This window comes from Nansenia antarctica (genome assembly GCF_963989245.1).
Source record: "Nansenia antarctica genome assembly, chromosome: 9".
In the NCBI taxonomy this organism is placed as follows: Eukaryota; Metazoa; Chordata; class Actinopteri; order Argentiniformes; family Microstomatidae; genus Nansenia; species Nansenia antarctica.
Window position 1 is genome coordinate 34,350,064 of NC_137679.1, and position 66,577 is coordinate 34,416,640.

The window sequence follows — 66,577 nt, forward strand, 5'->3', positions numbered from 1 at the left end:
GGTGAGAGGCCCCAGGCTGTGTCCGTCTAGGGCTGAGACGGAGAGGGGGGTCTCGAGGGCAACGAGGGGAACGGCAGCTGAGCGGGCCAGCTGGGCGTCCATAAAGTTCTCGTCTGCTCCCGAGTCAATAATGGCCTCGACCGTGAGGTTCTGCCCCTGCCAGGAGAGGGTGACAGAGAACCTGGCTGGGCTGGTGGTAGGTGGGGATTGAGAGACACGGCTCACCCGGATTCCCCCTTCGGGTGAGCCTGCCCTTTTGATAGGGACGGGCAGGTGTCACGGAGGTGTCCCTTCTCTCCACAGTAGAGGCACAGGCCCTGGGCCCTTCTCCTCTCCTTCTCCGCCGTGGTGAGGCGGGCTCGACCAAGCTGCATCGGCTCCTCGCCAGTGCATGGGGTGTAGGTCGACTCCCGTGCGGAGGAGGGGTTGGCTGTGACGATAGGGTCCTGGGGGCGTGGCGAGCTGGTCTGGTAGCGCCCTCTCTCTCTCCGACGCTCCCGGGAGCGCTCGTCAACGTCGATGGCTAGGGCCACTAGTTCGTCCAGGGCGGCGGGTCTGTCCCGGACGAGCTCGTCCTTGATGGCCTCACTCAGCCCCTGGCGGAAAGCAGATCGCAGTGCCCTGTCATTCCATCCGCTTCCGGCTGCCAGGGTGCGAAACTCGGTAGAGTAGGCCGCCGCGGTCCGGTTCCCCTGGTGGAGTGACATCAGTCGCGCCCCGACCTCCTGTCCTGCAGTGGGGTGGTCGAAAACCCTCTTGAACTCCGTGAGGAAGGTAGCGTAGTCACCGAACAGGTCAGGGCGGGCGCAGAGGGTGGCCTGGACCCAATTCAGGGCGTCGCCGGTGGTGAGGTTGGTGATGAACGCCACCCGGGCTGCCGGCGACCAGAACTGGCTGGGCTGATGCGAGAACACCAACTCGCACTGGAGGATGAAGCCTCGGAACTGGGCGAAGGCTCCGTCGACACGGGGCGAGGGAGCTCAAGGACACGACACCGGAGGCAGAATACAGTGTTAGCCCCGTAGGGTATTTATTTACAGTGCAGGTGGGTGGAAACACAGATGATGAGTCCGGAGGTTTCAGCCTGGCGGGCTGGGGGTTTCAACCTGGCGGGATGGCGGTAGTGGTTGGCATGGGCTGTGGAGGAACAGGAAAGCAGGGTAAGTCTCCACGGTAGGCCAGTACATAAGATATCAACGAATCACAAGAATAGGCACAAGAGCAAAGTTCATAACTAATCACAGAGGATACTTGCCAGGTCATTCTTAGGGAAGAACTGACGATGAATGAAGGGAGTCCAGGGTAGATGTAGCCAGAGGGTTAATTGGGAGTGGAGACAGGTGTGTTGGTTTGACTGTGGCTGGATAACCCTCCAATCACCGGGAACGAGCTTCACCTGCGGCGGAGAGCACGCTGTGCTCGAGTTGTGGGGGCGGGTGCTCGAGCTGTGGGGGCGGGGGAGGGCGTGTGTGACGGCCCAGCCGTAACACAAACATGGTTGTAAACTATCTAAATAAGTAGATATGCTATTGTCTATCAGCACAGCATGTGAGCGCATTTCTTGCAATATATCGGTGCGTGCGTGTCGCGCGGTTATAAGTAAGTATTTTATTTTTTTTTTTTTTTTTTTTTTTATAACAGTAGCCTACATCATTATAAAAGGCCTCGCAAATCTGACTTCGCACAGGGCCTCGCATATCTCCCAAGCGGCCCTGCCACCAAGATGGATATAAGGATTTTTTTTTTCTAAGAAGAGAAAAGTAAGTCAAAGTCATCCAAGTTTTCCCGTGAGTGGCCAAACAGCAACATTGCATTCTCCCAAGGTCAAACACAGCCAGCTTTTCTGATAAGAATGTTAGCACCTTATGAGACATTCTCTGTATTAGCAATAGAATTAGCATAGCCTACTAGCAACCAAATACGAGCTAGATCCGCTATATGGCACTAGCAGTTTTGTTAGGCATTACTAGTGCGGTTAGACATGTTTAAATGCAGAACAGACACAGGCGAAATGTCATCAAAAGCACAGAATGGCGACAAACACCTCACAGTGCTTACCTGTCCTGTCATTATTGCATCTCCTGCCCGTGTTCATTGCCCTGAGCATTTGCACTATTTAATTTGGCCATTGCACCCACCCAAAGAATCAATTTTGCATCTGATTGCTTGAGCTAGGGTTAAAAAATAAGAAGAAAACACCTGTTCCATTTATTTTTCTATTTCTAAAATGCTTGTGATTGTATTTTTTGTATTGATGATTGTATTTCTATGTCAAATGTTCTATTAGAGAAAAACAATATGACAAGTGCTCAATGCATCCCCATTTCTCCTGATATAGGTGGTTGAGAGTGAGAGTGAGTCAGAGGCAGGGGCAGCAGGCAGGGGCAGTGGAGACAGCTCTAATTCACTCTTTGATTTGTTTTGTTTGTTATAGTTGTATGTTCTGCAATGCACTGAAGAGGGCTAAGTTTGATTGTAATAGGCTCTGAGTAGCCTAGGTACATATTTTATGTTTCCTCATAACTTTTTATTCAATTTGTTGACTCAAAGTTACCTCATTCTTTTCTAATTCACTCTTTGATTCTTTTTGAATCTTCATATTTAATAAAGTACCTAAAAAGTGCCACGTGTCAGTGTCAGGCCTCTGTGAGTTAAACCAAAACATAATAGTAGTCAGTAATTGCAGACCATGCCAGCTCCAAGGAAAAACAAAGAAAGAGGGAGATTATTTTGGGTGTAAAACGCACCAGAATGCAGGAAATTGAATCTACTATTTAAAAAATTTCGGGGGGAAGGACCCCCAGACCCCCCGAAAAATAAGTGTCCCCCCCACATTCAAAAAGCTGCTGACGCCCATGAGTAACCAGAACTCTGGGTCAGAGATCTGGTCAGATTGCTATCGTGACATCATCAGCAGCAACAGTCCTGTACTACATTACCCTACATGCTTTGCAATATCATATCTGGGTTGTTTGAGTGAAGTTTTATGAAGCAGTGTTCACTATGTGGCCACGTTGCAACGTTTTTTTGGGGGGGGGTGGGGCATTTGGCGCCCCCCGGGCATTTTTATTTTCATTTAAATAATTGTGTCTCTGATGAAATGAATTTTATGTCTCTATGAAAACATGTCTCAGCCTACTGTCTCTATTACGCTTCGCGACACTCGCCTCATGCGAACCTCCCCTCCCCTACTGTTGAGTGTGTGGGTGGTGATGAGGCAGTACTGGTGGCTTAATGTGGTTGTGGTGGGGGTGGCGCCCCTAAAAAATGTTTGGGTGGGGGGGCATCAAATCATACTCTCGCCTAGGGCACCTGAATGCCTAGGGGCGGCCCTGCTTGCTACCTCCACCCAGAGTGACACCACAATGTTTGACTGACTATTTAAATAGGTTTGATCCACTGTAAGATTTGACAGCTGAAGCGTTAATTTGCTCAATGGGATGAGCCAATTGCTGCCATCTCCTGTCCAATATCGGTAATACCGCTGAAAGCCTGAAACGAGTCTCCTTAATTAAACCTAGTTCGGAGATTAGCCTGGAACCACAGCAAAATGTATTCTGGTTGTCTAGATCCAGGTTGCTAAGACTAGCTGTGAGGCAAGAGATGACAATATTTCGTTAGAAAACTGTATAGAAGCTCTGTTTATTTAGTCAGTTCATGTTGACAGTTACTTTTTACAAAAATCTGTATTTACAGAGTTAACCCATACATTGACCCATTTTGATTTAGGCACACAAATACAATAAAGCTCAGTTCAAAAAGTAATTCATTTTTGATTAGATTAAATAAACCAACACAAAAAGAGATGCACATCTCAAGCTGTTCTGTAGAAGTTCATGGTATACCCTTCTGGTATACCCTTCTCCAATCGAAAGAAAAGCAGTCACTTGTGATTCATGCCTAACTCAAATCAAAAAAGTGCAATTTAAGTTAAAATCAAAGAAATCAAACAGTTGGCACTGTCTGCAAGTGTGAACAATGAAGAGCCTACCAACAATGCAGTGTGAGTTTGTGCAACCAACTACAGGTTCTGGATCAGTTTATCGTGTTAGTATGCAAACCTCAACCCTCTTGTTTTCAGCCCTGTGGGGCCTTTCACTATGCTTTACTGTACATGTATCTCTAGATGGATGAAACGATATGTTACACATGAACAGCCTAAAGATTGCCCAGTCATCAGGGGCGATGCTCTGCTGCTCTGTGTACTGTTGAAGGTGTATTGTACAAAGAACCTGGAATATGTAGCTAAACTATCCAGTCATCCAATTGAGAAAGAACCATTTAACACATAAAACCCAAGTGTGCGCAAGGGCTAGCACACTCCTCCTCTGCAGCATATTGTGGATAGGTACATTCATATTTCAATACTAAAGTGACATTCTTCTTACTCAAAGGCAAGAAATTAAACGTGACGTGTTATCGTCTAGCCAACTCTTATTTCACAGTAGAAACTATCCCATAAAATGACACATACATCAGTTGAGTTTACCCACACATTATATAAACCTCTCCCCATTAATAAAAATCAGAACATTTTCATAAAACGATAGAGAGGAGCTTCTCCAAATTGAAGCTAATGAAAACCTACCTAAGGTCGACAATGGCTCAGGAGCGTCTCAATGGACTTGCATTAATGAGCATCAATAGTGAGGTTAATGTTTGAATATGTTTATTTGTACCTTGTTTTCTGATTTCTGTAAAAAAATATATAAAAGACAAATTGTCTTGAAACCATTGTTGTCCATATTTTGTTCTGTATGTAAAATTTAAATTTGAAAGCTTTTTTTTCATGTACATAGCAACTTTAATATATATCACCTTTGGTGTATGTACCTATATATTGTACCTTCACCAGATTTTTAAAAAGGTATATTTTTGTGGATTATTGCCAAGTTTACAAGGCATCGTCCTTTTTTTTGGTCATGTATTCACTGGGTAATATTTACTATTTTGTTAAGTATGCTGTACTCAAAATGGAAGCATTGGTAACCAGTTTTACAGAGTCAGTGGATGGTAAAAGTATGTTCTTAAAACGTGTAATGATAGTGCTATTTGGTCACGTGTCAATGTTTTCTTTTTGTAATGGAGAATTGATCCACTTGTGATGAAATGGTTTCAACTGAACTGTGATAGTTTACCTGACAACCATAGTGGTGAGATTTTGGCTTGGGTGCTTATTCTGGCAACTCAGTCAATTAATTCTCCACATACTGTGTAGGGTTTCATCTTAAAACAGTTATATCTTAAAGTCAGATAGATGGAAATAAAGCAGCTATATGTACCCTGAATATACACATGGTTAGTGCTTTTTTTTCTGTTTGATACATTGTTTATAAAATGTAAATGTTGTACATACATTATTACTTAAGTATGAAATAACAACAGATCATGAGAGTGAAATATATATTATACCCACAAATTGTATTTTGTTTTATTTTTCATCTGCTCCCGCTTAATATATAATAGTAAAAATAATTATGGAGGGCATTTTCAATGTAGGAGATCACTAGGAATACAATCCCAATGTTTTTATTAAGAGGGTGCAATTACTGAGGGCAAGTACATGTATTTTATGAGGACTCTTAAAGATACAGTTAGCAAGAAGCAGTTGGGGTGCTCATGACTTCAATCAAGAGTTCTGTAAACTAGACAGCCATGGTGAGTAGCTTACTGTAGCCTATTCTACATTTTTCATTCATATACCGGTAGTCTACACTTTCTTGTTCAGTTCTGATATGCAACTAGTATGTATACTGCACACTCATTGATATATATATACATTCGTCTATAGGACATTAGGCTATAGGACATTCGTCTATAGGACATTAGGCTATAGGACATTAGGCTATAGGACATTCGTCTATAGGACATTAGGCTATAGGACATTAGGCTATAGGACATTAGGCTATAGGACATTAGGCTATAGGACATTCGTCTATAGGACATTAGACTATAGGACATTAGACTATAGGACATTAGACTATAGGACATTAGACTATAGGACATTAGACTATAGGACATTAGGTTATAGGACATTAGACTATAGGACATTAGGCTATAGGACATTCATCTATAGGACATTAGGCTATAGGACATTAGGCTATAGGACATTAGGTTATAGGACATTAGACTATAGGACATTAGACTATAGGACATTAGACTATAGGACATTAGACTATAGGACATTAGGTTATAGGACATTAGACTATAGGACATTAGACTATAGGACATTAGACTATAGGACATTAGACTATAGGACATTAGACTATAGGACATTAGTCTATAGGACATTAGACTATAGGACATTAGACTATAGGACATTAGGTTATAGGACATTAGGTTATAGGACATTAGACTATAGGACATTAGACTATAGGACATTAGACTATAGGACATTAGACTATAGGACATTAGACTATAGGACATTAGGTTATAGGACATTAGACTATAGGACATTAGGTTATAGGACATTAGACTATAGGACATTAGGTTATAGGACATTAGACTATAGGACATTAGGTTATAGGACATTAGACTATAGGACATTAGACTATAGGACATTAGACTATAGGACATTAGGTTATAGGACATTAGACTATAGGACATTAGACTATAGGACATTAGACTATAGGACATTAGGTTATAGGACATTAGACTATAGGACATTAGGTTATAGGACATTAGACTATAGGACATTAGGTTATAGGACATTAGACTATAGGACATTAGACTATAGGACATTAGACTATAGGACATTAGACTATAGGACATTAGGTTATAGGACATTAGACTATAGGACATTAGGTTATAGGACATTAGACTATAGGACATTAGACTATAGGACATTAGACTATAGGTCATTAGGTTATAGGACATTAGACTATAGGACATTAGACTATAGGACATTAGACTATAGGACATTAGGTTATAGGACATTAGACTATAGGACATTAGACTATAGGACATTAGACTATAGGACATTAGGTTATAGGACATTAGGTTATAGGACATTAGACTATAGGACATTAGACTATAGGACATTAGACTATAGGACATTAGACTATAGGACATTAGACTATAGGACATTAGACTATAGGACATTAGGTTATAGGACATTAGGTTATAGGACATTAGACTATAGGACATTAGACTATAGGACATTAGACTATAGGACATTAGACTATAGGACATTAGACTATAGGACATTAGACTATAGGAAATTAGGCTATAGGACATTAGACTATAGGACATTAGACTATAGGACATTAGACTATAGGACATTAGACTATAGGACATTAGACTATATGACATTAGGTTATAGGACATTAGGTTATAGGACATTAGACTATAGGACATTAGACTATAGGACATTAGACTATAGGACATTAGACTATAGGACATTAGGTTATAGGACATTAGACTATAGGACATTAGACTATAGGACATTAGACTATAGGACATTAGACTATAGGACATTAGACTATAGGACATTAGGTTATAGGACATTAGGTTATAGGACATTAGACTATAGGACATTAGACTATAGGACATTAGACTATAGGACATTAGACTATAGGACATTAGACTATAGGACATTAGGCTATAGGACATTAGACTATAGGACATTAGGTTATAGGACATTAGACTATAGGACATTAGACTATAGGACATTAGGTTATAGGACATTAGACTATAGGACATTAGACTATAGGACATTAGACTATAGGACATTAGACTATAGGACATTAGACTATGGGACATTAGGCTATAGGACATTAGACTATAGGACATTAGGTTATAGGACATTAGACTATAGGACATTAGGTTATAGGACATTAGACTATAGGACATTAGACTATAGGACATTAGACTATAGGACATTAGGTTATAGGACATTAGGTTATAGGACATTAGACTATAGGACATTAGACTATAGGACATTAGACTATAGGACATTAGACTATAGGACATTAGACTATAGGACATTAGGCTATAGGACATTAGACTATAGGACATTAGACTATAGGACATTAGGCTATAGGACATTAGACTATAGGACATTAGACTATAGGACATTAGGTTATAGGACATTAGGTTATAGGACATTAGACTATAGGACATTAGACTATAGGACATTAGACTATAGGACATTAGACTATAGGACATTAGGTTATAGGACATTAGACTATAGGACATTAGGTTATAGGACATTAGACTATAGGACATTAGACTATAGGACATTAGACTATAGGACATTAGGTTATAGGACATTAGACTATAGGACATTAGACTATAGGACATTAGGTTATAGGACATTAGGTTATAGGACATTAGACTATAGGACATTAGACTATAGGACATTAGACTATAGGACATTAGGTTATAGAACATTAGGCTATAGGACATTAGACTATAGGACATTAGACTATAGGACATTAGGTTATAGGACATTAGGTTATAGGACATTAGACTATAGGACATTAGACTATAGGACATTAGACTATAGGACATTAGACTATAGGACATTAGACTATAGGACATTAGGCTATAGGACATTAGACTATAGGACATTAGACTATAGGACATTAGACTATAGGACATTAGACTATAGGACATTAGACTATATGACATTAGGTTATAGGACATTAGGTTATAGGACATTAGACTATAGGACATTAGACTATAGGACATTAGACTATAGGACATTAGACTATAGGACATTAGACTATAGGACATTAGGTTATAGGACATTAGACTATAGGACATTAGACTATAGGACATTAGACTATAGGACATTAGACTATAGGACATTAGACTATAGGACATTAGGTTATAGGACATTAGACTATAGGACATTAGACTATAGGACATTAGACTATAGGACATTAGGCTATAGGACATTAGGCTATAGGACATTAGACTATAGGACATTAGGTTATAGGACATTAGACTATAGGACATTAGACTATAGGACATTAGACTATAGGACATTAGGTTATAGGACATTAGGTTATAGGACATTAGACTATAGGACATTAGACTATAGGACATTAGACTATAGGACATTAGGCTATAGGACATTAGACTATAGGACATTAGGTTATAGGACATTAGACTATAGGACATTAGGTTATAGGACATTAGACTATAGGACATTAGGTTATAGGATATTAGACTATAGGACATTAGACTATAGGACATTAGACTATAGGACTTTAGGTTATAGGACATTAGACTATAGGACATTAGGCTATAGGACATTAGGCTATAGGACATTAGGCTATAGGACATTAGACTATAGGACATTAGGCTATAGGACATTAGACTATAGGACATTAGACTATAGGACATTAGACTATAGGACATTAGACTATAGGACATTAGGTTATAGGACAGTAGACTATAGGACATTAGACTATAGGACATTAGACTATAGGACATTAGGCTATAGGACATTAGACTATAGGACATTAGGTTATAGGACATTAGACTATAGGACATTAGACTATAGGACATTAGACTATAGGCCATTAGACTATAGGACAGTAGACTATAGGACATTAGACTATAGACTATAGGACATTAGGCTATAGGACATTAGACTATAGGACATTAGGCTATAGGACATTAGACTATAGGACATTAGACTATAGGACATTAGGTTATAGGACATTAGGTTATAGGACATTAGACTATAGGACATTAGACTATAGGACATTAGACTATAGGACATTAGACTATAGGACATTAGACTATAGGACATTAGGTTATAGGACATTAGGTTATAGGACATTAGACTATAGGACATTAGACTATAGGACATTAGACTATAGGACATTAGACTATAGGACATTAGGCTATAGGACATTAGACTATAGGACATTAGGTTATAGGACATTAGACTATAGGACATTAGGTTATAGGACATTAGACTATAGGACATTTGACTATAGGACATTAGACTATAGGACATTAGACTATAGGACATTAGGCTATAGGACATTAGACTATAGGACATTAGGTTATAGGACATTAGACTATAGGACATTAGGTTATAGGACATTAGACTATAGGACATTAGACTATAGGACATTAGACTATAGGACATTAGGCTATAGGACATTAGGTTATAGGACATTAGGCTATAGGACATTAGGTTATAGGACATTAGACTATAGGACATTAGACTATAGGACATTAGGCTATAGGACATTAGGCTATAGGACATTAGGCTATAGGACATTAGACTATAGGACATTAAGCTATAGGACATTAGACTATAGGACATTAGACTATAGGACATTAGACTATAGGACATTAGACTATAGGACATTAGGTTATAGGACAGTAGACTATAGGACATTAGACTATAGGACATTAGACTATAGGACATTAGGCTATAGGACATTAGACTATAGGACATTAGGTTATAGGACATTAGACTATAGGACATTAGACTATAGGACATTAGACTATAGGACAGTAGACTATAGGACATTAGACTATAGACTATAGGACATTAGGCTATAGGACATTAGACTATAGGACATTAGACTATAGGACATTAGGCTATAGGACATTAGACTATAGGACATTAGGTTATAGGACATTAGACTATAGGACATTAGGTTATAGGACATTAGACTATAGGACATTAGACTATAGGACATTAGACTATAGGACATTAGACTATAGGACAACACCCCTGTCCCAGAGGAGGAAGAACAAGGCACAGGAGAGCAACCTGAATCCAACACATCACGACCACCAGCAGAGAAGAAGATCCAGGGGCGAAGGCCATTAGTCAAGTGGCCAAAGTCCTGCAACAAGACGCTGTGGAAGGAGGTCAACACTGATCTCTGCAACATCCTAGAAGGGATCAGAGGCACCACCATGAAGAAGTTGGAGAGAATGGGCAACCTCATCTATGCCTATGGAGTGGAACAGTTCGGAGTGGTCGAAGGCAAACGATCTACTCAGTCAATTCCCACCAAGTCCAGAAGGCAGACAGAAATAGACCGACTAGTCAAGGAGAGGAGGCAGCTGAAGAAGCATTGGAGGAAGGCCACAGAGGAGGAGAAGGAGGGAATAAACCTGCTGCAGGAAGAGATTAAGAGCAGGCTTGCAACACTGAGGAGAGCTGAAAACCTCCAGAAGAGGCGCAGAAGGAAGGAGCAAACAAGATCACGCTTCTACAAAGATCCTTTCAAATTTGTGAAGACTCTCTTCACAAAGGAGAAGAGCGGAAGTCTCTCAGTGGCAAAGGCCCACCTGGAAGAACATCAGAAAAAGGGCTGCACAGATGACCGACACCAGGAAGAGGTCACGCTCCCACCTGACATGCCACCAGTCAATCCACCAGAGCACGAACTAGATATCAGTCCACCCAGGTGGAGTGAAGTAGACAACACTGTGCGAAGAGCAAGGGCCGCGTCAGCTCCAGGTCCCAACGGAGTTCCATACAGGCTCTACAAAAACGCACCAGATGTCCTGAAATTCCTCTGGAAGCTGATGAAAGTTGTGTGGCAAAAGAAGGCGATACCAACGTCCTGGCGGAGAGCCGGAGGGATCCTTATCCCCAAGGAAAAGGACTCAACAGAAATCGGACAGTTCCGGCAGATCAGCCTTCTAAATGTCGAGGGAAAAATCTTCTTCAGCGTGGTCGCTCATAGGCTGGCAGGATACCTGCAAAGAAACAACCTGATTGACACGTCAATCCAGAAAGCAGGCATCTTATACCCCTTATACCCCTTATACCACCTTATACCCCTTATACCACCTTATACCACCTTATACCCCTTATACCACCTTATACCCCTTATACCACCTTATACCCCTTATACCACCTTATACCCCTTATACCCCTTATACCACCTTATACCCCTTATACCACCTTATACCCCTTATACCCCTTATACCCCTTATACCACCTTATACCACCTTATACCCCTTATACTCCTTATACCCCTTAGACTATAGGACATTAGACTATAGGACATTAGGCTATAGGACATTAGGTTATAGGACATTAGACTATAGGACATTAGGCTATAGGACATTAGACTATAGGACATTAGGCTATAGGACATTAGACTATAGGACATTAGACTATAGGACATTAGACTATAGGACATTAGACTATAGGACATTAGACTATAGGACATTAGACTATAGGACATTAGACTATAGGACATTAGGTTATAGGACATTAGGTTATAGGACATTAGACTATAGGACATTAGGCAGAGGCTGGAAAGGGTCTTCAGGTGGTGGCAGGTGGTCTGGTCGGTGGTCTGGTCGCCTCCTGTCTATATTCTTCGCCTCTTGCAGTTCCTCTTGGCTGGTGCTTCCGCACGTCCTTTAGACGCTCTGCCTGCAGTCCAGTCCATGAACGAGTCATTATCATGCCCATGGTGGGCAGGTTTGACACTCTGCTGGCTGCTGTGGCCCAGCTGAGGTCCTGCAGTCCAGTCCATGACGGAGTCAGGACCGTGTCCATGGCTGGAGGCAGGCAGGAAGGCTGGAGGGTGAAATACAAATACAATGTATTTAAATAAACTCTATTAATCAGTCAATGTTGATGATCTTCATGTGGCAAGTTATACAGTAGAGTAAAACAATGTGGCAGACACACTGGACTTAATGTGGAAGTGCTTACATCCAGTGTACAGTGCAGAGTCACTAGACACAACATATCATATGCATTCATGAGTCTAAATAATACAAATTCCATTATATTTATATAGTTTTAGCACCTTAAGACATGTACTCACCAGCAGCAGAGACTGTGGGGACAGCTGGGACAATGAATTTATATAAACTGAATCAATCAGTAAATGCTGATGAGCTTTATGTGGCAAGGCTACAGTACTGTATATATATATATCAGTGGAGGCTCAGTGGAGGTGGAGGAGGCCTGGCCTCCCCAATCATTTGAGAGAAGAGAGAGTGATTTAAAAAAGCAATAATTATATTTATTTTATTTATTTATTTAACAAAAAACATATTTTAATATTAACATTATTTCCGTTTTGTTCATAAATCTGAAGTTTTCCATGGCTAAAACCCAATATTGCAATTGTAAAGCACCTACAGGCCAGAATCCCTATCCGTTTGTATTGAGGGAGGCCTCCCCCAGGAAAGTGGTTTCTCATAGAAGTCAATGTAATGCCATTTTTTTCATGGCAATAATATGTGATTGGCCAAATCACTGAAAATGGGTGGGCAGAGGAGGCCTGGCCTCACCATGCATTGAGTCCAGGGCTGAAAGATTGACATTTTGTTCATCCAATCACATGAAGCCATTGAGAATTCGCCAGTCACTTCAGTCAAAGAAACACTCGCCATACTGGCTACGAGTGTCCTATCAACTTGTCCTTTGCAGGACACGTCTAAAACACCCATGGCTATTATCCCTGAAAAACTAATTTGGCCAAACACTTTTGCTTAAAATGACCTCGGAAGTCGGCGAGATTCTGGCGCGATTTATACATCGAATAGGTAGACAACATTTAGGATTTATTGAACAGTTTTATTTTTTAATGTAGTCGATTTCGTTTTATTACAAGTCAATTTAATATTCTTCTATAAGAACAGGGAACATTCCATCGCGAGCAAGCGGAAAAAAATTGGCCTCCTCAATTCTGGAAGTCACCAGCCTCCACTGATATAGTGGACCTTTAAGAAACTCACCAGAAGCACGGAGTATAGGTCTGTTCAGATGGCCATGGGCCTGGTTCCCACTCTGCTGGCTGCTGTGGCCCAGCTGAGGTCCTGCAGTCCAGTCCATGACGGAGTCAGGACCGTGTCCATGGCTGGAGGCAGGCAGGAAGGCTGGAGGGTGAAATACAAATACAATGTATTTAAATAAACTCTATTAATCAGTCAATGTTGATGATCTTCATGTGGCAAGTTATACAGTAGAGTAAAACAATGTGGCAGACACACTGGACTTAATGTGGAAGTGCTTACACTGGCTCAGGTACTGTAGCATGTGCATCTCACTGGATTTCGTTGTCTAGTACTTGTAAATGGTCAATTGTAAATGGTAAATGCAACGTTGTCTTGTCTTGTTGACATTCAAGTTCTGTCATTGTTTGACATTCAAGTTCTGTCATCGTCCTGGGTAACCAGAACTCTGGGTCAGAGATCTGGTCAGATTGCTATCGTGACATCATCAGCAGCAACAGTCCTGTACTACATTACCCTACATGCTTTGCAATATCATATCTGGGTTGTTTGAGTGAAGTTTTATGAAGCAGTGTTCACTATGTGGCCACGTTGCAACGTTTTTTTTTTTGGGGGTGGGGCATTTGGCGCCCCCCGGGCATTTTTATTTTCATTTAAATAATTGTGTCTCTGATGAAATGAATTTTATGTCTCTATGAAAACATGTCTCAGCCTACTGTCTCTATTACGCTTCGCGACACTCGCCTCATGCGAACCTCCCCTCCCCTACTGTTGAGTGTGTGGGTGGTGATGAGGCAGTACTGGTGGCTTAATGTGGTTGTGGTGGGGGTGGCGCCCCTAAAAAATGTTTGGGTGGGGGGGGGGCATCAAATCATACTCTCGCCTAGGGCACCTGAATGCCTAGGGGCGGCCCTGCTTGCTACCTCCACCCAGAGTGACACCACAATGTTTGACTGACTATTTAAATAGGTTTGATCCACTGTAAGATTTGACAGCTGAAGCGTTAATTTGCTCAATGGGATGAGCCAATTGCTGCCATCTCCTGTCCAATATCGGTAATACCGCTGAAAGCCTGAAACGAGTCTCCTTAATCAAACCTAGTTCGGAGATTAGCCTGGAACCACAGCAAAATGTATTCTGGTTGTCTAGATCCAGGTTGCTAAGACTAGCTGTGAGGCAAGAGATGACAATATTTCGTTAGAAAACTGTATAGAAGCTCTGTTTATTTAGTCAGTTCATGTTGACAGTTACTTTTTACAAAAATCTGTATTTACAGAGTTAACCCATACATTGACCCATTTTGATTTAGACACACAAATACAATAAAGCTCAGTTCAAAAAGTTATTCATTTTTGATTAGATTAAATAAACCAACACAAAAAGAGATGCACATCTCAAGCTGTTCTGTAGAAGTTCATGGTATACCCTTCTGGTATACCCTTCTCCAATCGAAAGAAAAGCAGTCACTTGTGATTCATGCCTAACTCAAATAAAAAAAAGTGCCATTTAAGTTAAAATCAAAGAAATCAAACAGTTGGCACTGTCTGCAAGTGTGAACAATGAAGAGCCTACCACAAATGCAGTGTGAGTTTGTGCAACCAACTACAGGTTCTGGATCAGTTTATCGTGTTAGTATGCAAACCTCAACCCTCTTGTTTTCAGCCCTGTGGGGCCTTTCACTATGCTTTACTGTACATGTATCTCTAGATGGATGAAGCGATATGTTACACATGAACAGCCTAAAGATTGCCCAGTCATCAGGGGCGATGCTCTGCTGCTCTGTGTACTGTTGAAGGTGTATTGTACAAAGAACCTGGAATATGTAGCTAAACTATCCAGTCATCCAATTGAGAAAGAACCATTTAACACATAAAACCCAAGTGTGCGCAAGGGCTAGCACACTCCTCCTCTGCAGCATATTGTGGATAGGTACATTCATATTTCAATACTAAAGTGACATTCTTCTTACTCAAAGGCAAGAAATTAAACGTGACGTGTTATCGTCTAGCCAACTCTTATTTCACAGTAGAAACTATCCCATAAAATGACACATACATCAGTTGAGTTTACCCACTCATTATATAAACCTCTCCCCATTAATAAAAATCAGAACATTTTCATAAAACAATAAACCATAACTTAATTATACTCTTAGCGTAATCCAGCAACTAAACACTGCATCCCCAGACACAGGGTCATACTTCACATGGTAGTTGTGAGAATGAGGGTTACAGTTTCACTACTGAAGCACTACAGTGTCACTACTGTGCTGTGTGACAGGTAAATGAGTAGGCGGGTCTAGTTCTACGGTGCTCGCCAGAAAACCTGACAACCTTCCATTCAAACACTGCTCCATGCCCCAGAAAGCTTCTGAAGACAGCTCTGATGCCAAGGCCATACTTAAGACATTTCCAACTGTTCTCATCTCACAAAGGAAACCTAAAACAGCCCAGCCACATTGTAGTCAGTCCAAGACTGTCCAAAACACTTTCTTTTATGGTATAGATTGTGTGGGTAATTCCATTGATTGTATAACCAGAGGGCAACTAGCTTTTTTGGTGCCTCCATTGATTTGGAGTGTGGCGGTGGACACTGCGGAGCTGGTTTTCGAGGCGAGTCTGTGTTTCCAGGTGAGTTTCCTGTATCATGGCGCAGGGTCCTGTTGATTCTGCATGCGTCTCTCTGCGGCGGCTGCCATGGTCCTGCGTCTGAGCATAGTCAAGTCTGAGTCATGATCGTCTTCCTCGAGACTGGGCAGGTCCTCTTCCTCCTCTTCTGGGCTCTTTCTCAGAAATCTCCTGTGAGGAGAAAAGTATGTATATGTCATCTCTCTGTTCCTGTCACAATGAAGAGTCATTTACAACACTGTTGTCTTACAACTGGTTGTAGTGCGTCCTGCTTTGCCTGGATTACCAGTCTTGGAAATTATGGATATTGTTGAAAATCAATGACACACTCACTAGTCAAGCCAAAACATTGAAAAGCAATGGATTTGGTGAGTAATCCCCACTACTACCTAGTTAGTGTACAGTATTGGGGATTACTCACCGAATCCATTGCATTGCAATTTATATATTTTAAAATATTTTATAAAAAATAAAAATAAAAATAAAAAATCGGAATAAAAGACAGAACATTTTGATTGGTTTGTCGACTTGTTCCCGGTTTCACCAGCTGCTATCACATATAAGGCATTGGGTTTGACATTGTTGAACAGGGTTTTTATTTAGACACGGGTGGTCCCATGGTTACATAAAATGTAAAAGGATAATATATATAATTTTTTTTAAATTAAGGACTGTGTCTGCTGTTTGACTCCTGCTACCTGCGGGCCTGCTGTAGGAGGTCCTCTTTCCTCTGCATCAGCATCTTCTGTCGCTCCTCAGCTGACTTGGAGAAGCGGCTGCCTCTCACCTCCAGGTTCTCAGGCTCACTGCGGGTCTCCGCCCCTCCACTCGCCCCTGCACCCTCCTCCTGGGCATGGCTCCCCTGTAGAGGGGGGCGCTCCGCGGCCTGGTGGGGGGTGGAGGAAAACCATGCCAGATTACCATGGGCAACACCCCCCTACTCTTTTGAGCCCAAAACTCTCTTTCTACCTGACCCTCGGGGATAAACAATTCTACTCAAGGGGGAATGTGTGGAGCACAGAGAAAGACAGGAAGTAAGGAGGAGAGGGTATGTCAACAGGGCATGGGCATATATTTACACTGTAGGCCGTGGTGCTAGACCACTGGACCACCCCACGTGTGGAGCTTCTCTTGACAAATCTTTCCTCTTCGGTCTGAACACAGGACCTACCTGAGCAGGGAAGGGCACCTGGATGCGCCCCTCTAGAATGTTGTCAGTGGTGACTTCCACAGAGCGGGTGATCTGTAGGTCTTGCAGAACCAGATGGTAGGGCACCTGGGGAAACATCTCCTGGATCTGATGGGCCTAGAGAGAACAGAACCACATTACCCAGCAGCCACCTGAACAATAGAGCTAATCATGAAGGGGTAGATGTAATAACAGATATTTCTTATTTAGAAAAACTCATTCTGAAATCCACAATCAGTAAACGGTGAAACTAGCGAAATGGCTGACACACCACTCGGGGTAAACAACAAGGAAAACACGGTGTGGCTTTAGTACAAGTAACAGAGAGACAGTTTAGCAACTCAGCTGCACTAGAACGATTGAGAAGACGGGGAAATAGTAGCGTATGAGGTTAGCTGTGCCGTATGCGTCTCTGACCCTGACTCACCATGGCATTAAGTTGAGAGTTGTTGTCCTGAGCGATACCCAGGATGTTGGTGGTGTGACTGTGCATTACTTCTACGGAGAAACTGGGCAGCCAGCTGGCAATGTGGGACCCTGTGAGGAGACGTCACCACACGACAACCAAAACCAATTAGAGCAGTCCGTTTAGTGAGCACACTTGGTAAAAATGCACACGTCTGTATTCATTTAGCAGTTTAGTTGACAGGGACAGAACCCATTAATCAGCATATCAGTTTACACATCAATATAATAATAAATATCAAAGTTAGATAGTGAGTGAATTACCCTGGCGGGTGTGAGAGAAAATTATTATATGTAATAAGCTACATTTAAGATTCAAACTCCATCATCTTAAGTTGGATGTCTACAGCAAGCTGTAGAAAATGATTTCCTGTTGTCACACAATAAAACCAGTTTCTCTACTTGAAGCTTGACATTGGCTAGACAACAGACACATTTAAATGATTACAATGAAACCTGTTTTCTCCTGTGCCATACATTTACATAGAAACTCAGAACAATGCTGAGTCACACCAGAGTGATTGCCCGGCATTGTTCACTCTGTGGTCACCACTCCTCACTTTTGTTGTGCTGTGGGGAAGGGAGGGTCAAATTCCCCCCTGGCCTTCATCCCCATCATCTTCCTCAATGTTCAGGTCCACACCCCCTGTGAATGATTGGTTTGGACCTCACCTAGGGGCGGACTTGTTTATGAGGGGAACTGAGAGCATAAATACTGACATGTAATGAATGATCTTGACTTTTACGAGGAACTTTGAATCGTTCAGATGCGTCTGACGAACCTGTAAACTTCCTCCTTCTGCAGAAGAATATTAAATATATTTTCTTATACATCTTGAAACGAAACAGGCTGCCATTATTGAAATTTGCACTTACAGTTGGCGACGAGGAACAGGGAGCGGCTGCGAAGGTACCCAGTTTTGTCCGCTTTCAGCCATTTTTCAGCTGACGAGCTGCTTTGAGAAGACTCTCGCGTTTCACCTAGCAAGTGACGCGGTTAAGAGATCCCCTCTATTTTTTTTGATTGGCTGGGAGCGGATGATCAGGGCCTTGGCACGCTGTCTACGTAAACACACGAACAAGGGTAAGCCTGTCGATTTTCATTTTGTATACGGAACAGTATTTTAATCGGAGATAGATACCTGTTTGGAGAGGTTTTTGCTTCCGGGTGCACTTTGTGATGCATGGCTTGTGGCGTTTTTAGACGATTTACATGTTACCGTGGCTATAATTGCACCTGGCAAAATCATAAGACTGCTCTTTTTGTGTATATGATATATATATATATACGTGTATCTTTCTGATCATGGTTAACAAGAGGTCCATGGTGTCTAAACGATCGTGAACAGTGGTTAACTAGTGCCATTTGATTGTGATAAGACGTTGCTGTTTTTTTGGTTAACAGAAGTCCAAATCAGCTGTTTGTTTTGGTTAACAGAGGTCCATAATCAGTGAATCCTAGGTTGATCTAGGATTGGGGTTTTATTACACAGAGGTTTAGTTCTGTGTAAAAGTGGGAACACATTTTCAGTACTTATCCATAAAATTCATTGAGCCAACCAGGAGTTCTGAATTTTCCATGTATGAATATAGAGTTTCATTGAGCTAACCAAAGTTCTGAACTCCAGTTTTAATTAGTTAATCAGTGTTAAATACTTTTCCGTTATCTGTTGACTCAGTGCATATGTAAAAGGCAGTGCTGATAATTGTATTGTTAAAGTAATTGTTTTCTTATTTGTGATAAGACATTACAGCTGTTTTCTGTGTTTAGTCATTCCTTGTGTGTGTTTTTTTTTGGCTATTTTTACTAATAGTGCTATTTGTATCTATATTTTTCCCTTGAAAATAACTTGATTTGAGTTTAAAATGGGTATAGAATCAAGTCGTTCAGAGAGAGTGAAACCACTTTTTGGCCCTGCTAAGATAATGGTCGATAAATGGGGTTTATCTGCTGTTAAACATATTGGGTTATGGTCTAAGTATTCATCTTTTCCTGCTACATGTGGGACACTGAGCGTTAGCATGTTAAATGGGATTAGAATAGAATTGGAGACTTTTGAGAAAACATCTGTAGGAAAGAAAGCAAAGAATGAGATAAATTGGGATTGTTTTAGAAAGTAGGAACGCATGGCAGAGGACAAACACAAGAACTCAGAAGAGGGTTTACTTTTGAAATTGCTACAGAAAGTAAAAGAGCAGGAAGATAAAGTATTACCTCCAACCAATAGCATGGATTTAGATCCTCTGCCCCTGTACCCTGACCTTCAAAATCTCTCAACACAGCTAGGATCCCCACTCCGTCCAGCTCCCCCGAAATATACACCCCCTTTACCTGTGATCCCATTACCTGTTGAGCAGCCTGCACGGCCTAACACTAGACAGGAAGCTAGGCAAAGAGAGCAGAATAGTGCAGACAATTTTTTGATGCCAATGATCCGATGTGCAAATCCCAGAGGTCCCACAGGAGAAGATGATCCAACCTGGGAAGCTCATATTGAAGTTTATCGGCCGTGGCGTTCAGATGAGGTGAGAGACATGTGCAAGACGCTTACCGACCCCTCTCTCGATTCTGAGACATTTGCTAATGAGATGGTAGACTTAGTGGCCATGTACAGACCTTCTGCAGCTGAGATAGGTACCATTATACGGGCTAAGTTAGGGATGAAATGGTTGACAGTACGGGGACATTTTGACACTAACTTGATGGTGAACGACCGAGATTATGACCCACAGTTCCAACAAATACTAAGGCGCATCAAAGACAAGTGGCCAAAGATAATTGATTGGAGCAAAGTCCAGATGTGTACTCAGAAAGGAGAGGAACTGTTCGAGGACTATTATGTCCGTTTAGAGAAATGTTTTATATTACACAGTGGTGTAGCTCGGGATGATAATAACTACTCCACACTACTGAAACCTGCACTTGTAAACGGACTAAGACCGACTTTGAGTGAGCAAGTGAGACTGACCTGCATTGGGTCGGAGACGGGGACCCTAGAAAATTTGATAGCTCACTGTAAACATGCAGAAAGATTACACCTTACTATAGCGGGGGAGGCTCATAAAGTGTCTACACAGGATCAGGTGCGTCTACAAGCTGCACAAATTAGATTTTATGAAGGACAAGAGAAACGTTCTAGAGAACAGCATGGCCAGCCACAAACAAATGTCAGACAGTGGGGTGATAAGGGTTTTGCATGTTATAATTGTGGGGGCAACCATTCCTACAAATTCTGCCCGACACCACAACAGCAATTTTAGGAAATAGTCTATAATTGTTGTTTCTCCATGTACAGCTCCAGTTTTTTGTATATCTTTGATGGTTTAAGAATGTTCTTGTTTTCCGACACTTTTAGGAAAATTGTTGAGTTTTGAATTTTCTTGTTGTGAAAAGAGACCCTAGCGGTTTTTGAGTTTCTGTTTTCTATTATTTTATTTTTATTCTTTGCATTAAGCAAGGTTTTATATTTTCTAACCCAAGTCATGGGGAGCTGCTTTCTTGCGCAGAAAGACCCTGAGAGTTATTTCTATTCTCAAGAAGGTAGGTTTATGTGTGAAACTCTGGGAGAACTGATCACTCTCCAGTTTGAGTTTTGTGCATAAACCTGTCCAAAATTATATAGATCTGTTTGGTATTCATGCATTGTTCAGACCATGATGTATTGAAAAAAGAACCATGTGGCCTGTCGTATCAGAGGCTCATAAAATACTATATTTTTGATTGCTAACTCCCACTAACTCATTAACAATTAACCCTGGTTTTTCTTGTTTTTGAATGATTTTTCAGTAAGTATATTTTGACATCATAAAACATGACACATTTGTTTATGATTTTCAAATCACACGAAAATGTTCTACCGTTTCCTATTTTGATATTAAGATGTTGGTTTGATTAAACAAAAAATTCTGTTGCAGTTTTTTTTATTTGTTAACTGTCTCCTCAGACAGACCAGTGGTGGCCCTGTATTACTGCAGATACACTTGATTTTTGCCACGGCAAGAATGTGATATATATTTCAGAGTGGAAGCCGTTTTACCAGAATCCAGAGACGGCGTGCTACGCAATATCCAGCCGGATGATTGAGAGATGAACCAGGGCCACCAGAGAAGGAAGCGACGACCAGGGTTACCAGACACACCAGAGAACACCGAGGAGATGACGATAAGGGTGCCAGGCCCGACAGAGAAGGACGCAGCCACCAGGGTGCCAGGCCCGACAGAGAAGGACGCAGCCACCAGGGTGCCAGGCCCAACAGAGAAGGAAGCAGCCACCAAGGTGCCAAACCCGCCGGAAAAAGAAGCAGCCACCAAGGTGCCAAACCCGCCAGAGAGAGAAACAAACGCCAGAGGACGAGACCCGGCAGAGAACCACCAAACGACCATCAACGACAATGTTCCAGTTTCAACAGCCCGGACCGCCGAGCCTTCAAATCAGAGCATGGCCGTTTCAAGGAGGAAAGACACATAGTATCATGAGAGATTTTGCTTCGAGGATGAATTACTCTGATTGTTGGATCTGTCAACCTGTGAGTCCAGCCAGGGTCCAAAGTGTGGACACCTGTACTAGTGAAGATGCTGGTGAATGCCTGCATCATGTTTTCGATAGTGCTAAAGACCACTCCCCAGACCATGCCCAACATGGAAGGAGACAGACGACTGCCTGAACCTCAATGACACTGACAGACGACGACCGATTAGGAAGAGATTGAAGAGCAAGCAAATCCTCCAACTGGGGTCAAGTGCTAGTAACCTCTGATCCTGAAGATGCAAGAATCAAGAAGGCGTCGGTCGTTTGGATTTATTTTTTTTATTTTTTTTGTTTTGTGTATGATGTACTGTGCTTAATTTTAAGCTTGGTTGTTAATTTTAGGATTTTTGGGTTGTGATGATTTTTTTATTATTCTTTCTCCAAAAATGTTTTGAACCATATTTTTCTAATTGTTCTTGTTTTAAGAGTTTACATCTTAAAAAAGTGTGGAATGTGAAAGAAAATTATTATATGTAATAAGCTACATTTAAGATTCAAACTCCATCATTGGAGTTGGATGTCTACAGCAAGCAGTCACACAATAAAACCAGTTTCTCTACTTGAAGCTTGACATTGGCTAGACAACAGACACATTTAAATGATTACAATGAAACCTGTTTTCTCCTGTGCCATACATTTACATAGAAACTCAGAACAATGCTGAGTCACACCAGAGTGATTGCCCGGCATTGTTCACTCTGTGGTCACCACTCCTCACTTTTGTTGTGCTGTGGGGAAGGGAGGGTCAAATTCCCCCCTGGCCTTCATCCCCATCATCTTCCTCAATGTTCAGGTCCACACCCCCTGTGAATGATTGGTTTGGACCTCACCTAGGGGCGGACTTGTTTATGAGGGGAACTGAGAGCATAAATACTGACATGTAATGAATGATCTTGACTTTTACGAGGAACTTTGAATCGTTCAGATGCGTCTGACGAACCTGTAAACTTCCTCCTTCTGCAGAAGAATATTAAATATATTTTCTTATACATCTTGAAACGAAACAGGCTGCCATTATTGAAATGTGCACTTACACGGGTTTCACCGTACTCTTACTTGTGTGGGCCTTACCATCAAAGTGGAAGAAGTGGTTGTGTTGATTTAGGTGTGCTCTGGCATCTGCAGTAGCCCCCCCAGGGCCCATGTTGCCCTCCTGAGCGCCCCCTGGCTGCGGGCCCGGGGACTGCACCCGGCCATTGTTAATGTTCAAAGACATCCGACATGTTGGACACGACGTGTCCTGCTCCAGCCAGGAGCGCAGACAGGAGCTGAGAAAAAAAAAACACACAGACACAGACACAGACACACACACAGAGACACAGACACAGACCGACAGACACAGACACAGACACACAGACAGACACACAGACACAGACACAGACACACACACACAGACACACACACAGACACAGACACAGACACAGACACACACAGACACAGACACAGACACACACAGACACAGACACACACACACACAGACACAGACACACACACACAGACACAGACACACAGACACACACACACACACAGACAGACACAGACACACAGATAGACACAGACACAGACACAGACACAGACACAGACACACAAAGTCTTTAAAAAAACATACGCTGGTCCTTGGAAATATCATTAATGAAGTATTCCTAATAGGGGTATTGCTAGTTGGGTCAGTCTCTTACTTGTGGAAGAGGTGGCCACAGGGCAGTTTGCGAGCGGTCTGCATAGCATCCCAGCAGATGGCACAATCATCATCATTGGCAGTCAGCTCTTCTGGTGTGGCCACTGAAAACCTGTATGTGAAAGGTACACAGCATAGAGGTCAAGGTTTAAACTGCAACAGAACATCCAAGTATTATGCAATCTTGTTGGTGAAACATATCAACAATTCTCTATTAGGATCACTTATGAAGCTGCTTCCTAAGCAACAAAAACAAGAATTACCGACAATTGAAAATAAAATCACCAGAAATACAGTATTATAACATTATTAAAATGAATTTGACTTTCCAAATTGGACATTTAATTACCTTCTTACAGCAACATTTGCTCTAGGTTACAGTTTGAAGTTGTGAATTGCAGATGGAAATCACTGTTTGAGGTGAAACTGTAACGTCTCGCCCTGCTCCTTAGTTTAAGCTTGTCTTTGTTTCATGTCATTCATCACTTCCTGCCCTTGTGTGTTTGCTGCCTTTGTGATGTCTACCCTGCCCTGATTTGTGTCACCTGTCATCATCCTTCCCTCTCCTGTGTATTTAGTCGGTGTGTTCCACTGTCTCTGTGCCAGTTCATCTTTGTCCCTTGTACCAAACATTCCAGCGATTTAGCCTCTCTCTTATCTTCTGACTGACTACCCGTGTACCAAACCTATTTTTGAAAGTACATTTTCATTTTTTGTCTCCGAGTCGTGCGTTTGAGTCCTTTGCCTGAGTACTCCAGCCATTACAGAAACACAGCCAAGGCAAGAGGCAATACATGAGTATTGTGTCCAACTGTTAATACAAAATCAATTTTAAAAAGAAAAAAAGAATCCTTCCTTTTTCTAGCATTGTGACTGCCAATGGCACCTGGTCCTTGCATAGATCTTTGCTTATGATGACTGATGTATAGATGATTCACTTACTTTAGACAAATGTCCAAAATGTTAAATGTAATGTAAACAACAAGGACAAGGAAGACAAATACAAACATAATAAGGAATATAATATCAACATGACAGCGTGACACTTAGACAGGACAACAAGAGTTGTCAGTCGACAGACCTGGCCTCCATGTTGTCGATGACGCGGAGGTAGTTCTTGTGACGGCGAATACGCCGCTGGACCTCTTGGAAGAGATAACGAAGCTGCATGAAGATCACCAGGCTGGCCATGGAGAGCCAGATGTTGCCAAAGAGCTGAAGGAAGAGGGGTAAAGATCAAAACATCTTTTGACAAAGTCAAGTTTAAGCTGAAGAAAAAGCGTATTATGGGTATTAAGTCAGGCAAGTGAGGCGAATGCTCTGGCATATCCAGTGATAGCACTACAGACCAGCCAACAGCAGACACTCTGTCTCCCTCACCAGCATGTGGATGTGGTGCATAAGGTCCAGGGAGAGCATAGCCAGCTCCATGATGAAGTCCGTGTAGTAGACGTAGGTGCCCTTACTCTCCCAGGTGCCTGGGACTTTAAGGTCCCACAGGTGAATGGAATACCTGGAGAGGAACAACACTACAGCATTACACATCTGGCTAAACTCATAGGATAAGCTTCCTAAACATTACACAAGCCTGCATATAGACTAAGCAGCTAGTGCCAGTGGTTTTCCAGGGTACATAATCCTACATATTTCACTGTTCAGCTATTCTAGTTTCCATGAAAACAGTCCATGCACTGAGCTAAAGTTTCACAGTAATGTTTTACACTCATTAACAAGTCTCTCCCATTAATTCAGTCCTGATCCCCCTCCTTAAGTGCAAAGCAGTCTTTCGACTAGTGACCATGGTTAGTTACTAAGAAAACATTCTAGATTTGCAGATGTTATGACATCAGTGTTGCGCAATAATTATATTATTATAATTTTTGTTCGGCTGCGCTCAGGCAGGCGGTTCAGGACCATGTTCGCACGGACAAATAGACTGAAGCTCAGCTTCTACCCTAGGGCCATTCAGGCCCTGAACACAGCAAAGACCTAGGTTCTAGGCCCTGGACAATCTAGACAATTTGATGGCAGCTACTAGATTGTAAACATAAGTGCAATATTGAAATACAACTGTGAACATTCTAAACCTGCTAACTGCGACACTTTAATGAATGTGCAACAAATACTATGTGCAATATGACAACCCTTGTGTACATAAGGTTCAGATATTGGAAAAAGTTAGGATATTTATAGCATAGCATAGAGTACAGCACAGTGTTTTATTGTATAGTATAGTAGTATAGTATAGTAGTTAGTGTACATAGCCTTTATTTATGTAAACCAGCTCTTTTCCCTTTTTTTATTTTACCCTTGGCCCTCTTGTTTGTAGTCTTTTTTCCAAGCACCAGGGGGGCCCCCCCTCCTAAATTTCGTTGTATGGTACCTGTACTGTATTAATGACAATAAAGACCATTCATTCATTCATTCATTCATTAATAATAATTATAATAATAATAATATTTAATTTATATAGAGCCTTTCAAAGAACCCAAAATACAAATTCACAGAAAGACAGTCAGACAAACCAAAAGAGAAAACACAGAGGCAACACCAAATATCTGAACTAGGGGCCAAAGGCCTTGATGACCAGGTGGGTTTTGAGGGCTGATTTGTAAGGGGTTCACAAAGACTTACCGCATGATGACATGCCCTGTACGCACGGTGACCAACAGACACTGTGGATGGACAGAGACACGGTTAGAGTAGTGTCAACACATTCATGTAGAACACATTTATAGGCAAAATGAGAAACAATGGGGGGGGGGGGGGGGGGGGCATGGACAACACTTAGGTTGTGGGTTTGATTCCCGCTAGGACCATATATACTGACAAATGTATGCACTCACTAAATATATATATACAGTATATATATATATAGTAGGGCTGCAACGATTAGTCGACCAGTCACGACTAATCGATTTCGAAAATTCGTCGACGTGAAATGTTGCTGTCTATGACTAATCGCATACATTTTTTTTTTGAAAAAAACGTTTTTTTTTTTTGTTTTTTTTGTTTTTTTAACGGGAGCCATGCAAGAATCAGCTGGGTAAGTTTTAGCTAACGTTGTTAGCCAACTGGCTAACGTTATATTGTTAGGGTCGTAATGTTTATGTTAGCTTTACTGTTACATGTTGGAAAACAACGTCTCATGGACAGGGCTGTACATGCTATGAGCGTTTGTGCTATTAATTTATTTGCCCTGTGGCACGCATGTGACAGACAGAGGCGCTTGTATGTAACGTTACGTAGCAGGGGTTTTCCATGTTGAAGCCAGGAGAACGCGAGATGAAATGAAGTGAGGGGTGGTCGCTATTAAAATACCAGGTAGTCATGGTGGATGATCATGAATGATGCTTGATAAGTGAATGCTATTTCAATTATGTTGAGTCCACCAGCGAGCTGTCTGTAAGATAAACAGCGCCAAGCGTAGCCTACTAACGTGAGCTGTCTGTAGTCTAGCCAGCAATGCTAGCTAGCCAGTCAACTAGCTCTGTGAGCAGCTGTAGCTTGGCGTAACGTTAGGTTAGATAGCTAGTTAAGCCGGATTTATGCTTCTGCGTCGCCATTTACGCGCAGCGAAAAGCCACACGACTAATCGAAAAAATAATCGACAGATTAGTCGACTACCAAAATAATCGTTAGTTGCAGCCCTAATATATATATAGAGAGAGAGAGAGAGAGAGAGAGAGAGAGAGAGAGAGAGAGAGAGAGAGAGAGAGAGAGACTATATGTATATATAAGATGAATACCTATGACAGACAAACAAGTGACACATTCTTTATGGGAATGCAATGTGTCAGTTGGGGCTTGGTTCTCACCTCTGCAGCCATAAAGGACAAGGTGTGCATGCCACTGGCCAGGACGCCACACACCGCAGGCAGGCGACTGCAGCTCAGCAACAGACTCACCAGCAGGCCTAACACAAGCATGTGACTGTTCATTGGAGTGGTCGGGGAGAAAGAGAGCTGCGGGGAGAACAACGTTAATGTACTCCATTAACCTAGAGAGCACACGGACATGCACACAGATAAGACATGTATGACCACAGACAATGTTATGCAATAATAGGGTACCATGTTACCGTAGAGGCAAAGTACAGCAGTGACACACGCTGATGTAACACAGTTTTCTGTGTCATGACGGCACTGCTCTTACATGGTAGTACGTTTAAGTCTATGAAAAGACTCTGAAACATTAGCTAAAGCTTAGACACAACATGTTGGCAGCAGGTTCTATTAATAGTGGTGGACCTGAAAAAGTGTCTCAGGGTGGAATCCTAACACGAGATCCGCCCGTGTAAGTCTGATCACCGCACACATTTTCCATTAACATTTATTTAACATTTATTTATTTAACATTTAACATTTAAATAAATAAATAAATAAATTTAAATAAATTAAATAAATACATTTATTATTATTATTTATTATTATTATTATTATATATTATAAATATTATAATTATTTATTATTTATTATTATTTTATTTAATAAATAAATTAAATACATTTATTTATTTATTTATTAGCAAGATTTATGTGAATGTTGAGTATAGCTCACTACATCATATCAGTGGCATCTGGGAAAAGTAGCTTGTGTGTTGATGCTGTAAACAAGTACACTCCTGCAGGACACCCTCCCTACAGAGGCATTCAGAGAGAAAATGGAAAATAAATCTATAAATAGGGAGGTACTTTTCAGTCAGTTATCTTCTCAGACAAATTGTGACAACAGCTGGTGAAACAAGTCGACAACCTATCCAAATGTTCAGACGTTTATTCTGAAAGATTTAAATAAAACAAAGCTGAAATGTATTTACATTTTTCAGAATAAAAATCGGCTGCTAACTTGTTGCCGGATTCACCAGCTGCTGTCGCAATTATGACGTTGTGGAGGTAGGGTTGGAAGATTTTATTTTGGTCTGGCAATGTTTCATTTAGTTTCATTAAATTCCTTTACCATCATTACCAACCCCGTATTAAGACTAAATAACAAAAAGCAAGCTGAAGCAGAAGTCAGAGGGAACGGGTAAAGCAAAGGGGAACAGAATCCGAACGGACACTTAATTCCTGACCTAGGCCTAGCCTATTTCTAATGACCTAGTTGGCATGCCTTCGCACAAAAGCCCAGTCAGTTGTGGTTTGCCATATTCTGTTCCTTCTGTGGCAAACAGATCACAAATGACACGTCTATTGCAGTCTAACAACCCACTTCACCAGAAGCCCAAAGCACAGTAGGGCTGCCACAAACGATTATTTTCATAGTCGACTAGTCACCGATTATTTTAACGATTAGTCGACTAGTCGGATCATAAATTACAGCTTATCGCACAATTACTCAATCGCTCTTATTTAACTATCATCTTCTAAATCAGCTTCTAAATTTAGCTTGAAGTTGTTAGTTGTTGTTGTAGGCATGTGCTAACTAAAAATAAAGACAATTAAAATGATTGTTCACTCAAAAATAGATATTTTAATGAACTTTGCAGATTTATTTCTGGCATCACTTGCATGTAATGTAATGTAAAGAGTAGTAGAGAGTGCAAACTGCTGAGTAAAATGAGGTAGGCTAGGCACTAGGCAACCAAAAGAATACAAAAACAAAAATAAATACTTGTACAGAGTACAAAAGTTTTGCTTTGCTTCACTCATCTCTGGCATCAAACATACATTTTAAATGTATTGAATAGTGCTGCAAAATAAAATGAGGTAGGCACTAAGGCAACTAAAAAAGAGCAATTATCCACAAAAAGAAATGTTTGTAGAGAAAAGGTTTGGTCTCAATCAAATAACATAACAAAGAAAAGTGCAGGAGACTGAGCAAAGAAATTGTTTCTCTCCTGTGTGGACTATTCATTCATAGCGAGGAAATGCACGTTGGCATCTTGACAAGATAACTATCCATAGTAGAACGCGCCTTCTTAGCACTGTAACGTTAAGACAATTTTTTTAGCTATTTGATAAGTATCGCTTTGATGACAACGTTACAGCACATAACGTAAAATAATGTAAGAAGGCTTTTAACGTAACGATATCGTTAGCCAATAACAAGCTAACTAGCTTACCGAGACGAACCATCGTCTTCCTCGTCATCTGCCACAACGTGCTTCCTTTTGAGATGCTTGCGCATCATAGACGTGCTGCCATGATATTATGAATAAGCGAGTTCAGCTTTGCAAATTGTATATTTTACATTCTTTTTTTCAACGTTGTGGTTGAAATGCTCCCACGTACGAGGACGGGAAGACATTTCTCCGTTTGTTTTTCCGGGGATGTCACGTGTGTCCCGGATGACCGACACTGCGCATGTACATCAAAGACACTGGGAGACGCTAGCCAGTGGCAGCTTCAGGGAAGAAAAACGAATGCTTATCGCTTATATTGCATCTTGCATATTGCATATTATCCCCTTATTGCAGGCCGGCATTGTAAATAAGAATTTTGTTCTTAATTGTCTCGCCTGGTAAAATAAAGGTAAAAAAAACAAAAAAAAACGTTTTTTTTAAAAATTTCAGCTCCAAAAAAACATGCGACTACGGCGATTACCAAATATGTCGGCGACGATTTTGGTAGTCGACGTCGTCGTGACTAGTCGACTAATCGTGGCAGCCTTAAAGCACAGTGTGATATAGGAAGGGGACAGTGGATGAGACCTACGTATTCAAAGCGGTCTTTGCACAGCTGGACCATGAGGTGGACGAACACCAGGGCGGAGAACCACAGAAACCACATGACCACCTCCTCCACCGTTTGAACGTTCAGCACTCCAAAGATGAAGATGAACTTGTAGAATATGAAGTTCCAGAACTTGTCCTTCAGGTGCTGAGGGAACAGAGGAGAGGCCAGGTCAAGAGTGAAGAACATTAGGTAACATTCCAATGAGCAGTGACTTAACAAAAAAAAACTTACAACTCAGAATACTCTATATATACCCCCCCCCAAACACACACACACACACACACACACACACACACACACACACACACGCACGCACGCACTGCACACCCCATTTAAAACACCAGTTCCATTAATCCATTGTTATGACAACAACAAAAACTCACCTGCTTTTCACTGACTCTGAGAGGCCCAAACACCACATACTGGATCATTTTAGCAATCAGCATCAGGTAGCAGCAAGCTGTGTTCACCAACACCTGTGGAGGAGTGCAGAAAGAAGGGAAAGAATGACCACTTAACTTCCTATAGCCTTAACTAACATCCCATCTTTTCAGACAAAGTTAGCTCTCATCTGAAAAAACGACTCACCCAAACAAAGAGACTGTCAGTGACAAGGTACCACAGAACAGTGGACGCTAATTCTGTATCTGGAATAGGCCCATCAGTAGGCTGTAGTCTATCAGTAGGCAGGATATCTCCTTCAGTGGGGGCAGGTGGAGGGTGGTCCAAGTCTGAGACCCCAAATCCAGGTTCTGTTACAGTGTTGTATGCACTGAAGATGCTGCCAGCTAGCACAGCCACACTCAGAGCTGTGTAGGTCTGCAGACTGGGCCATGGAAACCTCTCTAAGAAGAACAGTGGCATCGCAGTTGAGATTGGAGTCCTCTCACCAGACTTGTTGATACGTGTGACACACCGATTCCAGAAACACCAGAGTTCTGCTTACAACCTGTGAGGTCAGAAAACAATGGGGTTTTAGCCAGGCTTGACTGTATAGTATGTAAACACAGGCTCAGGAGGTAGAGCTGGCGTCTAATGATCGCAAGGTCAGCGGTCCGATCCCCCGCTGGCCACGTGTCGGTGTCCTTGGGCAAGACACTGAACCCCGAAGTGCTCCCAATGACCGGGCCGGCGGGAGGCTCAAATACCGCTGTCAACAACTCCGGAGGAGCTCCGGCTAACTATAGCCCAGACTCAGGAGGCGGAGTGGTGATCCGGTGTCGGGTCAGTATGTCAGATAGTGTTCCCCCTCTATTAGGCCTAATTGAGGTTTTAAGAGGTATCTAAGGCAAAACTTAAAATTAATGATTAGGCTACATTAATTGCCTTCAACTATTGCCTTCAAAGTGTTTTCATGCATTTAAAAAAAAGATTTTAAGATTAATTATATAATGAATGAATGAATGAATGAATGAATGAATGAATGAATGAATGAACCCCAGGGCCATTCAGGCCCTGAACACAGCAAAGACCTAGGTTTCTGGGCCCTGGACAGTCTGGACGGATTGATGGCAGCTGCTGGATTGAAATCAGGTGTAGTGCTGAGGCACAAATGTGTACATTTCAAGCCTGCAAACTGCGACACTTTAAACGAATGTGCAATAACACTATGTGCAATATGACAACCCTAGGGTACATAAGGTTCAGAGAATAGGAAATGTTAGAATAGGTATAGCATAGAGTACAGCACAGTGTTTTATTTGTATAGTATAGTATAGTGGATAGTGTACATAGCCTTTATTTATGTAAACCAGCTCCTTTCCCTTCTTGTTTTTTATTTTATTTTTTCCTAGCACCAGGGGAGCCCCCCCCCCTCCCAAATTTCGTTGTTTGGTACCTGTACTATATCAATGACAATAAAGACCATTCATTCATTCATTCATTCATTCATTCATTCAAGTGGCATAGGTGTAAGGCACTACATATTACAATAATCTAAATTAGATTACTCTAGAAAGACACACTTTCTGCCAGATCGGGAACACACCGTTTTGCCCCATGGATATGATTTTGCATGTGGTTTCTCTTGTCTTATTTATGTATAAAGTGTTCTTTGTAGTATATTGAACCTTGGCTATTGGCGGGAGTGGAACTATGTACAAGCCTTCTGGGCATCGTTCCCTCCTTGCACAGTTTTTTTTATTTTTTTATCATGTGCTGAATAAATAAACTAACTAAACTAAACTATCTGACCGACACCAGCATTTAAGACTCCAAAAAGTCTCACCAATACTAGCGTCCTGAAATGGTCTAAACAGCCCAGTCAGAAGTCATACTGAAGTGTATTGACTATTCCCAGAGTACTGTCGGGAATAATCAACACAATTGAGTGTGTCTCTACTAGTTAGACAGCTTTAGACAGCTAGTGTGTCTCTACTCGTTAGACAGCTTCAGACAGCTAGTGTGTCTCTACTAGTTAGACAGCTTCAGACAGCTAGTGTGTCTCTACTCGTTAGACAGCTTTAGACAGCTAGTGTGTCTCTACTCGTTAGACAGCTTTAGACAGCTAGTGTGTCTCTACTCGTTAGACAGCTTCAGACAGCTAGTGTGTCTCTACTCGTTAGACAGCTTTAGACAGCTAGTGTGTCTCTACTCGTTAGACAGCTTTAGACAGCTAGTGTGTCTCTACTCGTTAGACAGCTTCAGACAGCTAGTGTGTCTCTGCTAGTTAGACAGCTTCAGACAGCTAGTGTGTCTCTACTAGTTAGACAGCTTAGACAGCTAGTGTGTCTCTACTAGTTAGACAGCTTCAGACAGCTAGTGTGTCTCTACTAGTTAGACAGCTTCAGACAGCTAGTGTGTCTCTACTAGTTAGACAGCTTCAGACAGCTAGTGTGTCTCTACTAGTTAGACAGCTAGTGTGTCTCTACTAGTTAGACAGCTTTAGACAGCTAGTGTGTCTCTACTAGTTAGACAGCTTCAGACAGCTAGTGTGTCTCTACTAGTTAGACAGCTTTAGACAGCTAGTGTGTCTCTGCTAGTTAGACAGCTAGTGTGTCTCTACTCGTTAGACAGCTTCAGACAGCTAGTGTGTCTCTACTAGTTAGACAGCTTTAGACAGCTAGTGTGTCTCTACTAGTCAGACAGCTTCAGACAGCTAGTGTGTCTCTACTAGTTAGACAGCTTAGACAGCTAGTGTGTCTCTACTAGTTAGACAGCTTAGACAGCTAGTGTGTCTCTACTAGTTAGACAGCTATCCCTTCATGACGGTAACACAGCTGCTTAACCAGGTATGTTAGCGTGCTAGCCAGCTGACGGGCAACACTAGGAGGATTGTCTCTGCCTCTACTGACTTGACTATATTCTGACATGTGGGCCACATCACTACAGGCATGCGTGTCAGATATAGAGGCGACTTTTGGCTAGTGTTCACTGAGATGGTCGAGCCCAAATTGGGCCATGTGGTTAGCTAGCTGCCTGTCCCAGAGCCAGGACCTGCCAGATGTTTACATCGGAGAAATCCCTCAGCTATCTAGCTTAGCTAGCTAACTCGAGCTAGCGCAACCTATCTTTTTTGAGACAGAAGAGATCAACCAAACCAGACAAGTATTAGAACAAAGTTACGTACAGATCGTTCATTGAGACATCGTTAATGGTCAACATCCAACGTCCTTTTTCCTGTGTGAAAATCAGTTGTATGTGTTGACATACTTGTTTTAGCCAGCTAGCGGTGACGTCAGGAGTGAGTTGTGAACGACGTCATAACAGTGACGTTTCAAAATAAAGGACCTGATGATGTACAAATACGATACAAGGATGCTCGGGAATTACAATACATCATCATGGGAAAAGGTGTTACAAATATTAGTTTGATTAACAAAAGAAATGATAAGAATAATAATTTAAATGAAAATGTTATTGCTTTACTATTCTTAGAATATTTCGACGTTTCAGTCCCTTTCATCATTGGTACCGCACTGAGGGATACATGGGGATTATAAATGAACAACAAACTAATGTTATAGAGTTGGTTATGTAACCGGCGAAGAGCTTAATGGACTTAATGAACCTCTCTTGAGGCTGTGCTTCTCTATTTCTCCCATTTATTCTCGATAGTCTGATAACAGTGGATATGTTAAGGGACCGATGACGTTTATGATGTAACACTCATAATATTACGAATTAATCATTTGTAATATAATAATAACATTGGATTGTTATTTTAGACCAGAATTATATTATTTGACGTTATTAAAAGTATCACATCATGGTTCAGCGACAATGTCTCAGGCCAGTGTTTTGTCTTGGAAAAAGGAGTTTGTATAGTGCTATTTTTGTACAGTCTTGTATCCTTGTATCCATTTTTACAAAAACTAAAAACAAAAACCATGGTTGCTCTCCTGTCTCAGATGTGAATGGCACATGAGCGGCGAACTAACAGTGAAATCCATTCATTTTCACTGGGAGTAAATCACAGTCAGCAATCACAGTCAGCAGAGAAATTAAGTGGGCCGACATGAGGATGTGGCCCAGGTCCCAAGCAATCTCAGACCAAAGATGGCCCAGTAGCTACATGAATGTATCAGGGCCACATTTCTCATACCAGAGCTGGCCCACAGCAAATTACCAACTGTCCACCAGGGCTGGCTCCCCAGATTTGGACCAGGTCTGGCCCATGTAATTGCTGTTTTTGGCACTCAGTATGTGCCACCACGAGATCTAGTGATTCCTTCGGTGCACGAGCAGTGCAACGAGATAGCCACGTGACAAAAAGGCTGCTGAGGGAATTGTCTTGATCTCTGAAAGTTACACATTCTCTTATTCTGTTTGACCACAATGACAACATTGGAATGGCAATGCATGTCAATGGAGTATTCATGTTATCCTTCCAATCCATCTAAATACCTTCTAGCGATACACTGGCTTAGTCTTCTTGACCTAAATGAAAATCCTACAGTTGATATCCTTTTAAAGAAATAATTCAAAGACTCTTGGCAATTCCTTGAACTGTCTAGTCTAAAAACCTTTCCTCTGGAGAGTGACACACTTGCGTTTTGCCCTCTCGTGACACAAGGACCAAGATTAATGAATCACCACTCAGATAGCCCTAACCCTGTGAGAAATGTCTTTCCTGTTCGTCCCTGTGGTTAAAGGGAAGTGGTGGCTTGCTTGTGCTGCACTTTGCTGCACTCAGTCTGAGTACACCAACGGCACACAAGCAGCATGAATCTTTCGGTCGGTCTGCCTTCAGAATCCATGGCCCTTGAAGAGTACGCTGGTGGTAATGCAGTAGCCTGTGTGATTCTGGCCTTGTCCTTTCTGGTGGGAACTCCAGGGAACTTGCTGGTAATCTGGACCATCCTGAGGCATGTCAAGCAGAGCTCCCACACTGTCACGCTCATCCTTCACCTGGCAGCTGCAGACCTGCTGGTGCTCATCACCTTGCCGGTCTGGATTTACTCCCTGGCCCGCTCCTGGGTCTTCGGGGAAGCCTCCTGTAAGGCCTTGGTGTTCCTCATCAACGCCAGCATGTACAGCAGTGTGTTCCTCATCACCCTCATGAGCGTGGAGAGGTTTGTGGCCGTGCGCCACCCCTTCGCCTCGGCTGGCTGGAGGAGGAAAAAGGCACTAAACAAGGTCCTGCTTGTCCTGTGGACTTCTGCCTTCTTGTTCAGTATCCCGGTCATTCCCACCCAGGTACTGGACGGGAAGGTGGGGGAGGAACAATGCCTATACAGGGAGTACACCTCGACGGCCCAGGAGGCAGTGTGTGTGCTGCTGGAGACCCTGGTGGGCTACGTCATCCCCCTAAGCATCCTGGTGGTCTGCTACCTCTGCCTCTGTAGCCGCATTGCCCAGATGACCTTCAAGTCCAAGAGAAAGTCCACTGGCCTGATTGCCAGCGTGGTGGTGGTGTTTGCTCTCTGCTGGACCCCTCACCACATAGGCAACACCCTCTCCCTCATCATCCTCACCGTCCCGCGGTCCCACTTCAAGACGGATCGTCTGGAGAGTGCCAGGGACGCCATGACGTTCATTGCAGGAGCCCTGGTTTTCATTAGTAGCACTGTCAACCCACTGCTCTACATGTTTGCAGCACGTTCATTCCGTAACTCGGTGGAGAAGCTCTTCCGCCACATCTCCAGCTCCACTGCCCCAGGAGAGGGGAATAAAGAGTTATCCTTTGTGACCAGGAGATGCTCTCAGACCCAAAGCTCACAGTGTGTCACAGAGTCAAAGGAGCAAGTAGATGTACTCCTAAGTATTTGTGAAAATGTTGCACCCTGAGTTCTGTGTATATGTGTTCGGTGTTTGAAAGATATATTTTGTATAAAGGTATTTTTGTTTAATGTAAGGATTTGAGAAGTCTCATTGTATGCTATGATGCATTTTAGCATAAAATAAATACAGTAGTACATAAAATGTACTCTGAAAACTCCAAAATTGTACTATGAAATCTCCATACAATGTATCATTAGTGATATTGATAAAGTGTGAAACAGTGTAATGTAATTTCTGTTATTTCATTCATTTCAACGTTCATGTTCATTATTTACTCTGTAGATTTAATGTTCAAATGTAATGTTAAGAAGAGAGAAAAGTAAAAGAAGAAAATGTTGTTAGTAGTTTTGTAAAATGTAAGACCATACTGAAGCCATGAGGATACACTGTGAGTGTTTGTACTAAGTTTCTTGTACTCAAGGCTCCACTACATTTATTTTGTTTACCCTCCTTACATAGATAATTTCATACACAGCTTTAGCAGTCATAATGGCAACAACAGATGTTCATGTTCATGTTCATGTTCTTCCTGTTCAACTGAGTGCACCATTATCATTAGAAAGGAATCTTTCCCTTTTAAGATCAAAGTTATGAATGCCAAAAGATATAATTATTTTTAAATGTAAATATTACCCAAAAAAATCTTATAAATCAGCATCAAAACAGTAAAAAAAATGTCTAGTCTACAACACCATAGCATCAATTCTGCGACAGCACGAGTCATGCTTTCAACTTCCCTCTTTCTGCAGATTGCAACATGAAAATGTTTCTGTCCTCGTTGACATGGGTAAAAAGAGGAATTGTGTACTACTCTTTGCCACATTGGAAAGACATATTTGTGAAATGGATTTTCCTATGTTTGCGAAATGTAGTTCTGTAAATGTGTAACACAGAGATGTATATTTGTAAAATAAAAATGTTATTCAGATTTACTGAACTCCATACTTTTTAAATGAGTACTATCGGTTATAATAGCCTTTAGGCCATTAGGTGGCAGTGCCGTGTACCTCCTTTCCAATGACTGGAATGTTACCACATTCACAAGATACTGCCCTCTCCTCTTGTTCACTTGGCAGGGGAAGGCACGTTTATTTGTATAGCAACAGGGGCAAGTAAAAAAAATACAGCAAGAGGAGGATAGTAAGAAAATAAAAATTACATGGATATATATATATATATTTTTTGATATTAACTTAAAAGTATCAACTTGCAGCAGCAGCTTTGAATTTCTACTGATCATTAAAAAAGTAGTCTTGTTAATGTCATCATCTAACTGATGTGAATGAACAGATTTGAGTTGATAGGTATGCCCCCCCCCCCCCCACCACCACCACCACCACCCACCATCATCTCTCTCTCTCCCACTCCCTCTTTTCCTTCCCTTCCTCATGTGTCTTTTCTACTGGAAGAGTGAGTCATATAGTGAGCGCTGTCTCACCCTGCTCCAGTAGGCCTGTCTCTGCTCAATGTGTTCTGCTGTCACTCACCACACACAGGCATGTCATGGCTGAGTCGCTGAGTGTGAGAAGAACTGAGGGAGATGCCAACACAACCCAATCACAGGATAATACTGCCTCAGTTGTTTTGCACCTGCTTCTACAGTGTATAAAGGATGTTACATCAACATTTACATTTTTGGCAATTAGCAGACGCCTTTGTCCAAAGCGACTTACAACAAATACATTTGACTAAGTAAGTGAATCATCTATCCACCAGTCGTAGCAGGAAAAAGTAATCTATGCTCAGGCCTGGGGCCATTGGCAGTCGTCGTGCTAGAAGATGGAAGTTTTGTTGTTGTTGTTGTTGTTGTTAATTAATGAAACAGTACAGGGGGCTAGTAGATGTCTCAGGAGGGACAGTTAAGATGTAGCCTGAAGAGATAGGTCTTCAGTCTACGGAGGAAGATGTTTATTATGCGTGGGTTTAACGCTTTTGTATGCAAAAATGAGTGTAATGCATTTGTCATTGCTCCCATTAGTCACAGCTGTGTGCACTGACAGTACAGTACCGTTGTGTGATTGTGTGTAGCCGGGTGTTTTCTGTGGTCGTAGCAGGTGCTCTGGTCTGGACCTGACAAACACTGCTGTGGTTGCAGGTTACGTGTGAGGATAAAGGCCTGTAATCCTGTGTAGTTTCACTTATGATCTCTCTGCTCTGATGACTCAAACCAGTGAGTGCCAGGCTGACAGAGGCCTACACCATATGAATGTCAACCTACCACTGGTCACATCTAGAAATCCAGTTGAATTGAATTGAGTGTGATAAACAACTGCATAGTAAGTGGTGCGTGGGAATTTAACTCATTGGATACTTAACTGGACACAGTTGTGTCCAATTAAGCTCTGGAGTACATCTCACTTTTAATGGAGAATCTCCATTAACATTAGCTGGGTCAGAACATGTGTCAAACATTAGCTGGGTCAGAACATGTGTCAAATCTCCCAAAATGAGGAAGCAACCATCAATGAGAACATTTCTTGTGAAATATTAGTCACAGCTATGGTGTGGTTGTCTGTCAATTACATTCAGAATGAGTTCTGAGCAACTTCGCAGCATTAACTCTCACTGAAGGAAATAAAAAATAGCAGGTTCCATTTATTAAGAAGGGAAACATATGTTTAAGTACAACTGAAAAAAACATCTGTGTCTTGAACATAATAATGTGCTACTTACCGCAAGGCTAGGCCACATGCTTTCATCTGAATTTCAGAGAGCGAGAAAGAGACTTGTCTATTTCCTCCAGAATTTCAAGGAATCCATTCTTATCTTATCACCAAAGCAAGTAGAAACAGTTACTTGATAGATTATGGTTTTGTTGCCATAGTAGACTTTGTAAACAAATCAATTATTGATTCAGGTCATGCTTAAAAATAATTAAAGCATCACATGTCATGTCAAGCATCATATGTCAAGTGTAGTGAAAGGTTAGACATAACAAGTCAAAAATAGTCAAAAATATGGGCTTTGGTCATGAATTATGATAATGAATGTGCGCATTGTCATTACATTGTCACATCTCTTGAAGTATTTAGTTCACACAGGGTTACTTTGAGGAATCTACTCGGGCCTATCAGTTCTGTGATTTGACCTCTACTGAAGTAAGGTGTAGACTGTATGCTCAAACAGGGCCCTTATTTACATAACGACACACAGCATAACACAACTGGCGACCCATTTAACCTGCCTTTTATTTATTTATTTTTTTACACATTAAAAAAAATTGTAAATACGCGCAGAAAAAAAGGGGAGGCGTGGAGGTCGACAACAAAGGTGCGCATGGCGAAAAAAGAAAGAAGGAGGTTTTAATCTACTTCCTTCAAATATCGGTCCAATCAGGTTAGTTTACATAGATTGCTGCCGGTATGTCCCTCCCTCACCTTTGCTTAGTAGCCAATAAGACCAGCTCCCCTGGGAGATTGACTCAAGTAAGAGGCTGAACCATACAGGTAACTCAAGAAAAGAATAGCGAGGAGGAAGAAAAAATAAAAACCTTGAGGGCTTGTTATGGAGTTCGCGTGAAAGAAACACGGAGTTTTCCACCCTTCTTTACCAGTTAAACCAGTATCTCTGGATAGAACACACTCAAGTACTGGATCAGGTAGAGTTGTTTGGCCGCAATCTCTTTACGTGTCCCTCTCTGAAAATGATCTTCTTTCCCCTCTTCGTTTACTTCAATTGAATTTTCCAGATCTTTTGTTTGCTCCTCTTATCACTTGGAAAAAGGTGAACCCTCGTGTGTTATTTTTATTTCATCTTTGCTTTTTAATTGTAGTTTTTACCCCTTGTGGTCCCTGATGGCTTCGCACAGTGATACTCTGGTGGTGTTCTTTGGGGCAACAGCTGGTGCAAATGGGGGTAAACTGGGTTCGGATGAGAGGGAAATAATTCTCTTGGTGTGGCAAATTGTGGATCTCCAGGAGAAAAAGGTACGGACTTTTTACCCGTTGTATCGTTTCTTCTGACAGTGTTTTGTGGTAGTCTACACGTAGTGGAGTAATGTTATAGCTTGACATTTGACATGAATCAACACGGTATAATTTACTTTCGGGATGCTAATTTAACCCCCCCAAAAACAATTGAAACGTTCATATTGGCCGTAAATGCGAAACATCCCACGGTGGAGCACAGGTGCGTTCATTAGTCTAACCTCAGGTCAGGGCTAATGCAGAAAGGAGAAAAGCGGCATACCTTTTTGGTTCCATGTCAATGTCCCAACATTATACCCTGCGTTGACAATTAACTGCTTTGGAGGTTTTTCAACTACATTTAAACATTGTTTGCTAGTTTGTGACACTTCATAAATGTGGGTCAAACTGAGTGGGGTGTCTTTGGAATGAAGTGGGCCTCATGCTGTGTAGAACCAAAACCGGCTTATGCTATGAAACACCGATACCGTTTTTTAGGTTGGTAAGCTTCAGAGAAGTCTTGTGAAACCAGACACTTTGGAGTTGACAGACCAGTGTAAAGAAGAGACTGGACTGAGTTTGGACGAACTCTGCAAAGCCGAGCCTCTGGACAAAGTTCTGCAACAGGTGAGCCTCATCTCGGTTTATTAGGTGGTGATGAGAAAGACTTCAGTTCAGGCCCAAAACTTGGGCCTACACGTGTAGAAATAATATGTCCTACCTACTGTTGTGTAATGCCATCTTAGGATAAGCTATATGTAACATTTTTAACGCCGACATAAAAGATTGTGATAAAACCCAGAACATAGCATGTTGAATATCATCGGCCAATTTGAAGGTATATTTATCCGTGCAATGTAAGTGCTTTCAAGGCGGTTGGCACATGACAAGCTTGACTTCTGATTTGATCTTAGAAATGTCAAATGTCTATGATGACCTTTTAAAAGTATTCAACTTGCTTAAAGCTGTCTGTGGTTTGGCGTACAGATAAACTACCGTGACAGTCTTAAGGCAAGTTTTTAAGGCAAAGAGATGGGGAGGGGGGGGGAGCAGGTCTAGTCTTGTCTCAGTCTGATGCATGCTGAAGACATCTGGAAGGTGGAATGTTTACCTGAGAACACACTACCCTCCCAGGCAGAGGAAGGAGATGGAGACAGGAACACAATCACAGAGACCCCTGGACATAGCTGGTGTGGCTATTTCCTTAGGCCATTTGTGAGAAGGGGCAGCTCATTTATGACCAGGATGTGAATTTGCTTTCAGGTTCCACTTACTTCTACAGGTATGGTTTGACAAAAGGTGTATGTTGCCAAACGTGTTTCCCAACTTCTCTGACAAGTGTGTTTACACTCACTACAACCTTTACCGCCCCGAAGTATTTCATAATTGAAAACCTCTCATTATCAGACTCAACTAGTGATTTAAGTTTAAGATGGGGCTCTTCTATTAACGTTGCGTTATCCTAAGCAAGCGCGAGCAGGTTTGTTGAAGTTGTTGTTCAGGATCGATTGCATGGTGGTCTTGAAGCCCATGACGTTGCCAGAGCCCTTGCTGTTGTGTTTGTGACGGCATCAAGATGCTCTAATGGGCTGCTGATTCCGAATGCTGAAGTCATCTACTGTATTTAAACCACAAAGGCTACCCTTTTCAAAAGTGGCTTATCTTGTGTTGACCCTTCAAATATTAACCAGAAAGATCAATTCTTTCTTGCTCATGTCTGGTGGTCACTTTCTCTCTTGCCATTGGTCAGCTTTAGTTTGGTGTTTGTCTATATTGATTTTAAGGCAGTGGGGGAATGAAGATAAAGCAACATTCAGGCTGGTTTGAGTCATGGAGCCCTATACATGGGAAAGGAAGGATGCCGTAGCAATGGCAACCTTCATAGAGCAGGGGCCGTATCAGTGCATGTGGGGCGGCTGTGGCTCAGGAGGTAGACCCTGCGTCTAATGAGCGCATGGTTGTTGGTTCGATCCCCGGCTCCTCCTGTCCATGTGTCGCCGAGGTGTGCTTGGGCAAGACACTGAACCCCAAATTGCTCCCAATGAGCAGGCCGGCGCCTTGCATGGTAGTTTGCCGCCATTGGTGTGTGAATGAGAGGCCATTGTAAAGTGCTTTGGAATAAGGTGCTATACAAGTGCAGTCCATTTACCATATGGCCAGAGCAGCCATGTATGCTGGTTTGTTTTCTTTGGTGAAAGATTTATTAAGGAAGAGAATGTTGGACATTATAGAGGGGTGACTTTCAACACAAATTGGCACACGACATACCCACTGCTCTATCTTTTCTCTTTAAGATTAGGGAATGTTCAAAGAAGATTAATCTCAACATCTGTCACGACTATGTCTTGCTCTGAAACAACACTGTCAAGTGTCATTCTGCTTCTCATGAGTGTTGTTTTCAGTGTGCCACCCCAGAAGTGGCAAAACGGAGGCAGAAAATAGAAGCGCGGGCCACTTTTTCTGCTGAAAAGGCTCGAGACGCTTGATCGTTTTGAAGCCTGAACTAATTCTTCTGCTGCGCAAGCTTGTTTGACTGTGTTTCCAGCAGCCAGTGTAGCATGCCTCTTTGATTACAGTAGCTCTGTTTCAACTGGCTAATGGGCGCGGGAAAAAGCTTACACAATGCTTGCGGTATAGTTTGGCTGTTGTATTGCCCAGCCATCTCTATTGCCTAGCTTCTCTGGCTCACGTGTCATAACAAGGCTTCATACAGTTCGGTGAGTGCGAGAGAAGAGCGTTTTATTGCTGCTGGCACTATCCCTTAATCTGCCGCTGTGCACCTGCCCCAGTACGGGTTTCTGGGAATGGGGTGACTCTGAAACACCTGTGAGACATTGTGCTACACATGCCTAGCTCCAGGCTGGCAGACAGCGTGTCAGAGCCTGCACTGCAGCACTAACTGATCTGAGGCTCCCAACTGTCAAAACTGGCCCTCAGGGTCCACCCTCCCACCAAGTCTGACCTAGGCTGTCAATGTACCAGCTTTCTTATTACGGATACCCAAACAAAAAAAAACATTGATCTGAGGTAAAAAGCCTGACACTGGTCTGCTCTATGACCCATCCCTCCTGGGTTGTAACTTGTAGCCCCTATATAGTACAGGGGGGGTATTCCATCAATGTTGCTAAAGGAAAATCCAGGCTCAGTCTTGCAAGGCTTGTCAAAAATGAGCCTGCATTTTCCTTTAGCAATGTTGATGAAATACCCCCTGGACACAGTCTGTGGTATGAATACAAGCGGTGTAGGTAGGACCAATTCTGGCACTCCCTACTTGCGCCTTATCTTTGGTGCCTTGCCACCCCTCTCTCCCTCGTCCACCAGCCCAACTTCAGTCACCATGCAAACACGTCAGCTGTACCACAGAGCAAACACCGTCCACCAGCCCAACTTCAGTCACCATGCAAACACGTCAGCTGTACCACAGAGCAAACACCGATAGTGGCGGGTACAAAGGCCAGCTCCTCACTCATTCTCACCAACGGCACAGGGTAGGAGTTAGCCGGTCTCCTGTTACTGAGGAAAACAATGTAAACCTGGATAATCACTGTGGTAGTGAATGAATTAATGAATGGCCTGACAGAGATTGTGGTCTATTCTCACTTGTCGCACACTGCAATGTCCTATCCTGACTCTGTGGATGCAACGGCACCTTCTTTCACTTTACTTTTGTTGCTGATACGCCTGCCGTTCACGTAGTGTTTATAGTGTAGTCCTGCTCCATACATGGGCCTGTCAGACGCGTTTGCTCCAATGTCATCGTGAGAATGAGGACAGGGTGTGCCTGCCTTGCTCCTTTAAACCATTACGTGTTATTGAGCAAGGTGGGGCGACATAAGACTCATTAACCGGTTCAATTGTCAACATGTTAGGTTGAACAGAGGCATCCCCTGGGCTATATGGTCACAGACAGTGTCCCATGCATTGCATGCCTAGAATGTTTTTTCCGACGAAGTCCACCGAAGGAAAGGTGTGGAATCCAACTTCTGCCGCTTTGGATTCCACAGTGCCACAACCTGTTTCTGTTTTGTATCATTTTGTGCCGCATACTCAAAGATTTCCTTGATCTGATTTTGGTTGTATGGGACTTGTTTTAGCCTAGTAGTGATCAAAGATGTTCCACTCCATGGATGTTAATTTTGGATGACATGAGTCACCTGACATGTTGATCATTCTGACTAAGCTATAGCCAGTGATGCATTGTGCATCATCCTCTGCTATGGGTCCAAGGTTTGGGGTTCATTTAAATTCAATCAATTTACTTAAAAGGGGGACACTTTTAATACAAACAGCTTGTGACCTTCTCACCTACAGTCTATCGAGAGATCATTGCAAATCAATTCCCGATTTGCAATCATTGAATCATTTCAATATCTTGAATTAATTAGAGAAACAACTGACCCCCCCTGAACCCTGGTAGGGCTAGTTGACCTCTGGTTTCCCTGGGAGATGATTTGTAGGAAGGTTGCATGTGGGCCCATGCCCCTGACCACTTCAGCCAATAAAGCTTGCTGTGTTTATCTGACCTGACCCAAATGTTATCACAATATGGTGAAATGAAGAGTAGGCAATAAAGGGGAGGCTTTCCACAAGGCAGGATGGCCTGTCAACCATTAATCTAGTTGTATCTGAACACTGTTGCCATAGCAACTTAGCTGTCTCATCCTTACAGATCTAGGACAACTGTAGACCACCAATGAAAAGGTGCTGGGTTTAACTGAACACTGTAACTTGTCCTATTACAATGTCTTGGCTGTAGTATCTTCTACTGAATAAGGGGGCAATGCAGGGGGGCATTCCATCAACGTTGCTAAAGGGAAATCCAGGCTTATTCTGATGAGAAAGTCTTGTGAGAATTATCAAAAAATAAGCATGGATTTTCCTTTAGTGACGTTAATGGAATACCCCCCAGGTTAAGATGAGATAGCAGGACAAAGTTGTGTTTGTGTTTAAATAGAGTAGTCCATGTAATGGTTTTGCGTAGTACCATAGCCTGGTCAGGACTACCCCGTCGATTTGACGCAGAAGTATACATTGGGCTTAAGGTGAGAGCCATGGTTCCTCTCTACCAGGCAGTTTCTTAGTCAGCAGCTGTCCAGGTGATGGTGTGGAGGTAATGGCCCTCCTGTCTCTCTGGGGAGCATGCTCTAACATGTACACATAGTAAACTCGCCCACTGACTGTCTGAAGGCTATCATATTTGGCCACTGGCCATGTGAAATTGCCCCAGAGATCAATCACTCACCAGCATTAGATCCTCTGGACATATCCCCTGTCTTAAAAGTGTGAGACTTCTGTTTTAATGTAGGGAAATTCCATGGTAACAGAATGATGTTGAGACAGTGAAGTGAAACTTTATTTATATAGCGCCTTTCGTACATGAATGCAACTCAAAGCACGGAAGATGGGGAGCGACTCTGTCGTCCTGTCAGTGGTGGGAAGCTCATTCCACCACTAGGGAGTGAAGACATTCTGAGCAGATCGACCACAACAAAATACTTTATACAGTATTTAATTTAATTCCCCTCCCCAATATTCATGTACATGAAATAGAAGTGTTGGTATTAGTTTATTAGGGTCTATACTAGAACATTAATGAGGTTTGATGTTTTGCTAAACACTTTCTAAATACTTTTTTTGGTAGATGTCTTGTACAACCATTATGAGCAGGGGTGCACATAACTTTTTGGGGCCAGTGCTCAGAGGAGCACCTAGGGATGCTGCTTGGTGCTCCCCGAGCTCGTGAGTCACGAGTAAAAAAGGGATACATGGATAACTTATTAGCAAAACGACATTTATTCATAAATAAAGATGAACGAACAAATGATTGTGTGCAAAACAAAATAAACAAATGCAAAATCAAATGACTGCTCTTTAAGCATGAAAGTCTGTCAGACTCCTTTAAACACACTGAAATCAACTGACATCTCTTTAAGCACTAACTGAATGTCTGTTCTTTAAACACACTGAAATAAACGGACATCTCTTTAAGCACTGCTCTGTTCTGTAAACACTGAAATCAACTTTTCAACAAAAAGTTACAGCCTAAGCATTTATTTATGCTACAAGCTTAATCATCATCACTGCTCTCTTTACTGCTGTAAGTTATCACTGTCCTCAATTTCAACCATGGTAGAGGATGAATGAATGAATGAATGGTCTTTATTGTCATTGCTATAGTACAGGTACCAAACAACGAAATTTGGGAGGGGGGGCTCCCCTGGTGCTAGGAAAGAGAAAAAAAAAAAAACTAAAAATCAGATCAGCTGTTGGTGCGCAAAAGCGCCTTCATGCGGCTGATCTGCCGCGCAGCATGCATTTTGGCGACGCATGCGCACTGGCGCACCAGTTATGTGCACCCCTGATTATGAGGCTGACTTGTTTTTACTGATGGGTCTGACTGGGACAGCCTGCATTATGGAGAGAGTGAGTTCTGCGTGTAGGTTTAGCCTTTCTTCTTACTGAGGCACATGTTGCTGGTGCTACGTTTACCACGGGTTGAAAATAATTGGTGATTTTAGTTGATTTGAAATGAAATGATTTTGAGTCAAATAAAGTGTTTATGGACCGTCTATGGACATAAGACGATTTATTTAACCATTTAATTATCAACCAGCTAGTTGTAACAGGCAGATTATTGGTTGATGTGAGGAGACTGAGGTTGTTTTTGATAAAAATCATAAGACACCAGTGGGTTTACACAACAATGGTAATGGGCCCACCTTAAATCAGACGGTTATTACTAAACATAGTTTGTGTGGGAGTCGTGGTATTTTGAATGGTGATGTGTTTATGGTGAGCACTGCAGGCAGGTTTGTCAGGCTGGGGTTGTTTTCCCTCTGCCTGATCGCCAGTGCCGGTCGTGCTAAGTGAAACCCTTGATCCAGGTGATTACCACAACCATCCCTCTTGTCTGCTTCCTCGCAGTGTAAACAGAAAACCTGTCTGACCAGCCCCGTTACAAGACACACACACGGAGAGAGTATAGAACGCGGAGTTCACCCTCTCTACCTGTTACTTTCCTGAATTCAGAGAATGATGAAATACATGTTTTGTACTCTCATTGCTATGGACACATTTAAAGTGATGCTCCTCTATGCATTTCCTGACAAATGTGCCTCGTGCCACAGTTGTGATTGACGGGAGGCGTCTCTACTGAACATCAGAGGTCCCTTCCTATTGGTGTTGAGTGAAAAGTGGAGCATAACCGAGAAACTAAAAACCTTTTTTGAATAAAAATGTATGTTAAAAAGTGGGTTTATAAATTACACATTTTTCAGAAGCAACATTTTCCTAAGTCCTTGATTTTGAGTATTTGAAGCCTGTTTTAGATCCTGTCATGGAATTAATGGGCAAAACATGCTGACTAAGGCCTGCATCTAACTAGCTAAAGCCATAACACCTAAAACTACTTGAGGTGATTGACCATCAAATCCTAATGCAAAACAACAATGTGCTTCAGAATGTCTTTAAAGCAATGCCCCGCTCAATAAAGGTTACAGAGTACATGCTGAGTTGGAAGAGTCAGCACTGTTGTTGGACAAACAAGACTATTTGGTGTTTATAACTTGCCACTGCAGAACAGAAGTGGTAGTACTGTGGTTTGTTAAAGGTTACATGGCGTTCCCCTGTGGTTCAGTGTCTCTGTCTGTCTCTCTCTCTCTGTCTGTCTAGTTCCAACAATCAGTTTCTTCTGAGGTGAAGGCTCTGGGCAGAAGTTCCTACACACTGTGTGTTGACAGCCCCCTGATCATTCGACAGGCTCTCCACCCAGAGGCCTCCAAAAAGGTATGTGCCACTTGATTTAGGGGCAATTCTTATGGCAAATCTATTGTTAGTGAAGCACTCATGAATGTTAGTTGTACTTCCTGGGTCAGTGCGCAGGGTTTCTTAGCTTGTCTTTAGCTCACCAGTAACATGTCATAATCTGCTCAGGAATTCTAGCTATCCACAGAGATGGTGTCATCCATCTGTTTTACCCCTCAGTCTCAATCGTATTCCTCTTTCTTCACCATTCTGTCACCTTTTCCTGGCTCTTCCCTTCCTTCCTTGCATCATTCATGCCCATTGCATCCCAACACCTGCTTTTTTTCCATGCGTCTACATTGTGTTATTCAGCAAATGACTTCTGGAGTCATGACTAGACTATTTTGTTGTCTTTGCTCCAGAATGTGGTCCTCCCTGAATGTTTCTACTCCTTTGTGGATGCAAGGAAAGAGTTTCATAAATGCTGTCCCAACGCCGGCCCAGTCCAGGACCTCACACTGTCCTCCATGTTGGACTGTATCCTATCTCTGTTGAAGTGATATAGTGATTAATGTGTTGTTGTTGTTGTTGTTGTTGTTGTTGTTGTTGTTGTGACTGTATTTATAAAATAATAATAATCAAATTAAATATCTTCAGTCATTACAACTACCAATGGCCCCTGGCCTGAGCATAGATTACTTTTTCCTGCTATGACTGGTGGATAGATGATTCACTTACTTAGTCAAATGTATTTGTTGTAAGTTGCTTTGGATAAATGACTAAATGCCCAAAAATATAAATGTAATAAACATGAATTCCACAGATTAATTTCCACCCCTAGTAATTCTTTTTGATTTACTTCTAATGATGATTTCCTTAAATGTGTGTGTAGATGTGTGCATCCCTCCCCTGGCAGAACAGGAGATGGGGATAAGGGAGGTGAAGACCATGGTCCTGCTGGCCCTCCACGTCCAAGCTGAGCCCTACAGTGAGTATCTGTCCTCCGTCTGTGGTAGTCCCCCCTGGCTGCCTACCCCTTCATCCCTCTGGCTTACCCCCAGCCTGCCTACCCCTCCATCCCTCTGGCTTACCCCCAGCCTGCCTACCCCTTCATCCCCCTGGGCTAAATTGCAAGTAGGAATGCTGAGTGCAGAGGCAGCAAGCTGCCAGGCAGGGTGAACCTGTTGCGCATGAAATCTGGTAGCACAGAGCAGGACTTGTTGTATTGTTGCCTTTTGAGGTGAATTCTTTTTTTGTGTTTTGACAACCCCAATGTCTTGCCAAATGTAATTATTCATTTTTGTTATTAAATACTTCATATATTGTGTTCTTTTTGTGCCATTTTAATCTCTTGCAGACCACACATTTTCCTGCTTTGAAAGTGTGAAGACCAAGTTTCAGTCTGGAGCATGGTGTGTATGTCTTAAGATCAACCATAATCTCAGTGGTTTGACTCCATCTCAACTTCACCATTACACAATGTTGCCACACCTATTTGCTAAACCGGTTTTACTCCAGAGTAATACTTAACAATTCCTCCCATGTTCAAATCTAAGCTCTTAGCATTGATTACAGCAACAAGGAAACCACAAGCGTATAATTAAACCTGTCCAACTTTTCAATCAAGTGCTTACCTGGCTATCCAATAGCACCACACAAATCCCACTCTGGTGTCCGTTACCCATTACCCTGACAACCCCCTGGCATTAAGTGTGTGTGTATGCAGTGTTAAGCAGTTTAATGACTCCAGTGCCAAAGTTGGCCATGCTCCTCACTACCCCTGTGTTCCCCCCCCCCCCCCTGCAGCAGTAAGGCAGAGCCAGTGGACAGTGAGACAGTGATCAGAGCCAGGGGCCTCCCGTGGCAGTCATCCGACCAGGACATAGCCCGCTTCTTCAAAGGCCTCAACATTGCGAAGTAAGAGTACTAACACACCTCATTAACACGTTTTAATACCTTTATTAGTGTGGAGGTGCCATATTCAATCGATGCGTTGGCATAAGAGTGAACCTGTGTGTGTCTGTCTCTGTGTGTCTGTCTCTGTGTGTCTGTCTCTCTGTGTGTGTGTGTGTGTGTGTGTGTGTGTGTGTGTGTGTGTGTGTGTAGAGGTGGTGTGGCCCTCTGTCTGAATGCCCAGGGCAGAAGGAATGGCGAGGCCCTGGTTCGCTTCATCAACCAAGAGCAGAGAGACCTGGCAATCGAACGCCACAAACACCACATGGGCAGCCGCTACATCGAGGTCAGCATGTCGTCTAACCCCCCCTGCCGTCGACTCAGACAACACTGTTATTGCGTTATGTATTCCGTACTGTTACAGATATCACCTTACTTTCAAATCACAGTATTAACACGCTGTCTTATATCCTGGAAAATTAACCGTTTCCAAATACGTCTGCTACGTGCCATGCTAGTCAGAAGAATCAGCCTTTTTTTAAATGTTCTGTCGAATTGCTAAAAGCAGCCTCTCATCCTCACAGGTGTACAAAGCCACAGGGGAGGAATTCCTCAAGATTGCTGGAGGTCAGATTTCAGAAGCGTACACCACCACCACCCTTCCTATAAAGAGTGATGTTGAAAGGCCCCCTGTTAGTCTCTGGTAGCCTTCTATTACATGGCCTTTCCTCCTCATATCCGAAACAAACCCAAGGACCCCCCCCCCCCCTCCCCTGTGCCTCTTGAAAAAGTAGCTCTTCACGTGTAGTAAGGTACTCTCCCTGTTCTTCTGCCCCATACCCCTGGGTCTCTGCTTATCCTGTGGGAATGAAAGGCGCTTTGTGAGCCTCACCCCGCGCCTCACCCCCCCCCCCCTCCCAATCCCCCTACTGCTCACCTCAGAGGGGAGTCGGAAGAAACTTTACCCTTGGCCCAACAGCGGCTCACTCCATCCCACCGCCGAGTCCCAGGAGGGAGAGGGGGCTGGCGGCCAGTGAAAGGCCCAGTTCAGGGCCCGCACAAAGGGGGTGTGAAGAGACAAAGGCAGGGCCTTGGGCCTCCGGACCACAGAGCAGCACTGGGCATGCAGGAGGGCAGGGCAGGGTGGAAAGAGATGGGTCGGAGCAGATTAACTTCCCCCTCTCAGTGTCTGTGGACTTTACCCAGACGAGTCTGTCAATACATGTTGTACTGTCAGCAGATACTGCAGGCCAGACAGTTGATTTATGTATGTTTGTCAGGATCCCATAAGCTGCTGCACATGCAGCCACAACTCTTGGGGTCCATGTAAAAAAAGACACAATAATCAATGAAATATGCAGTTTTAATCCACATATTTCTTTTTTAGCTGACTTGATTGATTACGTTGAGAAGGGGCTCACGGGAAGCATTTATTTTAAATTTTTATAAATACACCTGTAACAGCTGTTTTGGCCAAGAGGAAAAGAAGAGGCTTCAGATGCAACCACAGCACTTCAGTTGACATGAGATCCTCTGAGTTTTACAGGACTGGTTCTGAATATATACAGTACAGCAACACCTACCCCATGAACAGTGATGCTTATTCATTGTATTTGGTATTTAAGAATGACTATGCATAAGAATCAACATCTCAGAGGTGCCAAAGATTGCTGAATTCAATTCTCACCATTTAGTTTTTGTTCTCCTTTCTGCAGGCACGTCTAACGAGGTGGCCCAGTTCCTGTCCAAGGAGAACCAGGTGATAATCCGCATGCGGGGGCTTCCCTTCACCGCCTCGCCCCAGGACGTGCTGGCCTTCCTCGGGCCCAAGAGCCCGGTGACCGACGGCAGCGAGGGCCTGCTCTTCGTGAAGTACCCCGACGGGCGGCCCACGGGCGACGCCTTTGTGCTTTTCTCCTGTGAGGAGTACGCCCAGAATGCCCTGAAGAAGCACAAGCAGATCCTGGGCAAGAGATACATCGAACTGTTCCGCAGCACTGCTGCAGAGGTGCAACAGGTACGCCTACACACAGTCGCCGGGGGTTTCCCCTCTTTCCCTACTCTACACAGCGCCCCAAGCCATGCCCAGCCTCCCACTCCCTTCAGTTCACTCACTCAGCCACTTTCGTTTGCCTTTTTTTCTTAGAAAAATCTAAGCAAATAGGACTGAAGGGATGGGGGGGGGGGGGGGGGGCTGATCCAATAGCTATATTGTCCCTATTTGAAGGTTAAGTTCATTTTTAACCAATCCTTTTTTTTATTATGTAAATGGTATGTTGTATAAGGAAGGGTGTGTACACTTGTTTGTGGTTTTGCTTGTTTTTGAGAAACTTACTGTACCATGCAGTGGAAGTAATGCAGGCAGTAGTCCAACTGAACCAGCAATGCAAGCTTCTAACTGTTGCATAATTGCAGTTTGAAAGTAATGGCATTACCGAATGCAATATAGACACAAAGTGTCTATACCCCTATTTTAGACTGTATACTCCTTTGACTCCTCTGCCCTCCTGTGTCTCAGGTCCTTAACCGCTACATGTCCGCCCCTCTGATATCCACACTGCCTACCCCCGCCATGGTGCCCATGCCAGTCCTGGCCACGCCGCCCTTCCTGGCCACCGGCAGCACGCGCGACTGCGTCCGCCTGCGCGGCCTGCCCTACACCGCCGCCATCGAGGACATCCTGGAGTTCATGGGAGAGCACACCATCGACATCAAACCCCACGGAGTTCACATGGTGCTCAACCAGCAGGTGAGACAGAGAATCTAAGGCCAGAACATAAAACAGAGCCTACCATGGCCAAATCCAGATCCAGCCCCAGACACCGGTGTATACCAGAGGGGATTAGATAATACGCCATTTAGCTGACTCTTTTATCCAACTCGATTTTACATTGCAGTGAGTGCATACATTTCTCAATATATATGGCCCCAGCGGGAATCTAACCCACAACCTAAACGTTGTTGGGTCCATGCCCTACCAACTGAGGTGTGACAGTGAGCAATAATGAGAGAATTCCACTGTCCCGTGGAAGGACAGGCTGGAGATGAAAGCCATGCAGCTCCCCAGAGGGATATTTTTTTTTTGTTGAGGGGGTGGCGTCGGTGGGTGTTTCTGGTACCCACTAACTTAAGTCTCTCCTCTCTCTCCACCTCCAGGGTCGTCCCTCTGGTGATGCCTTCATCCAGATGAAGTCACCTGACCGGGCCTTTATGGTGGCCCAGAAGTGCCACAAGAAGATGATGAAGGACCGCTATGTGGAGGTGTTCCAGTGCTCCACCGAAGAGATGAGCTTTGTTCTGATGGGAGGGACCCTCAACCGCAGCGGCCTTTCCCCTCCACCCTGCAAGCTGCCCTGTAGGTCCCCACTCCAGACCCAACCACTGCGGCCTGTCTACTCATTCACACTGCAGGGCCGAACCGAGCTTAGCTGAACTGGTCTCGCATCCATCAATGTGAAGGGGGAAATAGCTGAGCCAGAACAGAATCGGTTCGGGTTGGCCCTGTACCGTGTAAAGCCCCGTAGACATATTGAACATCCCACACGAGCGGGGACAGCCGAATATGCTCTCCATAACTTGTATCCCTCACAATTAGCTTGACTCTGCGAAACCCAGAAGTGATGGTGGGTGTGCCACATACAGGGTGCGTCTTACCCCAGTGTACTTTGCTCTATTTGCAGTTCATATCTACAGATTAGATTCCTTTTACTTATGGCCCAAGAGGCAGGGTGCCCCTCCCTGGCGTAGGGAATTGTAATGGCCAGCCGGTGAAGGCAGTCTGTGCCACAGCAGCCTTTCTGCTGTTTTTTTTTTTCTTCTGTTTTGTCTTTCGCCTGAGCAGTGGAGGTCATTCAGGTTGCCAGGTGAGAAGTGTACAGTACCTGGCAACCCTCATCCCGAAGGTCACCCGTGGTCTGTGTCAACGTGTCCCCTGCGTGGAGGGTGACTAGGGTGGCCCCACAGCCATGCACTGCTTGTTTGTGTGTAAATACTTCCCTCTGGATGTTGACACAGGGCAGCACCAAGGACATAGATGACAGCTTTCTGAGAAGAACACAAGCTCAAAGGGATGTTCCACCCATGGCCTTGACTGAGGCGGTAGTTGATTTGGCCAGTTTCAGACAGTTTCTAGCTCCATATTGAGCTTCCTTAGATACTGTGTAGTATTTTGGGACCCATAGGGACACTCCTTGGATTGTGTAGGTTACTTTCTTACACTGTAATTAAAAAAAATTAAAAAAAATGAAAAAAGTGTATAACAAAGCTCTTCAGAAATATAATGCAGACAGTCTTCAGAGAGGGAATTCTGTCATTTGATTGTTTGATTGGAATGTGCCAGGTATTTTGAATATATTTCCGGAATGAATGACCCTATACTATAGCGTCCAAAATATGACGTCAGTTTTTCTGAGCTCAAGTACAACCAAGGCAGGGCAAAACCAGGAAAAAACATTTTGGATGTGGAACATCCTCTTTATGGCTCCCTGTGTGTGTGTATGTACACGGATAATTGTACTAGTACTGTATACAAACTGCTGTGTCGATCTCCCAGGTCTGTCTCCACCGGCCTATGCTGCATACCCTGCCGCGATGATGTCTGAGGCGGCTCTCTACCAGCCCCCCCTGCTGGCCACTCCCAGAACTCCCCATCCGCCCACACACAGCCCTGGCCCAGCCCTGGCGTACTACCCTCCCCAGCCCCACGCCCAGCTCTACATGAACATGAACATGAACTACACCGCATACTACCCCAGGTTAGGTCAATATGTGAACTGCATGCCATGCTATCTCTTTTGTGGTAGCCATGTTCCATTGTGAGAATCAGGGAATTACGCCCTCAGGATAATGCACACGCTAATCTGTTTACATTGGAAATACAAAATGTCCTGATCATTCTTTCTTACTCCCCCCCTCCTCCCCAGTCCTCCTGTATCGCCCTCCACACTGAGCTACTTTGCGGCCCCCCCAGGGTCGATGGCTGCAGCAGTGGCGGCTCAAACCCACGCAGCCCACTCTCCCATGATGCCCCAGCACGGCGCCCTGGTCAGGATGCAGGGCCTCCCTTACAACACTGGTGTCAAGGACATCCTCAGCTTTTTCCAGGGCTACCAGGTCAGTGCCCTAAAACCACCCCCCTGCCCTGACGTTGGCCCGTCCTACCTCCCCAAGAGTCCCCACTGAAGCAAGGGCAGCACTCTGTAATAGTGTTTTTTTTGCCATTCTGTTTGTCTGTCTCACTGTGTGACAGTTGACTAGTCAATACAATTAAACAAAGCAACCTCTTATTTTAGTTATGATATTGATGCTGGTGGTGAAATGAATTGAGAAAAACTATATTTGGCGGGACAGGATTGGTGCTAGCTTTTAGAGGATGTCAAAGATCTGACATCAGTTAGTTTGTCAATAGCCTTAAGTATCCAGTTTGTTACAAAGTGTTTCTGGACAGACTGTGCTCATTCCTTGTTCTATAGTACATAAAACATTTTAAATAAATCTCACCATAAGCCCGCCACCAAGACACCAAAGGTCATGCTAGGCCTCTAGCAATATCCATCAAGGGGCACTGAACATTCACTACGCTCGTAAATTACCTGAAGGCATTATTGCACCGCAAAGGTTGAGCATTTTCTATAAAGGGACATGTGTGCACTTGTCTCCTACTCTTCTTCTCTCCCATATTGGCTGGCACCCTGAGTAGGCGGAGTCTTCAGAGGACGGTATGAACTCATTACAGTTCTGGGTTGGGCGGGTCTCGTAGCCGGAGGGGACTGGGGTGGTGTGATGTGGAAGGGCTTGGGTCTCTTTGTTTGCTATTCCGGTTCATATTATATATATAGAGAAGGTGCAGCAGTTTTTTTTTTAATATCAGGTGTGTCTAACCCAGCATGCAAAAGGTCTGTGTGTGCACGCCTGTGTGCACCAGGCGTGTGCGTGTGTGTGTGAGATTTCAGGCACTCCCATCCCCCTAGTTTCACCACAGTGCATTTAGTCCTTATAGACCTGAGCTTGGGTGGGGTTTGGGTGAGCCATGTCAGGCAATGTGTCGGGTCCGTTAAACGGCGATGCATACACGTGTGGTATGTATGCTCCAAAAGGGACCATTTTGGCAGTATTGGGTTGTGTGCGTGTGTGTCTACATGTATGGTATGTGTATGTGTTTGTCAGGCCGCCTTCTGACTGTAAATCCACTTATGCTGTAGTATGCTCCTGATGACTACAGCAGCATGGTTCAGATGAGCGATCAGGCCAGGAGTCTGATCCAGCCCAAAGAGTGGCTCTGTCTGTAGGGAGACCCACAAGGTAAGACCCTAAACCCCCACCCTCGCATCTCCTCCCCCCCCCCCCCCCCTTCCGTCTGCCTGCCTGCCTGCTCAGATCTCTTAACTCAAATCAACCGTGTGCGCCGGACAGTTCCCCCCCCCTCTCTCGCTCTCTACTTTCTCGACCTGAGTGCGTTTACCTGGTGGAGTCTTCTTTTCGGGGTCAATAACCATGCTAACCAGCTCAGCTTAATGTTTGTCATGATTTTGATGAATTATCAGGGTGTCGGTTTGGGATGGCAGGTCCAGCAAGCATGGCTGGTGTTTGAGCCTCACGGTCTACCTATTGAAAGATGTGGTCCTCTGGGACATAGTGGTGTTGAAATGTGTTGAAATGTAGCCTTACCTGTGAGTTTCTCTGCCTTTCTTTCTGTACGGGTTTGATCAATTCAGGAGGTCCTAATTCCTCAGCCTGATTACTGCCCCCTGGTGTTGGGATGATGCAATTGACTCTCCATGGAGTGACCCATAACTCCCTCACTCTCCCATTTATAACTATGATACCTATTTCTGTTTGTAATTGTTTCCTGTGATTATTATGTCATCTGTAGCTCCCGCCGGACGCCGTCCTCATGTTGTATAACCTCAGCGGCCAGCGCAGCGGCGAGGCCCTGGTCACCTTCCCTAGCGAGGAGGCAGCCAGACTGGCCGTGGCCGAGCGCGCCAACCACCCCCTGTCTGGCCACCCAGTTCACCTGTTATTCTGCGACTGACCGGCCCCCCAGGAGAGAGGACCGCCACCACCCCATCCTCCCCCACTCTCTATCCACCACTACTGACATGCAGACACACCCTGGCCCTCCCCACAGCACAGCGCAGCACTACCTACACATATTTATGATCCACATGTGTGTCACTCAAAGTGCCTTGAGTGTATTAATGGTTCCTTTGTGACCCCCCCCCCCCCCCACCATCTATCCTCTAGTGATGCCAATTAAATTGACTCCTCACAGAAGCACAAAGCCACCTCTCCCTACGTTTTAAATGCTCACTGCTGACGACTTAAGTCCCAATTGCCTCACATTTGCTGGTGCTGGGTTGGGCTGTGCAGTGTAATCAATAAAAGCCATATAGACTGCCTGAACCTTTAACTTCTGTACTGGATGGCAGAAGGGAAATCCAAAGTGCCATTAGTCTCACTGGCAAGGCTTGTTTATTCCCCATAGTGGTCTAGTCTTATGTACACTAGTCAGAGCTACAGTGACATGCATGTGTTTTTTGACTACTCGTGTACCTTTCTTTTGCTGTACAAAGCATTTATATGGCATAATACCATTCTATTTAGACTATGTCCAAGCACTGTAGATTTTCTTTCTTGTTTTTCTACAATCAGAGTATCTGAGTAAGGCCCAAGAGGGCTAGGCTTTATTAAATATTATAGACTAGCATGGCAAATATTGATTCTTTGTTTAATCCAACCTTTCTAAAAAAAAAACTGAGATTTATGTTATTTAAATGTGAAAAGACTTTGCTGTTGGTCTGTCTCTTAAGCATACCCATTACGTTTAAATATTGTAGACCTCAACAGCATCTCTTGTTCTTTCCAGACTATATTTATAGAAATTGCGGTCTGCAGCATGCTTTCGATTCTCCCTTGTTTTGGACTGGCAAACTGTAAAGATACATGAGTTCCTTCTCCTGTGCCCGGACTGCTGAGGACACTGTCTTCGGTTGCTCATCATTAACTGTGCCTACAATACCCAGCGTTTTGACACCTGGCGACAGAGGGGACATTTTTGTTTCTTTTTAGCAAGTTTGATACTTGTATGAATTTATAACCACTGTGTATATGACTGTAAACAATAAATGGAACTTGATATAGCCCAGATGTTGAAATCGGCCTAATCATTTCTGGCCACATACATGACATTTACCAACCACCTGACTCATGTCTTTGAATGTTTCTAATCAGAGCCAAGCCTTGTTTATGTCTGTGCTCAGTGAAACTTTAGGGGCGACGAGGAAATGTCCTGTTCAGGTTAGAGAGGCATAAGAGTCATACGCAAAATGAGTTTCACAAGAGGTGGTCCCTGCAGTTAGAGGACCACCACCACCGAGCAATAGCATTCTTTCTCACGGTCATTGCTCCTTTTAGATGGACACTCGGATGTGTCATCATATCATGCCCTTTAATACTAGTGACACCCCTGCAAGTCCTTACCCCAGAGATGAGGACCCCCTCCCTGTCCTTCATTCAATGTCCTGGGAACTGTTACAGCAGAGCAACTGAGTTGCTAACCACGATAGGACCCATGACACCAGCATGTCACTTATCAGGGCTAAGACATGTGTATAACACGCTCTTATGCTGTTTTATTCGTACTCGAAATGTCAACATTTACAATATTACGCCTAATCTTGTATACAAATGGCCAGAATGTTTCAACGCATCTGATTGCCGCCTTTATCACCCCTATCCCACCCACCTGAGCGCAGGCGAGAGAGAATTTCAGCACTGTGGTATTGTCAGCAGTTACCGCTGACACACTGCCTGTGTTTGGACATCTGTTTCAAGCCAGCTGAAAATAGAGCCCAAAGAATACCTCAAAACGACAGAAGCCTATTTTTTCCAATTTCCTGTGTTTTATTCGGGTGATGCTAACTTGATTTGGTGAAATGTTGAACTTGATGTGGTCAAACCAAAAGACTGGAAATTATGATTTTCCCTTTAGTAGGTCTTTAATGTATTTACATGCCAGGCTTTGGGGCAACAAAAGGTGGACATTTTGAAAGGTGGTGGAGAGGTTTCATTTGGACAACCACAACTCTGATGTCAACAATATTCTGAGGTTTAAGGTGTGCATAGATTGCACATAGGGATAATACCAAGTATAAACAGAATAATTCCTTCACTAAACCAAGATGTTCATGCCAGTGTTCTCACAACAATAACAACTCACAGCAATACCTAATGAATATACAGTATAGTGAATAGTCTATTAAATCAGATATCATTATATCATGATTTCACCTACAAAATGTATATGTAACAATAGGGAAATGTTGTTTATTTATCCAGTGCCTATTGAATGTCTACACTCCCTTTTCAAAATGTTCACCTGTTGTTTCCACACACACAGCCTACTGCAGGCTTTCAAAGTGAAAGAAAAATTCAGCAAAATGTTGTAATTTATTACAAATTTAAAAAATGAAGTTTAATTTAGTCTAAGTGCAAGGATAATATTTCAGAATGAATATCTGGTTTTGTAGGCTACCTGATTTGAATATGAATCTACACTGTTGATTAGGCTGTTACTAAAAACGAAATAATTTGCATCATTTTAGCACATTTTCGGGGGGCCACAGCAAGCAATGTATAACTTGAAAACAGGTGTTCTCTGTTTTTGAATTTTTTACGAAGTATAGTCATTTTTCTTTCACTTTGTCCAGTAAGGCTATGTAGATCAATGGTAAAAAAAAATATCCTAGGTCACCTAAGTGAGGTTAAGTTCGATACCCGCTTAGGGCAAGCTCTGTCGATTCCAGGCTCTGGGGCAACACAAGGTCAACAAAGGGGGTGTATACTTTATATAGGCACCTTGCTATAATGCCCAGCATATGCCTAGAGCATGCAGTTACATCTGTAGGGTGCTGGAGAGGGCCCTTTTCATTGCCCAAGTACATATTCAGTAGGGTGAATTTGGGTAATCTGGGACATTGGGTAATGTGGGACACCTAAACTCCAGTGTGTTTATTTCCTATTCTAACTAAATCTAGTCAACAGGACTTTTACTGTAGGCTCCCTTCATTCTAGTCTCATTCCATTGGTTTGGCTTCTTCCTACTGGATACACTGGAGCTTAAGAGTCCCATATTACCAAATGTCATAGACTACCAGAATTCACCCTACCTAGCAATAGTACCGGTACTTAGTACTCAGTACTCATTAATGCTAGGTAAGCGTTTTAGTTTAAACAAATGTTGATGCTAATGCTTTTTAAGGAGCGATGAAATAGAAATGGATACAGCTCACTAATCTTCCACTCAAATTATGTTTTATATAATACAAAGCATAACAGAATGCTATCTTGTTTGAAATTGCTAACCTCTGGAAAGACTGGTGAAACGAATAAAGCTACCTTTCCGACATTTTTTCTGTTGTCTTGTTTATGATCGCTGTCTTGTGGTCTGTCGGACTGGCAACAGTTGAATGCATTGGAAGTGAGCGTTCTCCTACGGATGTAACTGCAGCGGCAAGGAATTTCTGGTAGGTGTAAATCTGTTGTCAGCATTACTTTTTCAAAACATAGCTATACAACATAAACTTAAGCTATACATTAATGATAAAGAACATTGTGTTTCTCATCTGTATTTAGTAATCATATTAATCGTAATCAAGGAGTATATTTTGCTTTAAAAGGACACACAAAGGACCATATATAGATATACCATTATATTAATCTTCCATTTCTATGCAATAGAAATGTTGTGTAGACAAGGAAACCTTAACATAATTTCCAAATCATATAGTATTCAAATCATATACAGTAAAACATCACTGCACTTTGTTAGATGATAAGGATAAGGGGTAATGACAATAAGGAAGTTGATGTGAAGAAAAGGGTGAAATTGTATTCAGCTTTAACCTGATTAGGTTCTGCACGTATTGATTTAAGTACATTAAAACCATGAACAAGAATCCCAATAAACGATTTAAAGGGTTCAAATGTAAAAGGGATAGTTACCTCAAATGACATTCACCTCAATCAACCTCAGCGGTCAGTATATGGACCTGGAGTCAGCAATCCTAGATTTGGGTTAATTGACTTAGCTATAGTATTAACTATAGTATTAACATACATGAATACTTAACAATGGGGTAGCTGTTAGCATACTGTAAGTAATGAAATCAACATGGCGAAACTTATAGCAATGTTTGAGACTACATTCAGTATTGTCGTGCGTGAATACAAATAACAGAAGTGTGCTGTAATGTCTTATTGGACATTACTCCGTACTGTCAAGACTCAATAACCTGCCATACATTAATCAGTCAGTCCAGACTTGAACATGTATGTCAAACATTACTTAATGTTAATAATGTATTAACACACAGTGTACCATCATGCTTTTTGTCTTGTTGTTCTTTGTCCAGAATAGTCTTGAAGTGCTGCTCAATTAGAAAATTGCACTCCTATAATATCCCTGTTTTGGTGTGGTATGTTCTTGGCCCACCAGGGCTGAGAAGGGTTATCCATTACGGAGAAGGACTACCGGCAGCATCAGCAGTCCCAGAAGTTGACAGAGAGGGCTCGGGCACAGTGCCACCCCATATGACCTGCCTAGGGGACACACAAACACACAAACACCAACTTGATACAGAGCAACAAAAAAAAACGTCCTTCTTGCCAATGGCCCCTGGCCTGAGCATAGATTACTTTCTCACAACCACCAGGAGGGGGCATCGTTGAACAGTTCTAACGCTTACAATGTGTTATAGTGTCTTTACAAACATTGCCGTCTGATGAATTACTGTACGTGAAAACGGGCTTATGAGTTGTTCTGCCAAATCAGGTGCTGTTTGTTTTAAACGGGCCAGGGCTTGTTGAGTAGAAAATCTACATCAGGTTCTGCTCTACAATGCCACTCATCCACGTTCAGCAATGTTGTTGGTTTTTCTATTTGATTGATGTGTTTATCTCTTTTTTTTTTTTTTTTTTTTTAAATTTGATTGATGTGTTTATGTGTTTATCTTTGTCCCAATTGACCCGAGTTAGCCCAGCTATAGGTGCAGGGTTTCAGCGTCAATCAGTCCTGCACCAAGCACTTCTCAGGCAGAGAAGAAACAGACCCTTTTTTAATCATTTTTTTGGGTTTAAGCATAACATTTACGTCATTATAACAGCCCATCTTTATGAAACCTGTCTATCCATACGTGTTAGTTAACTGTTGGCAAATACCTGTTTAGTTATTACAGCTAACGTTATGTCAGTAAGTCATTTTGCTGGATAGGGGGTTGCGCAATCAACTTGAGCCATACTATTCTTGATGAAGCTTTTGGCAATTTAAGGACTTTTGTGGCTTTTGGCCAGGGCACAAAGTTGAGTAAGTTGAGTAAGTAAGTAACCCACCCACACAAAAACGTAGTCCCTTACAAAAACAGACCCCATAATACAGCTGAACATGATGACTGGGACTTACAAAAGTAACGACAATCAACAGGTCTATCCTCCCCCGGATTTAGCACCATAGACAGAGCTGTTTGTTGCTCAGTTGACAGAGCCCAGATCTGGTCCTCGGTCACAGCGATGGCTTGCTCATAGGAGAACCTGCTGATCTGGTTCAGGTTAAGAACAACCTGATAAGACAATGAAAACATTATTTTGAAGGAGACCAATACAAAACACGTTGTACATTCTCTAACTAGCTACAAAATAGTAGTCTCCTTTGGAAACCCTACACTTACCCTAAAGGTGTCAACGGGGATGAGTGAGACAGCCAGTGGTGTAATTCCTTCTATCTGCTCCTTCACCAAAGCTGACATGGCCATATCTGGGAGCCCAGCTGCAGAGTGACATGTTTAATAGCACAGTACAACAACAAAAACAGGCTCCAGCCTTATTTGTAGTGGCAAAACAACAAATGGTGATGGAAAATGTACCTGCCAATGCTCCAATCTCAATGAAGACCTCAGTACCCCATGTGCTAATGTGTCCAAATGCCAGGTGGTGGCTCAGCAGTCCCACTAAAGTCTGCATCTGATCCTCGGAACAGGCCAGTCTCAGACGGCCCAGCCACAGCACTGCCTTACTGCACCAGGTTGGAGTAAAATTGTGAGAGTAGAAATATATCGAAAGGGAAAAAAGAAAACAAAATCACACGATTTTGTGAAAATAATATTTTTAACTCGTATGACAATACCAGTGATCCGGAGACATGGCAAAGTGGGTCTCTCCCTGATCTCTCATCTCACCTGAACTCGACTGCATTGAGGGTGCGCATTTCTGTGGTTTTCATCCCACACACCATGTGCCCCATAGCCACCAGAGTGCTTGAGATCAGCTGGCTGGGGCCCAGCTTGGTGGAGTTCAGCACGGATGAGAACAGCACGGTCAGCTGAAACAGGAGAAAAATGATCCATAAAACAGGATACACAGATACAAAGCAGGCTAGAGACATCCAAAATGTTCAACAGCATTGAGCTGGTTGCACAAATGCTGCCGCGGCAGTGGGACTTTTGATCGAAATGTACAAGCGTGTTTAGCACTTTCAGTACCAATGACAGTGGATGTACAACGGTAGTGGAGGGGTATCTGTATGATATCTACTACATGACACACATTATCAATTTCAATATCCCTTCTATTTGAATGTTTCGGTTAATTTGCGCACTGCCTCTATAATAATCATAATAATCATAATAATCATAATAATATGTTTTTTTATATAGCACCTCTCATACATAAGAAGGCAGCTCAAACATGTTACCTGTCTGCTATTCCAGGTGCTGATTGCCCCCAGAGCAGAGATGGCACTCTGCTCAGCCAATCGGAGTGCACCTAGCTCTTCCATTGACAGCTGGGAGGCTATGTGGCCAAGTCGGGCGATCACAGACGGGGAGAAGGAGGAGACCGGTCCATAAACCTACACACAACCAAAACAATGTTGTTTGTAAACCAACAATGAAACTTAAGCACAGTGGCATTCTTATTTGCTCCTCAATAATTATAAAACCAACGTTTCAGTCAATATGGGTAAAACCCTGATGAACATTTATTGACTGAAAGTTTTAATATAAATGGCTGGGGCGGCTGTGGCTCAGGAGGTAGAGCCGGCGTCTAATGATCGCAAGGGCGGCGGTTTGATCCCCGGCTGTTCACGTGTCGAGGTGTTCTTGGACAAGACACTGAACCCCAAATTGCTCCCAATGAGCGGGCTGGCGCCTTGCATGGTAGCTTGCCGCCAGTGGTGTGTGAATGAGAGGCCATTGTAAAGTGCTTTGGAATAAGGCGCTATAGGTGCAGTCCATTTACCATCCATTTTACAAGAACGCCAGTTTTTCACAAGTTCGTGTTAGCACCAGGTGCAAGATAAGGTGAGCGATAGTACTCCCTTTTCTTAAGTAAACCACACCCTGAAACATTCAGTACCTACCGTACTTGATCACAAAAGGCAAAGGCCAAGCTGTCAGACAACAAAGTCCCTTTATTCTGCAGAGTGATTTATAAGTAATTTGGGTTTGAAAATTCCAGGAGGAATAATTGGATAATGAAATAATAAAAGATGTACCTCCTTGGTTTTCACGAGGAGCATCTTAAGTGAGTGTGGTACAAAGAAGGGGTCCTGGCCAATGAGTTCCAGACAACTTCTGAAGGCGGCAGACGGCATGTCTGTAAGGCTGTCTATGCTCCAGGCTGAGGGTTGTGTTGCATGCAGGTTCTCACAGGTGGGGATCATTACAGGAGCTGGGCAGTCAAACAGGCAGACAAAGGCATACATGTAAACGTATTGGTTGTTTTTGAGCCAGTAAACATATCTGCTGTGCTTATTGTGTTCAGAAGATAATTAAGCAATATCACACGAGAGGGAGTGTGTTATACTGAATATCAGCACGGCTGTGATTCGGTCATAGGTACGAGGCCGCCAGGCCGAGTAACGAAGACAATCATTATAACACACGACCTCGAGTGTGATATTGCTTTTATACAACAGTTCTACAGCGCAATTTATTAGTTAACAGTAATAAGTGACAACAAATTATGATTTGTTTGTTTATTTAATCATTTATTTTGTCTCCGTCAAGAAGAAATAGTTCCACAACGGGACTGTTCAACTGGACTGTTGCCTAGTAATCTGAACACAAACTAGCTACTTTGTATCGTGTACATGTATTTGTACATTTCCATGTATTGTGCAACCAGTGAAATATGACTCGGTTGACAGTCGCTTTGGTGGCATGAGTCAGACCAGTTGACATCAGACAGCACGCTGCTCCATCGTTTTCTAGTGTGCACATTATAGTCAAATATCAACATAAGTCAACTCTCTAACAATGAATACGGTGAGGTATCCAGTAGTACACAGTCTATTCTAGCACAAGCAATTGAATCAGACGCGCCTCTTGAACTCACACTACAAATGTCCGGAGGTTAGAACAGCAGTACGATGGCGCAGGTCCGCTCTACAATGTAGTCTAATTAACGGTCATTTAGAACACCTGTGCGGCGGAGTGATACGTATAGTTAAAAGTCCCAGTGCTGTTATACTATATATCGTAACTCATGGAATGCCTCTTGTCCAATCAAATTACTTGGTCGGAACTAACTGTTGTATAATGGTATATAATAGAAACATTTTCCATCCAATGACTCTTATGACATGTTCATCTTTATTATGTTATGGAGTAATAGTCAAACTATACTGCAAGTCATGTCAGGTTCTCATGCACAGGGTTCCTACAAGTTTCAACAAGTCAAATTTAAGACCTTTTTAGACCTTTTTCTTAGAATAGAATTGTAGCCCTATTCGCGACACTATATGACAGCTTTTTGTCATCCTCGAGGTGATTATATTAGGGATTTCACTGCCATACAGACAAAAAAGGAAACAAATTGCCTTTTTTTTTGTTCCAGCTTGATTAATTTCCACGTAATTCGATGTGGTCGGACTGATTTCCTTGCAGGATCTCATTTTTAGACTGAAT

At 42.9% G+C, this 66,577-nt stretch overlaps 3 protein-coding genes across 3 annotated transcripts; 2 read left to right on the plus strand and 1 right to left on the minus strand.

Annotated features, from left to right (window-relative positions):
- Positions 1-14,904: 14,904 nt before the first annotated feature.
- Positions 14,905-31,727, minus strand: amfrb (autocrine motility factor receptor b). The gene is made up of 13 exons (XM_080538781.1): positions 31,441-31,727; positions 31,236-31,328; positions 30,832-30,996; positions 27,995-28,141; positions 26,811-26,851; positions 25,557-25,689; positions 25,258-25,391; positions 24,178-24,288; positions 23,570-23,766; positions 17,933-18,042; positions 17,488-17,622; positions 17,015-17,202; positions 14,905-16,487 (listed from the first exon to the last, which is right to left on the minus strand). The coding sequence occupies exons 1-13, from the start codon at positions 31,714-31,716 to the stop codon at positions 16,334-16,336; spliced, it is 1,884 nt and encodes a 627-aa protein (XP_080394907.1). The 5' UTR covers positions 31,717-31,727; the 3' UTR covers positions 14,905-16,333.
- Positions 31,728-36,015: 4,288 nt separating this feature from the next.
- On the plus strand, positions 36,016-37,080 carry LOC308165566 (leukotriene B4 receptor 1; the record flags this gene model as incomplete). Its single annotated transcript, XM_080539715.1, has 1 exon — positions 36,016-37,080. The coding sequence occupies one exon, from the start codon at positions 36,016-36,018 to the stop codon at positions 37,078-37,080; it is 1,065 nt and encodes a 354-aa protein (XP_080395841.1).
- A 3,455-nt stretch (positions 37,081-40,535) lies between these two features.
- esrp2 (epithelial splicing regulatory protein 2) lies at positions 40,536-57,619 on the plus strand. The gene is made up of 17 exons (XM_080538865.1): positions 40,536-40,672; positions 40,847-41,000; positions 41,478-41,606; positions 48,651-48,764; positions 49,145-49,259; positions 49,615-49,710; positions 50,080-50,134; positions 50,529-50,639; positions 50,829-50,961; positions 51,200-51,242; positions 52,331-52,632; positions 53,134-53,364; positions 53,772-53,970; positions 55,168-55,369; positions 55,538-55,727; positions 56,816-56,915; positions 57,487-57,619. The coding sequence occupies exons 2-16, from the start codon at positions 40,869-40,871 to the stop codon at positions 56,900-56,902; spliced, it is 2,139 nt and encodes a 712-aa protein (XP_080394991.1). The 5' UTR covers positions 40,536-40,672; positions 40,847-40,868; the 3' UTR covers positions 56,903-56,915; positions 57,487-57,619.
- Positions 57,620-66,577: the final 8,958 nt, after the last annotated feature.

Bases quoted from the DNA above. Each gene is read 5' to 3' on its own strand.
- amfrb (XM_080538781.1), bottom strand. From the start codon at position 31,716: ATGCCACTGTTCTTCTTAGAGAGGTTTCCATGGCCCAGTCTGCAGACC. The intron at 23,767-24,177 runs GTAAGAGACTGA...TTTTTTTCTCAG, and splicing joins TGTGGCCACCTCTTCCACAA to CTCCTGTCTGCGCTCCTGGC. The intron at 17,203-17,487 runs GTAGGTCCTGTG...ACCCCCCACCAG, and splicing joins AGGTGCCCTTCCCTGCTCAG to GCCGCGGAGCGCCCCCCTCT.
- esrp2 (XM_080538865.1), top strand. From the start codon at position 40,869: ATGGCTTCGCACAGTGATACTCTGGTGGTGTTCTTTGGGGCAACAGCT. The intron at 50,640-50,828 runs GTAAGAGTACTA...GTGTGTGTGTAG, and splicing joins AAAGGCCTCAACATTGCGAA to AGGTGGTGTGGCCCTCTGTC. The intron at 55,370-55,537 runs GTTAGGTCAATA...CCTCCTCCCCAG, and splicing joins TACACCGCATACTACCCCAG to TCCTCCTGTATCGCCCTCCA.